The sequence below is a fragment of the Cebidichthys violaceus genome, unplaced genomic scaffold (assembly GCF_023349555.1).
Source record: "Cebidichthys violaceus isolate CVI_PGR_0920_01 unplaced genomic scaffold, fCebVio1.0.p SCAF_11, whole genome shotgun sequence".
In the NCBI taxonomy this organism is placed as follows: Eukaryota; Metazoa; Chordata; class Actinopteri; order Perciformes; family Stichaeidae; genus Cebidichthys; species Cebidichthys violaceus.
Window position 1 is genome coordinate 5,212,407 of NW_027176274.1, and position 69,704 is coordinate 5,282,110.

General features: G+C 41.7%; 5 protein-coding genes across 8 annotated transcripts in view; 1 reads left to right on the forward strand and 4 right to left on the reverse strand.

Moving 5' to 3' along the window:
* Positions 1-11,756: 11,756 nt before the first annotated feature.
* On the forward strand, positions 11,757-14,860 carry LOC137865990 (cyclin-dependent kinase 5 activator 1-like). The gene has a single exon (XM_068701605.1). The coding sequence runs from the start codon at positions 12,020-12,022 to the stop codon at positions 12,893-12,895; it is 876 nt and encodes a 291-aa protein (XP_068557706.1). The 5' UTR covers positions 11,757-12,019; the 3' UTR covers positions 12,896-14,860.
* A 6,875-nt stretch (positions 14,861-21,735) lies between these two features.
* On the reverse strand, positions 21,736-28,306 carry fev (FEV transcription factor, ETS family member). Of its 2 annotated transcripts, none has more exons than XM_068701618.1 (4): positions 28,240-28,306; positions 26,662-27,824; positions 24,892-24,963; positions 21,736-23,459 (listed from the first exon to the last, which is right to left on the reverse strand). In XM_068701618.1, exons 2-4 carry the CDS (start codon positions 26,741-26,743, stop codon positions 22,918-22,920), a joined length of 696 nt encoding a protein of 231 aa, XP_068557719.1. In that variant the 5' UTR covers positions 26,744-27,824; positions 28,240-28,306; the 3' UTR covers positions 21,736-22,917. The 2 variants fall into 2 exon arrangements, with proteins under 2 accessions (XP_068557719.1, XP_068557728.1); XM_068701627.1 differs by having other exon boundaries at positions 25,681-27,824.
* Positions 28,307-29,906: 1,600 nt separating this feature from the next.
* On the reverse strand, positions 29,907-32,026 carry LOC137890512 (beta-crystallin A2-like). The gene is made up of 4 exons (XM_068734627.1): positions 31,848-32,026; positions 30,825-30,966; positions 30,581-30,723; positions 29,907-30,258 (listed from the first exon to the last, which is right to left on the reverse strand). Exons 1-4 carry the CDS (start codon positions 32,003-32,005, stop codon positions 30,111-30,113), a joined length of 591 nt encoding a protein of 196 aa, XP_068590728.1. The 5' UTR covers positions 32,006-32,026; the 3' UTR covers positions 29,907-30,110.
* A 12,055-nt stretch (positions 32,027-44,081) lies between these two features.
* umps (uridine monophosphate synthetase) lies at positions 44,082-48,153 on the reverse strand. The gene is made up of 10 exons (XM_068701639.1): positions 47,936-48,153; positions 47,648-47,801; positions 47,035-47,159; positions 46,733-46,920; positions 46,487-46,584; positions 46,207-46,367; positions 46,005-46,122; positions 45,713-45,888; positions 45,504-45,618; positions 44,082-44,536 (listed from the first exon to the last, which is right to left on the reverse strand). The coding sequence occupies exons 1-10, from the start codon at positions 48,083-48,085 to the stop codon at positions 44,358-44,360; spliced, it is 1,464 nt and encodes a 487-aa protein (XP_068557740.1). The 5' UTR covers positions 48,086-48,153; the 3' UTR covers positions 44,082-44,357.
* A 754-nt stretch (positions 48,154-48,907) lies between these two features.
* LOC137866018 (fibronectin-like) overlaps positions 48,908-69,704 on the reverse strand; it is a 30,594-nt gene continuing 9,797 nt past the window's right edge. The window contains exons 13-49 of one of the 3 annotated variants that reach the window (XM_068701658.1): positions 66,521-66,642; positions 66,188-66,356; positions 65,616-65,801; positions 65,324-65,449; positions 64,929-65,018; positions 64,610-64,804; positions 63,901-64,176; positions 63,393-63,656; positions 62,898-62,992; positions 62,388-62,556; positions 62,162-62,248; positions 61,619-61,810; positions 60,683-60,955; positions 59,978-60,092; positions 59,775-59,851; positions 59,596-59,685; positions 59,210-59,476; positions 58,985-59,101; positions 58,608-58,772; positions 58,343-58,498; positions 58,106-58,219; positions 57,706-57,975; positions 57,255-57,466; positions 56,779-56,866; positions 56,368-56,553; positions 56,187-56,276; positions 55,757-55,948; positions 55,569-55,658; positions 54,352-54,460; positions 53,942-54,161; positions 53,490-53,660; positions 53,231-53,369; positions 52,827-52,994; positions 51,723-51,848; positions 51,349-51,455; positions 51,061-51,180; positions 48,908-50,302 (exon numbers count right to left, since the gene is read on the reverse strand). In XM_068701658.1, the coding sequence (XP_068557759.1) occupies positions 50,234-50,302; positions 51,061-51,180; positions 51,349-51,455; positions 51,723-51,848; positions 52,827-52,994; positions 53,231-53,369; positions 53,490-53,660; positions 53,942-54,161; positions 54,352-54,460; positions 55,569-55,658; positions 55,757-55,948; positions 56,187-56,276; positions 56,368-56,553; positions 56,779-56,866; positions 57,255-57,466; positions 57,706-57,975; positions 58,106-58,219; positions 58,343-58,498; positions 58,608-58,772; positions 58,985-59,101; positions 59,210-59,476; positions 59,596-59,685; positions 59,775-59,851; positions 59,978-60,092; positions 60,683-60,955; positions 61,619-61,810; positions 62,162-62,248; positions 62,388-62,556; positions 62,898-62,992; positions 63,393-63,656; positions 63,901-64,176; positions 64,610-64,804; positions 64,929-65,018; positions 65,324-65,449; positions 65,616-65,801; positions 66,188-66,356; positions 66,521-66,642 (5,702 nt within the window). In that variant the 3' untranslated portion in view covers positions 48,908-50,233. Of the gene's footprint in view, positions 50,303-51,060; positions 51,181-51,348; positions 51,456-51,722; positions 51,849-52,826; positions 52,995-53,230; positions 53,370-53,489; positions 53,661-53,941; positions 54,162-54,351; positions 54,461-55,568; positions 55,659-55,756; positions 55,949-56,186; positions 56,277-56,367; positions 56,554-56,778; positions 56,867-57,254; positions 57,467-57,697; positions 57,976-58,105; positions 58,220-58,342; positions 58,499-58,607; positions 58,773-58,984; positions 59,102-59,209; positions 59,477-59,595; positions 59,686-59,774; positions 59,852-59,977; positions 60,093-60,682; positions 60,956-61,618; positions 61,811-62,161; positions 62,249-62,387; positions 62,557-62,897; positions 62,993-63,392; positions 63,657-63,900; positions 64,180-64,609; positions 64,805-64,928; positions 65,019-65,323; positions 65,450-65,615; positions 65,802-66,187; positions 66,357-66,520; positions 66,643-69,704 lie in introns of those variants that run through there. The other 2 variants (XM_068701649.1, XM_068701666.1) reach the window with 2 other exon arrangements.

A 69,704-nucleotide genomic window follows, 5' to 3' on the forward strand; every position in this document is an offset into this window, starting at 1 on the left:
GTTTGACTCGATGCCGTGGAAACGGGCGATGTTTGGTCCTGATAGTTTCTCTCTCTCTTTAATTGTGGGGAAATGGGTTTCAGATGTTACAGCGCGACTGATCACTTTGGGCCCCGCTCGGCCCCGTCATGTCCTCCCAAACCACATCAAGGAGCACAGGCTGATGTGGGACGATAGCAGCCCAGCGAGGGAGGCCCAGTGTGGGGCTAAAATGCTCCTCTGGGTGCCCTTGCAATAACAAGATCCACATTAGCAGTAGCCGTGTGATCTGTCTGCTAAGCTAGGCTGCCTACCGTGTGATATGTGATGCTACTGCAGAAAAACAACGAATCAAACATGAAGAATGCAGCTTGCTTTGATATCTGACATGAGTCATTTTTAATGCTTAAATTAATGCTGGTGTTGGGGGCTTCTCTGTTAGCACAGGATGGGTCAGAGGTCAGGGTCATCTACAGACCTGTATATTAGGGGCTGGCAGCCGTTTGGTGCTTTGAAAAAGGACCTTTTTAAGGAGGCCAAATACTTGACCACACATCTTCCAGAGCTGAGATTCTAGTTTAAATATTCCTACTGAAGTGCTCTTTGTTTTCCTTTCCAGGGTTATATTTTTGGTGAAAGCCAATTCATGAAGCTACATTGAAGACTTTGTGAGCATAATCAACCTAATGAAAACTGTCCTTCGCATACTTTCAGCACCTGTTGAAGAGATGGTAGATCACTGTGGGTGTAACAAACCCACATTCCAGTAATAGAGCCTTTTGGTTGCTTTGGTTTGTTTTCCTTGGATGACTCCATACCCCTGGGTGAGGACTCTGGTAATTCACATGGGAGAATGTAGGGGTTGATGTCATGTGTTCCAGCTTTAAGAGCGGGAAAAAGAAAAAAATACACAAAGACAGAGAGCGAAGGAAATATGGGATGCAATGCTGCCCTCTGCTGTTGGGTAGGACAATGATAATATCTGACTTCTGGCCAGAGACGTAGCCTTTTTACAAAATAACAACTGGCATTTAAAAGACTTACCTCCCATACATGAAGCCTGTATACAAAACATAACAAACCACAAAAAAATTAAATACATCTAGCATGAGGATCATTTTCAGGTTCTTATTCTTTACTTGCACTGTTTTTTTACTACAACTCAGAGTGTGTTTTTGTGTTGATGTGATGGTGGGATGGAGAGAAAAGGGGGGGGTAGAAGGATGTAGGAGGGAGGGGAAGTTAGATAGCCGCCAGTTGATAGAAATGTATCAGCCAGCTGGCCAGCAGCCACAGAACTGTGGAGCTCTCCCTGATCTCTGTCTCAGAGAAAATACAACAGCCAGAGGCAAGAGGGGGCTGAAAAAAGGGTCTATTTGCATTGCAGCTCACAGGGTAGTTGTGTTTTGTTGCAGTCATAATGAAAATTACAATAGCCTATGTTCTTTGTCTTGACAGTTGACAATGGGAGAGCAAATGGTTTTCAAGTTTATGAGTTGCACTTGCACCTGCGACTTTGCAAACACGTTACTTTGTGTGGTGAGTGCTTGATAATGGTTTGAAGTACAATCCAAGTGAATGAGATTTAGTTTAATAAAATACAATGCCTGATCTATAGTTTTATTTTGAATTTACACACAAATTCACGAAATCCAGAACAGATCACAGTGCCTCTGCCCTGTGGGCATGATAAGCCTACAGACAAAAACATAAAACATCTGTTACCCATATTTTGTGAACTTTCCAAGCGGAGCAATCCGAGGTTACTCTAAGAAGGTCAGCACTTCAATCTGTGTCTCTCTCCAACCCGACTCTCTCTCCGTCCTCCTCCTGCTCTCTTTCAGTAGCTCCTATTGAGCATCAAAGCCTCAACACTCTGGTCCTATGGAGCAGGAATCTCCCTACTGTGTAAACAGCACTACAGTCCTTCCCAACTGTGAAACAGATGAACCTGCGTGTGAGCCTTAACATTGATACTATATTCAGTCAAAGGGAAATTAGGGTGTGAGCGAAAAGAGGTTAATTTGTTTTGGGTCTGATTTACCTAAAGCACAAAGACAGCTGATGGAGAATGATCACCAGTTTTTAGGATTAGGATTCGAGATGGTATCGATCTCAAGTGTTTATGTAATGATTTAGCTTTACAGGACAGGTACACACAATTCAGAGGGATCATATTAGAAAATTATACTTATTTAAAGATTTCTAAATGAATCATGAGGCCCACTGACAGAATAAGTGGAATTTAAACTGTGTGGATATATTAAGGTCCTCTGTGAAGACAGTAATATGTTTCCACTTGTCGCTGTTGTTATTCTCACTTAATATTTTGTGTCTTCATTGTCTGGAAGACTAAGTGTGACATGGTCTTCCAGACACAGAGGAGAGGATGAGAGGGGAAGGGGAGGCGAGAAGGGTTTATTTTGGAAGAACAAAGAGGGGTTGGTAGGACTAGACGGCATGCCATCAAAGGCAGGGGTCGATGACAAGCAGAGAAAGAGTTTGTGTGTGTGTGTGTGTGTGTGTGTGTGTGTGTGTGTGTGTGTGTGTGTGTGTGTGTGCTAAAATAAGGGAGTGTGGTAGTGTGTGTGCTATCTACAGTGCTTGGGCACTTTTATGAAGGGTGGGTTTTGTCTAGCGAGGACTTGGCATTGAGGATCAACCCTGACTATGAATGTACATAATGCCCCCTCTTAAGTGTACTGGACACACACACACACACACACACACACTGCAATACACACGCTCACAATGCTCACAATCCTGCTAAAAAATGCTTGCTTAGCTTGCTTAACAGCCAGACAAGGGCACAGCCTGGTGGTTATAAAGAGAAGTGTCACCTAAGCGGTATGTTTCATTTATTACAACATCTGCATTTTATGAACTTTGGGCCTAAAAAGAACATGTGCACAACAAATATTTTACACCAAAATGCTCCCTTAATTTCAGTATGTAATGTGTCTGCTTCAGCGCTTTATTGTGGGTAAATTAACAATTAGGTTGTTCTACATACTACAAGTGTAGCTGGAGTTTTGACCTCTTCAGACTTTTTACCTTCTCCACACACTTTGGAAGTAGGTGAAGTTGTGACAGAGACTGCCATTCTGCTTTTACAGGTAAATGATGCATAAAATTGTACATCAATTATTGTACATCAATAGACACATGTCCCATCAAATGACGCTGAAAGCATCTTCGGAAACTGGATTGTAGAATTTAAAGTTCGGTGGGTTTGCTCAGTGCTTGGCCCCAACATGAGTTTGTCACAGCAAGTCGCCAGGCAATTCTCACATATGTAATTTGTTCAAAGAAATCAGGACAGGGTCTTTTTTATTTATTAGGGGCCTTGCTGCTCAAACAGAGATTACCTCAGGATGGCCAAAGGATCAATTCTGTGACTTTTTGAGAATAGACTTTCTGATTAGAAAACACTAAAAATGACTCAATACTGTATAACAATGAAAATGATCATGTCTAGATCCTTTCAGTAAAAGAACAAAAACCCATAATCATACTCTTATGTAAGGTCAATGTGATATACTAGTACAGAGACCTGTTTGGAACAGACCAATAGCTTGGCCTGTTGTATTGCTGCTTGCAGCTTTCTCACAAACCACTCATCCAAACGACTTCCTGCTCGATCAGTTCAGTCTAGTCATATCAGACCTCATAGCCGTACAGTATTGTTGTATTTTGAAACTATTTCCAGATGAGCATGTCTGTTTGATTTTTCGTGTGAATAAGTTCCTTCCTCGTCCTTACGTGATGATAATACACGAAGAACAGCTTTTCTTAATACCACGGTGTGCGCCTGTGTGTGTGTGTGCATGACATATCTGTGTGTGTCCCTATCCGTCAGTTGGCTGCTCCAGATAACAGCATCAAAGGGTTCAAATGCTTATCGTCCCCTTGTTCTAATTATAGCAGTGAGCCATAACTAAACAGAACAGAACTGCAGGCTGGTTTCATGTGAGAGGAAAGACCTACATCCACCCGTAACTGTGTGTGTGTGTGTGTGTGTGTGTGTGTGTGTGTGTCTGTGTGAAACAGAGAGAGACAGAGAGAGATCATAGCCTTTGATCACCTGGCTGTTTGATTGAATTAGTGCAGCATTAAAGCCCTGTTTTGATATCGCTGTTTCTTGTCTTTTGTTACATGATTCAATAGGAAGCAGCAGGTGGGGTTGTTTAACACCAGATGCTGCTTTTGTTTCATCACATGTTACATGTGCCTGATCAGGGTGGCCACATTAGGTACGTCAGCTCCTGCTTCAAAGCTAGTGTCCAGAATGTGTTTTAATTGACTAGTTGTTGGTAATATGCATTAAACACACAAACCTGAACATTTAGTGTGATAAGAGCTGCTCGCCATGCCGCGTTTTTTGATCAGCTTGTTGAGGTTTGTCGGGCTGCATTTGTCCCCGTTGACACTGACAATGAGAGTCTTCTCAAAGCAGAGCCAGTCCACATTATATATGTGTTTTCTCACAGCAAAATCAAGCATCATCCCAGCAGAGCTCTTGCTGCTGCAGAATATGACCATTACGAAGATTATACAACAAACCATTACTCTTTTCTAGTGACAGAAGGAGCTTTTAGATCATTCATTAAGTAGTAAAAGGAACACGATTGGTGTAAAAGATCAAATGACTAAAGCAAAAGTACATCAGAGAGTAAAATGTAGTATCTACAGGAATGCAGATTCATTCTGCAGAAAGTAATATAGTGGATAATTGTGTTATTATTACTGATAAAGAATTCATGTTGTAGCTGGTGGAGGTGAAGCTAATTGTATACACTGTCTGACGGTTTGATTTGCAACCACTTTATAAGATCATCATCATCAGCCTGTTTCATCTGAAAAATATGCAAAGCAGCAACAATAGCTGATTAATGGGGTGGAGTAAAAAGTACAATAACTCATTGTAATTGAAGTGGAGGGGAAGCATACAGTAGCAGAGAATATGAGCTGCAAATACAAATAATTAACAATTGCACCTAAGAACAGTACTTAAGTAAATGTTACTTTCCTTTCCACTACTGTGCCTTTTCATTTCTGTGGCATTTTTAATGACAGCTGATTTAAATCTCAGCCACACTACCCAGCATCACAGTTAAGTCAAGTAAACGTGTTCTTTCTCAATTCTAAGTTAGTGTAAGCAGCTTAGAAGAGCTGCACAGATAGTTCTCAATGAGAGGATGACTCGTTATGATATATGAACTGCCCCATTCACTGGTGTTAACAATCCTGCTTTGTCATGGATGGGAAAATATGTGAATATCTCCTAAGTGTGTGTGTGTGTGTGTGTGTGTGTGTGTGTGTGTGTGTGTGTGTGTGCACCATTATCAGCAACTCCATGGCCACGCAGCTGCAGAGAAGAGGAGGAGAGAGTCTGTGACATTGACAGTGACCCACCTGTTTGTGTGTGTGTGTGTGTGTGTGTGTGTGTGTGTGTGTGTGTGTGTGTCTGTGTCTCAGTTTGTGTGATCCCACCTGCCTCTCTCACTCGATCCTCTCTAGATTGCATTTTGTCCCCACCTGCCTGGATCGGCCATGCTAATCCCTCCCACCGGCTTTGACAGACACGTCTGCGATAAGACACGACACCCAATCCCTTTATTACTGTTTGATCTGCATAGCACAGACACACGCACGCACACACACACATACACACACACACACACACACACATACACACACACACACACACACACACAGAAGCAGATTCCCCTCTGACTGCTTTCAAAAGGCAGACCAAAACTGTCAAGAAAAGCCACTATTTAAAGTATTTCAGTTTATTTTTTTTCCCATCAATATTTGTCTAATATTCTACTGTTAATTACTTATGCATATTTCATAACAAACCTGTTCATTTCAGCCATGTTTTATAAAATGATGAGGGCAGATGCATGCTGGAAAAAATGTTTTTCAGAAAGTCAACTTCTCAGCTCGGAAAAACAGCACATTAAGCTTTTCCTATGTTCCGTAATTTGTTTCAATGTATATGCATTGCTTATACCTTAACATCCTCACAATGTTTTGTGACTGTGAATATGTTAATTCATATTTTGTTTAATTTTCATTAATTTTTACATGTGAGTGCTTATGTTGTATGTGAACCCCAATGAAACTCTGAGGATGTAAAGCGTTTCAGTGTCTTCTCCCTGTTCACTCCCACTGTCCTGCTGACGGGAGAATTCTGTCACTAAAGCTAATATTAGTCAGAGGTCTGAGAAACCTTCACTCCTCCTCTCTTCAGTCATTCTGCTGATATGTCATCCCACGCTTTCACTAGAACTAATTAAATGTTAGCATGAGGTGGTGAAGACGCCTGCTGACAGGACATGTCACCAGCGAGCCCTTCAATGATAAAGAGTTCCACTCGGTCTGGGTTTGATTTGCAGCTGGATGTGAGTGCCCTCCAGTGGTCAACTTGTTGTCTGTCCTCTCTGAATTTACAGGTTGAGAGTGTTTTAGATTGGTTGGCTGTTTGAAAAGACATTGCCCTGTTACCAGTATGGATCATAAAAATGCTAAATGGATTCTGACATTGTCTAAATTATAGGGTCCAATTTGCAAGTATTGTTTATGTTTAAAATTAAATGTTTTAATCAAGCTTTCAAAACCACCTTTGAAAATCTCGAGGTACTTTTTAACTTCTTAAACTTTATCAAACACTTACTTATGTGTGCTGGACAGAACAAGTAGAAAAAAGTACATGGTTGGACAAAGTGTCGCCGTCTTTACAGATAGAAGCAATTAAAACAGATTTATAGTTTGTATTTTAAAAAGTCTAACTCTGCTCAGGACTTTAATAAGAAGAATATAAAGCATATGAAGTTGGTCCTAAATAAACTATATATAACTACACCTTTTGTAACAATAGTCACAAAGGTCAAGACAGACAATATGAATGTATGAAAGTGTGCAGCATAATAATAAAATGCTACATCACTTTGTGTCGTGTCAAACCCAATTTCAAACACTAAGATTCTGTATTGTGTGACATGCTGAGAGAGGCTGCAATGCTTTGACCATCAATGTGTTGTGATCAGATCAGGTTAAAACACTTAAAGATTCAATACGGTAATAAAGAAGACCATGGAATGTGTTGCGGCTGCTACAATTTCCCCAAATCACCACCGGGAGGCAAACTTGCCGCAGGAAATTGAGAGAGAGAGAAGATTTTAAATATTCTCCCTTTAAGTGTCTTCTTGCATAATAAAAGATGTGAACACAGCAGCTAAACTTTTTGAAGATGTTTTGCGATTGTTTCCTGTCAGCCCAGTCAGCTGTAGACTGTTGATGATATACCATGGATGTTGAGTGTGATACTGCTGTGATGAAACATGCATGAATCACCCCAGATTAGACACATATTGTTGAGTGAAAAAGTACAGCCATGGTCCAGCATGCAACGGAGGAAAAGATGACATTGAGATACCAATAAAAAAAATAAGCAGCATATGTTGTCACTTTATACTGTTGTTTATGATCTGAAATGACTAAATTCATAGTTTTCAGATGTGTTGACAGCACTGGGTGTTCTCTGTGTGTCTGGTTAATTTACACATCAGATGGTCCCTTCATCCTGACATGAATAATCTGAGTGAACATCTGGAACAGAAAACAGTGCAAAGTAGACATCTTGCATTTATGTATTGTATTTAGTTGATTGTTTGTTGCTTTTTTTTCTTCATCAGATTTTCTTTCGTACCTATTTCTTTGAATGTCCTTATTTCATTTGTTGCCAGATTTATGTGTCATGACTGCTACAACATCACAAATTTCCAATGGGATAAATAACATTTTGTCTATCTATCAATCCACACGTTTGTCTATAAATCCACTCTTACCTCCATCCTTCTCTTTGTTTCTTTCCCTGCACAGGTCATTTTAAAACCCAAATGTGTCTGTCTTACTCTGCCAGCCTGTGTGTGTTCTATCACTGTATATGAGTCACTTATCTCCTACTTCCCCATTACTGTCTACTGCGAAGATTTGTAGAAAAATGGTTAAAATATTTGATGTATTTAAACTTCCTAAATTATATCCTCATCAATGTCTTGCACAGTTAGATGAAAACGTATTCTTAAATGCACACAATCTGAAAGTTCTCCTCCTTTTAGATTTAGAGTTGCTATTTGGTGCTGTATCAAAAACATTTGATCAATAATAAAAAAAACTCATCATTTTCAGTTTGTGTATCTTTTCCATTCATCGATGTTCTTTGCTCTTCGTTGAATGAAGAAATACTCTCAGTTCTGATATAACTGATGCTATTGCAGCACCTATGCTTACCTCATCACGAGCCGCCATTGTTGTTTCCTGCACCCTTGAACCACGCACATGGCTGACCTTCACACCTTCACTATAACAACTTTTAAAGGTGGTAATGTGACACCGTGAGTGAATAGTGTCTAGAAACACAACACAAGTTCTCTATAGCAGTTGTCTATAACTCTAGCAGTGTTCTCCTTCATTTACGCCCTCATCACCTATAACCTTATGATTCTGAGACTCGTCTCTTTTCTTCTATATCTAAACATTAATTTCAGGAAAGCCTGATGTTTCATGTCTGATACATTGAGATTATTCCTCAGTAACATCCTGTTGTGTTTTGTTTGATATGTGATGAAAGAGGTTCTTTTGTTCACCACCTGATTTAGGTTGTGTTGGATCAAACGTTGGCGTGATCAAACAAGTTTGTGTGAAATGGTAGGCACTGCAGTTTTGGGATATTATTGTCTTTCATCTGAAGTTAGGTTCAAATTGCCTCCTTACTTCCGTCTTTCTTCTCCTCACGGTGGTTTTGGCTGACGGATTTACTATCAAACAGATTACAGCCCACTGTAGATGATGACTGCCGGGCCTGTGTTATTATATTGAGTTTGATCATCAATATCATATACTAAAATGGTGTTGATTATAATTTGATTTTGCTGACGGTGTCCTTTGAAGCAGTGATGATGACAAATAGACCACTCAAAGCGCTTCAACACTACATGTCATCATTCACCCATTCACACATACATTGATAGCAGAGACTACCATGCAAGGTGCCATCAGGACTCTAAATAGCATTCATTCCCATTCAGGGAGCAATTTGGGGTTAAGCTTCTTGCCCGAGGACACATCAACATGGACTAGTGGAGGCGGGGATCGAACCGCCGATCCTCTGATTGAAGGACGACCCTGCACTACCTGCTGAGCTGAGCTGAGTTTGAGGATGATCAAAGTGTTGTTGTGAGGTGACACGTTTGTGACAGTTTTCCTAAACCTATCAAAGTGGTTTTGAAGCCTACCCCTAACGTTTGATTCGTTGCGTAATGTCGTTGTGACAGACGGGGAAAAAGACGTGGTGCAGGCCCGAAAGACACTAACAAATGAAAAACAATAGTTTGAAAGTCATGCTGAGTGACATGTACACGAACCAATAGATTAAACATGTGCAACTATTCCACGAGCTGCCGTGAGACTGTTGATATTTTGCACTTGACAATATGTGTATGTTGAATGGTGGGTCTGTTTTTAATCAATCAATATCAATATGCTTAGGATAGATTACTGGATCCTTGCTCACCTCTTAACAGATGCAGATTTTATTTCACATTGCTTGTATGTTAGCTACTGTGATTGACCAAACTGAAGTTCTGTCAAAAATAGTCTTAATATGTCTTTCCATATACCTAAAAAAAATGCATCCCGTAAAACCAGTCAGGGTGTAGTTTGTTGAATAAATGGACCAATGAAGTATCTCAAAATATAAAGGAAAATTTAAAGTAAATATTTGCACAGTAGGGATTTCAAGAAATTGCAATGTGGAACAAGTCCAGATTCCATCAGTAAACAGGTATTTACGGATATTTATCCGTACAATCCAGAGAAGTGGCAAAGTCCGTTCTGAATACTCCATAGACTTTAAATGCTATTTGTATCTGTTTCTACAAGCTGCATGGAAAGATCAGGCAGCAGTCATGTAACTTAGTGAAGGGATGCCAGTTCTGCTGAAGGTAATTGGATCACCTGTGGAGTTTCTTGAGACATACGTACGATGCTACAGTAGCTGACTGCAGGATTAAAACTAAACTGTTGTTTACGGAATCACTGGTAATCCATGGCAGACCAAAATGCTTGGATGTTTCTTCAATCACAACAGTAATGAAATCTTTGAAAGACAAGTAGTGGCCAAAGGGATATTTAGGTATGCAATCAGACAGTAAGAACTGATTGATCTGACATCTCAGTAAATGTGCTTTTGAAGCTATAGAGTCATGGCTTACCCCCCCACCCCCCCAAACACACACACACACACACACACTTTACGCCCCTTATGCCAAACTACTTATAAATTAGTCACTCCTGTGCTTTGATGTTTTGATGCTTAGGAGTTATTTGTTGTCGTGTCTCACACACACATTTTTTGCCATTCGGCGCCTCTACAACAAGTGAATGTAGTTTAATGCAGGTGATGTTTCTATTCGAAAATGACCTCATGCCTGGCATCAAGCATAGAATAGTTCAAATTTTAAGTTTAGTGCGGTCAGAGCTGGCAAAAACACTTTGTACTGATTTCTTTTCCAACAGCTCTTCAGGGAACATTCTTGTGTGAATGTTTGGGGGAAGAGTGTTTTTGTGGTTTCAAATATGTAAAAACCAGTTTAGTTACCCTTCTTTGACACAATTTCCAGATTTGTTTACTGGGTGATGTCATGGTGAGCTTAAAGGATGTCTTTAAATGTATAATTATAGATTGTGCATCAATGCTTTTCAGGGACACATCATCACTATTTACACAAACCGAATGGTGGAGCAGATTAGTTTGATCAAGGGCTGCCATGTTAGTCATGCTACCAGAAGGTGAAAGCTGGCATTAAACCTGAATACTGTATAAAGTTCCAAGTAGTGTCTCTCTGCAGCAGTTCTCTGCTTTTGAGTTTGATTTGGATGCATGAACAATGTGAATGTCAGCCTGGGCAGATCATTAGACAATAGGCTCCTGGGCACAGACATGGAAAAGGTTTAGCCTCTTTTTGTCGTTGTTTTGTGAGTCTTTGTGGTCATTATGTGTCTTTTTTGATTGTTTTGGATGTTTTGTGTGTCTTTGACGTTATTTTGTGTCTCTTTGTGTTTTTTTTTATTTCTCTTCGTGGTCATTTTGTGTCACATTGTCGTTGTTTTGCATCTCTTTGTATTCATTTTGTTTTCCTTTGCTGTAATTTTAAGTCTTGTCCTGGTAGGTATGTGTCTCTTTGAGTGACATTTTGTAGACGATGGCCAGGAGGACCGCCTGACACTTTTGGCCGCTGGGCCTGAGCCCATGAATGTCACCAGGATGACTCTGTTTTTAACATAACTGTGACTGCCTAACAGAGAGCCGTCTGACCAGTGTGGATACACTTCACAGATGGATATATTAACCATGAATTAATTAATTAAATAAATAAACGTTAGGGATACAAATTTAAGGATGATAATGGAATGCAAATGTAGGTGGATAGGTCTATACACCAGATCATGCATTGGGTTGGTCAGTGTTTGGACCTACTAGTCTGGCTGCTGAGAAGATTAAAGGAAAAACTAGTTATAAATAGCACTCCAAATGGACTAGTGCAGAAGAAGCGCGCAGGAACCAGAATAGTACATCTTATACCTGTAGGCTACCAAACAGCAAAAACAACATCTCCAGTGATTGGATCACTGATTGGCTTTCTTATTGGCTGGCTCGGCTGTCAGTCCGGGCTGCACTTGCTGGTTCGTTCAAACCCATGACTTAACGCAGGGCGACTAATCTGTTTCCTATGCACCAGCCGTAAGATTGTGTCGCAGCGTGTCCCTGCTGAGGCGCTGACAGAGCATCTGTTGGAATACAACTTCACTCTGACCCCCCCGCCGCCCAGCAGCCATCACACGGAGCAACTAAACGTGTAAATGGAGTTTCAATCGCTGTCGTGACTGTTCTTCACCGCCTCTCACCCCGCAGAAGACTGCGTTGAAGTTGCAGCATCCAAACACCACCGCGGCTCTCTCCTCTGCAGTCATGGGTACCGTCCTCTCTATATCCCCGGCGACGAAGAAGGCGTCTATTATGGACTCCGAGCTCGCCAAAAACGACAAGAGCCTCAAGCGGCACTCGATGTTCGTCTCTCTCTCCTGGAAGAAGCTGGTGTCCAATTCGGCCAAGAAGAGTGCCAAGAAAGTGACCCCGAACCCGCTGCCCGCGCGCGAGCCCCAGTCCGGACAGGTGGCTCAGCTCAACATTGAAAACATCAGGAAGACGCACCAAACCGAGGAGAAGAAACCCAAAGCGCCGATCCCGGTCCCGGTGCCCACGGTCCCCACGCAAAACAACGACAATGTCGTCCAAAACGCGAGGCTTTCCACGGTCCAGAAGCAGCCCAGCAGCCTGTCTCTGGTGTCACCGAGGCGGATCGTTATCCAGGCTTCCACCGGGGAGCTGCTTCGCTGTTTGGGGGACTTCATGTGCCGCAGGTGTTTTAAACTGAAAGACCTGAACAGCGGAGAGGTGATCATCTGGTTCCGCAACATCGACCGGACTCTTTTGCTCCAGGGCTGGCAGGACCAAGGCTTCATCACGCCGGCCAACGTGGTGTTCGTGTACCTGCTGTGCGAAGACACGATAGCGGACAGCATCGCCAGCCCGGCGGAGCTGCAGGGCACCTTTCAGACCTGCCTCTACCTCGCCTACTCCTACATGGGCAACGAGATCTCCTACCCGCTCAAGCCGTTCATGATCGAGTCGAACAAGGACGTTTTCTGGGAGATGTCGCTCCGGATCATCAACAGGCTGAGTGCCAAAATGCTGCAGCTGAATGCGGACCCGCACTTTTTCACCGAGGTCTTCCAGGACCTCAAAAACCAACGAGATACGAGCGAGGCGAACCTGGACCGCTGACAAAACCAAACAAGACCGATGGGTTTGTTTTTTTAAAAAAGGTGAATGTTTTTTGCAAAACCACACAACGGTGGTTTTGAATGTAAAAGGCCAACGTTGAAAGGGTTCTCACGTCTGGGCTGAATATCTCTCTCTAATGATGTTACACAACCTCAGTGTGGTGTTTAGGCTACAGTGTAGGAGACCTCATACATGCATGCCAATGGTAATATTGTCCTCTTTTGTCTTGTCCCGTTTGAGTGACGCACGGATTGACTTCGTGGTACAGATCACATCCTACGTGACACTCAACTCCCTGTTTCATTCATGATTAGCCTACTTTCTGGGCGAGTGGATGTCGCAGTGAGGTGAGCTTCTAGGCAGGACCAGAATAGATGCGTGTGTGTGTGTGTGTGTGTGTGTGTGTGTGTGTGTGTGTGTGTGTGTGTGTGTGTGTGTGTGTGCGTGTGTGTGTGTGCGAGAGAGAGAGAGAAGTCGAGAGGCGGAGCTGTCCGAGGTGCTGACCTGTGCGGCCGTTTATCCTCCGCTCCCTCGCTATTATGAGTCACCTCGCCGCAACAGAGCCAAGCGTGGCTTTTAAGAGGACCAGAGTGAGCCCAATAAACTTTCAGCAGATAAGCCTAAGCCTTGTAAGTACAGGTATAAACAGCGTATTGTGCTTTTTTAGATTCTCTACCAGCTGATAGGTAAGCTGTTGCAGCAGATGATCGTGTTACTTTTAAGGGGACAAAACACATTAGCAGATCTTCCTCTACGGGTAACAGAGGTCTGCTGCTGAAAAGCCTCACGATGTGTATCTGCATACCTATTTAGAATGTAACAGTTTTCAGCTTCTGTGATCAAAACCACCAATTTCTTCATATAAACCACCTCGTACTGAATTGAAATAGCTTGTTTTCGACGACAAACAATATATAAATGTACCGCGGTTGGTTCAAGTTGATCATGAGGGTAGGGGGCAGAAATGTATCTCCCTCCTGGGATGTGATAAACTGCACAAAATGGGCTCATAGATGGCCGTACAGCAAGATTATCGACCTACGGCCCCTGTTGTGTGTTGTTGTCCGATACATTGCAGAGGCCAGCGTAACTAGAGACTGAATGGAATGTACAGTTTTTCAAGAGATTGTTTTAAAATCTCACATGTGCCAACTATCAAATGCTCTTGGCCTGAAACTTTGCGGTTTACATGTACATATCCCGCATTTTAGATGTGCTCTGTATTTAATTTGTACCTGCCTGTTTTTGAAGGTGGCTGTATATGATGTAGTTCAAGCCTAACAACAAAAAAAACAAACAAAGAGCGTCAAATGGTCAAACGGTATTTCTGCCCTGCTCTGTAAATGTGTTGTGAGCCTCAGTTTGCTGGGTTCAATTCACATTCAGTGCAGTCAATTCAGGGAGGATGTGTCCTCGTAATGTAAATATTGAATGTGAAGGCCTCATTATGAAGTGACTATCATTTGCACACATTATTGCAAGTTTCTGTAAGCTAAACGTGATTTGACTCCAACTCTGAAACCAAGCTTATAGGGCAACCTTGACAGTAATTATTCAGTATTATGCTTCTAAGTGATCATTTTGATGTTGTGTTGTGAGTCCATTGCTTGGAAAGTGGAATATAATGCTGCTATTTTGCACAGCTGTGGACAAACATTTGATGTTTTGCACAATGGTATAACATAATGGTCGTGTACCAGTGTTTCCTGTCAGGCACTGAAGTGTTTTCCATTCATTTTGCAGTTAACGTCACCAGGTTTTGCTCTACGAAGATTATCTGTGAATTAGATCTTTTGTACGGTCTTTTTTTTTTCCTATGTGTCAGCTATGGAAAGTGATATTTAGATGTGCTTGTTGTCTGTGGTTGCACCACAGTTGCAGTCACTCTCTCTACATGTTAATACAAGGTCAGTACAGTAATTGTTTATGGTGACAATGATGAAATAAATCCAAACTTCTGTAGGATCTCTGGTCTCTCTCTCTCTCATTGTTCTGTTAATTTAAAACGTCATCCTAATGTTTATGTGTGTGTGTGTGTGTGTGTGTGTGTGTGTGTGTGTGTGTGTGTGTGTGTGTGTGTGTGTGTGTGCACACTAACGTATATATCTTGCTGCAATATGTGAGCGCACCACTTATGGCCCATGTTTGCACAAATCTTGCAGTTTGCTGAAGTAGTAATTAACTCGGACATCCTCTTATCCACTCACTCCTCCCACTAATCCGTTGATTTGCAGGGAACCCTTGAGACATGGTTATGCAACAGCAATAAGTCCATGACGAACACACTTACTGGGATGATACTGTAGGTTGCCATGGGACTGAAGCTCATGAGATTTCAGTGGTTGCCATGAAACAAAAACTCAAAAATAGAGATATTTATATATGGAAATGTTTTGTTTTTTAGATATACTGACACAAAGATACAATTGTTTGGATGTTTTATACCCGGACAGGTATATGGGTGTATAAGCTACACAGCTACATTTCATCCCAGAATGCATTGCAGTTGATTTACCTGAGTGCCGCACAGGGAAGTGAGCTGACGGATATTTTTGGTATCCTGTCAGTGTGTCCTGGGTATTGTAAACGGGGCCACATACTGAAATGGGAACACAGGAAACCAACAGAGAGAGAGTCGATTGTAAAAACTTGTTAGGAGGAATCTGCATGCATCAATCTAATAAAAACTGGTATCACACTGATGTATTATCAATATTTATCAATTTATTACTGTTACATTAAAATGTAAGATAGTATTAAGTTTCAGAAGCTTCCTTAGCTTAGAGCATGGATACATGGATGATGTGCTGTATGAGAGAATGGAGCTGAATTGATCAGGGTCTTCTCCTGTTTTTTTTATGAATAAACCACGTGTGTTGGAGGGTTCCTTCATGTGATTGGTTAGAATCTGCTGCAGTCTCAGAACCGTCTGTGACTATCTCTCTCTCTCTCTCTCTCTCTCTCTCTCTCTCTCTCTGTCTCTCTCTCTCTCTCTCTCTCTCTCTCTCTCTCTCTCTCTCTCTCTCTCTCTCTCTCTCTCTCTGTCTTATGGGGACATACAGTATCTATTTACAGAGCAAAAGTAAAAACAGGCAGTCAGAAAATAACACAGAAAATCATGACAGAAATGGAACGGAACGTTTCTATTTCATTCATTTATTTCCATCTAATGTCAGTCTGGTGATAACAGAGAGCCACATTGTAACACCAAAACTATTCAAAATGACAAATGCAGAGGTGAAAACCATAGTCACGACAAGTTTAAGTGTTGTTATACTAATCTATTTGGAATTTATTTTTATATTGCTATTCATATCGTGTTCCAGTATGTTGACTTATAACACTTGAATCACTGCCATGTGTTTTTTTGAACACCATTGTTGCATAACATTCACCTGGTCTGTGAGGACAAACAGTTGAGGGAATCGGTGGAAAGCAACACATCGTGATGGTCAAAGAAAGTGCTTCTGCAATAGTTTTGCTTTGTTTTTTTCTTTTCCACAAGTATTTACAGGTCGGTGCCAGAATCCTGCAGCAGCGTTATGTAACAGCCTCCCAGGGCAATGTTGTGAGCCTTCTCTTTATTATTAAGATTCAGCCCAGGTCTCCTGCATATCTGTCTGCCAGCCTGCCTTCTGCATTCTTCTCCACTGTGTCTCTATAGTAACGGGTAGGTAAGTGAATGAGAGCTGGACAAAATGAGCTGTGTGGGCCTGTGAGTGGGCTGAACCACTGCACACCACATACACACTGTGGTTATCAATATAAGACATCCACACAGCGCTTGTGAGCGTCTGTCGGCGGCAGCCGTGTCTCTGACTCCTCCACATCCAGTCCCTCTGTCTTCTGCCTCGGTGCTGCTCTGTGTCCCACTCTTCTGGATTTGTCCTCTGTATCTTCTCACCAGTAATGAAAGAGAAGAGCAACACCACAGTTCATCCCCTGCATTACCAATGTCACACTTACACCTACATTTTGTTTCATCATTCATCAGTGTGTGTAGGCTGCGGTTGTATTGAATTTTATTTTCTAGTACATAATACAGTGAAGTCACACACTGAAATTGTCTCCTGTCTTATTGTGTTTTAGGACAATGTCTCTCAGCGCACCTTGCCTGGAGCAGGAGTTTGCAGGCCTACATTTGTATAATGTCTTATTTACAATATTTTGGGTTGTGATTGACAGGGTCTTGATTTAAAAGGTTGCAACACGATGTAAAACAAAGCTCATCTCCTGTTGCCAGGACAGCACATGAAAGACAGTGGTGGAGGGTAGATACGTGTTTACTCAAATACTGCGCTTAAAGGTACAGTGTAGCCTTTAGGGGGCTTAATTGACATAAATGGAGTATCATTTGAATAACTATGTTTTCATTAGTGTGTAGTCGCCTGAGAATTAAGATCATTGAGTTTCCGTTACCTTAGAATGAGCTGGATATTTCTGCATATGGATTATGTCTTCTTTATGGAGCTTCACCCAAGTGGGAAAAAGACCAAATCTAGACGGACTGATGTAGCACCTTATAGGGATTATGTCTATTCTGCTGTCCTCTTGCTACATAACCACCCTGCTGCTAATCTCTTTAACTAGATTACTCCAGTGAGAGGCAAACGCTTTTCACTTTACATAGCTTGGTGAAGTCAGGCTCAGTTGGCAAAACTCAAACCAAAGAATCTCAATTCACTTCATCGTTCAGTTTCCTGACCGGTGGTATGAGTCACATACTGTCATGCCACATACTGTATATCTTATATAACTATATACTGTTGTGTTTATGACACTTTTTATATTTAAGTTGTTATTCAATATGATAGGACAGTGCTCTGATTCCTTCATTTATCACACACCTACACAGTGTTCATTGTTATTTTTCTCGTCATAATTTGCTAGTGAATCACTTCGCACCACATGAATCTGCATGATTATTCATCCATTTAGTTTTATGCAACAGCTCAAATCTAAACTATAGAGGTGCTCCAATCCCAGAGCATTACCCAAATTCATATTTCAAAAGCAAACGTTTGCCTGTTTTCTGTCCCCCAGTTTTCACATTTGCCGCATCTGAGACACTTTGAAATCATTTTTCACCAAAACATTGCTTTCATAACCTGCAGCCAATGAGTTTTTATAAGGGTTTAACTCGCTAATGGGAATAGATGGACACACTGTCTTGTAAAACTGAACGGCTCAAGAAAAGCTTAAGTTGTATGACGCTCAGTGTCATCTTAACACTCACTACTGTCATAGTTTCACCTGCTGACTTTTATTTATTAAGATTAGGATCAATGATGATCCAATACTAAAAACTGTCTTCATAGAGAAACTGTGTTTTGATTTTAACCTTGTATTTTTTCCCTCACAGAATCTGGGTCTATATTCAGACGAGTGGGTGTCTCTGCAACAAGGGCAGAAGACATTGGTCTAAATCGTTCTCCCCTGAGTTCTCTCTTGTCTCTCTTGTCTCTCTGTTCCCTTCCTCTTTGAGTCTCTCACCTTTACCCTCATCTCTCTCTCTCTCTCTCTCTCTCTCTCTATCTCTCTCTCTTATTCACAAGTCTATTTCAGCACCACGTAGGTGTGCAGTTCTAATTTAGCAGAGCCTTCATTACCGCTCTCTCCAGCTGGAAGAATGACTCACTGACTGCAACACTTCACATCGCCACACAAAGCCCACCGACTGCCTTACCCTGTCTCCTAATAATGCACTGCTGTATGACAGAGACCTGACTTTGTTCCCTAAATATGTGTCCCGTGTATACCTGTCAAGATTCAGAGTGAAGTGTGGCATCAGCTCTGCCACCACTTCTCCTGTCGTTAGCACTGTTAGCACTGTTAGCTGTGAGCTGTGAGCTGTGTTGCCATGTTGAGAGCCGTTGAGAGGCAATAGTAATGATCCCAATCTCTTGTATATATTGTATATATATTTGTTCACCTTTATTGTAATCATATTTTGTTTCAGGACATGGTTGACTTTCAGTCAAGTGAATTCAAGTTCCCGCCTGCTAATCATTCAAAAGTGCTACGAGGCTGCAGAACAACAAACATGTTATTGTTAGAAATGATCAAATTCACATTTTGCGTGTTTGTGGTGTCCACTTAGTTTTCCTTTCTTCAGAGTTTAATGTTCAACCAGAAAGATGCACATTTGAAACTACATTACCACACAACAATAATGTGAGATTGATCTTAAAAAGTGCCAATAATGTAGAATAAAATGATTTCATAATATATCCACAATTATGGCACGCTTTTGAAAGTGGCCTGTGATGTAAAGCTTATTTGTTTTGTAGACTATTAGAATATTAGTGTGGTCCTTAAAGTTGTTTCTATGAGTCAGTGACAACCTTAAGTCCTGAGGACAGCTTTGAGACTGTCTGCCCACAGACAGACTGTGTCATGAATATATCTGAACAAGACTCAGACCTAATGTCTGATCAGAGTCACAAATACCATGTATCTTCTTCTTTGAATATATCTGCACATATGCTTCCTTTTAACTTAAGTGCTACTAAGTAACATTTTTACAAAGATGCTCTCCTCTTCTCTCCCTTTCATCCTCCTCATGTTGTCTTCCCGCTCCTCAGTCCTCTACATTCACACTGTTAATCCTGTGGCTTGCAGCAAAAACACCCACCTAGTTTGTTACGCAAGAAGAGAGAGGATGAGTGCTCAGCAGCAACAATAAACACAGCAGATTAGTGACAGGGGAGTTGGCAGAGAAGACCGGGACAATTACAATGTATAGTGGAAGTGACTCAATCCCTGTGGGGTGAACAACATGTCCCGGATTCACACCTGCATTTCTCTCTTTCTATTGCCCAAGTCCCTGCAGACCACTTGTAGTCTCTTCTTCCGACTTTACCCACGTTGCTGTCTATGTGTGTGCCTGTCTTCTCTCTCTCTCTCTCTCTCTCTCTCTCTCTCTCTCTCTCTCTCTCTCTCTCTCTCTCTCTCTCTCTCTCTCACTCACTCTCTCACACAAACACACAGTAAGAGAGAGAGAGAGATTCAGTTGTCAATAGCGACCCCGAGTCTTTCCTATTGATATGCAGGACACATACACAAATGCTGTTGTTGTGAATGACTGACCCACTCCCTCTTTCTTTCACAAACACACACACACACACACACACACACACACACACACACACACATATGCACACGGACACACACAAACAGTTTCTGTTTCTGTTTCTCCATTAAAACTGACCAACCAATGTTCATTCCACGTGAGAAGACTACATGAAAGAACAAAATGCATACTATTTTTAATTAAGAAACATAAAGTGTAAAGATCTCTAGGCTTTACTACTGGAGAAAACTCCATGCAGGGCCCTCTAGGGGCCTTTCCATTGGAGTAAACTGATCCAGTGATGAAAGTGTAAAGCAGTTCCCCAATGTGTGACCTTCCAGTGGATGAAATGCGATGCAGGGTCCTCAAGGGTTTCATTCCAATGGAGAAAATGTGATGCAGTGCACAAATAGGCTGCCCCTCTGGTGGATAAAACTTCATTTATGGCACTAATGGGTTCCCTTTAAATGTAGAAAACATGATCCAGGGCACTCCCTCCCTCTCTTTCTGTGAATTGTTTCAGTAGAGAGAATGTGATGCAGGTCCCTCTAGGGTGCCCTCCCAGTGGAGAAGAGGAGAAGATGTGATGCAATCGCTCTAGCGGGCCCTACCAGTGGAGGAAATGTGATGCAGGTCCCTCTAGGCTGCCCTTTGAGTGAAGGAAACGTGATGCAGGTCCCTCTAGGCTGCCTTACATTCTATAACATGTCTTTGTGCTGGTGCCTCACCACAGGAAGCAGGTGCCCTTTAAATTTGTTCCTCCCCTGCCCCTTAGTCAGCCAGAGTATGCGACCGCTCTCCGGTGACGACTCTCTTTTGTAAATATACACCTATTATTGGTAGAGGCACTATTTTTGTCTTTATATATTATGGCCATACAACTTGCATGTCCATTCAATTGTTTGAACAGACTACTTTAATCTTTGTAGACTTGGCTGATTGGTGGTTAATCTGGTATTTACAGTTGCTTCTTTGATAGACCAAGTCTGTCATCACCTCGCTGTGTAATCAGTGATCTGACATTGGAAGAGTAATGGCGCCCCGGTGTGGCCAACATCATCGACTGTCCCGTTTGTCAGCACTACATGCTATATCATCAGCAGCAACAGCAGCAAACTACGCCATGAAAACTCAAGTTTATCCTACATAATAAGAAGTATTGACTACTAACAAAATTCCCAGCAAATGAGAAGTTATTTATTGTTTTATTGTCTGTTGTCCATCTTATTGATGAAGTGTTGCTATAAGTATTTAGAAGTGAATAAAAGTGATTTGTACTTAATAATGCTGAACATTCAGAATAGACTAGGAGCAATGAATGGGAATTGTTTGGATTTTTTTGAATTTTTATACAGAATAATAATACTGATTTGCATTTTTCCTGCCAAATTAACTATTTCCAGTTTCAGCCTATTGTTTTCTTCAGAAATGTTGATTAGAAAATATGAATAAGTCTTCTTTTCATCAAAATGAAGCCACATCTGCTTGGTTCCTGTGTGTCAGTAGACCGTTAAAGTGTAAAATATTAGGTGGATAATTGGCTTTTTTTTTAATGGGCAAACAAGATGAGTCACTAAATGCAGGCCAGATACACATTTACAGATAACTATATATGTTGTTTTGTTAGAGCAAGATTGTTATTGTAGGTAAATAATAGTAGATGACAAATCAACTGCTTCCTTCAACTGTCTACCAATTCTAATCCTGTAACCACTTTTCATCATAATCATCATCAGTTTATTTATTACCATTTAAATGAGTATGAAGACAAACACATTTAAAAATACACATTTTGTGAAAACACTTGAGAAAGCAAGAACACAGCACATGTAGTGTGAGCACGGATGTTACTGTGGAACACACTGGTGTCAATGGAACAATATGATTAAAACAAAGAGACGTATTTAAAACTGTCTGTTTTATTTACTTCATTAGTTTTGTATTGGGTCAGTTGTTTTGGCTACAGTAAGAAGCTGTGTGAGTGAATGTAATTCAATCCAAAATCACTAAAAAGCAGCAAGAGCCTGAGCCTGGCTCTACAACAGCATACAGTATGTACAGAGTAGTTAATCAATTCACAGTTTCTCTCACTATTTGTCTCAAGAGTCTTCTTCAACACAAATGACAACCTTGTGCCTCTGTACTGGTTTTATTTTTATTGCAAGTTTCATTTTCTTAAAAGGGCATATGCGTAGTTTGATTTCCGAGCAAACTGTGATTACAATGACAATATGCTTCAAGGTGAGTGTTTTCAAGCGGTAATAATTATAGAAAATAATCACAACTGGCATTAGGGCATTCTACAACCACGAGATGGCGCCAGTAGTCCAGAAATAGCTGGTGATTTGCTCTGAAGTTGCAGCAAACACACACACCTGTATGTAAAAACCACCACAGCACTCCAGGAACGAGGGTGAGAGGCAGCAAAGGAACAAAAAGGATGAAAACTGATAGGTGTTAAAAAAAAAACGAGTCTGTATTTAATTGTCTTATTTTTAGAATCATTTTCTAAGTTGTTCGTTTTGAAAAACCGCTCTCCTACACGGTCACTTTTCTGGATTTCGTATTTTCTAGGAAATTCCATATGTATTAAAATACCGCACGTAAAGGTTCAATACGCTGTGCGTAATTTGATAGGCGGCCCTAATGGAATCAGTAATTCGCTCGTGAAACAATGTCTTGGTTTAAAGGTTAAAGGGCTAAATCCTGTTTAGATTAAGTCTTTAGACGTCTTGCTTACATGCAGCTGTCGTCTCAGCAGCAGCTCCAGCTCCGCAATGACATGTTTAAATGTATGCTGTTGAAACTATCGTTACGTGTCTATGTCTACACTTTTTACATTTCTAACCAAATCAATCCAATATTCGCCTCTGTCGCCCCTCTTCGTTGGTCGCTGTGTTACGGTGTTAGTAGGCTATTTCTCCGGTGTGTCTAAAAGATGAATTAAGAGTCAGTTGTAATGGTTATTGATGCTAGTCAGGCTGTTGATGTTGTTGACACAGCTGATGTGGGACGGAGACACGGTGCCAAAGGGCCCTGGCGGCTGGAGGTTGTGGGTGTGATAGAGGGCCGTCGGAGGGGAGCCGGGCCAGTAGGAGAAACCCGGCGGCCCCATCCCGGGAGCCACGAGGTTCAGTTTGGAAATCCCGGTGAAGGGAATCGGGGAGAAGTTACCCTGAAACTTGTAGATGGCCTGCTCTGTGGTGGACGGCTGGCACACCTGCGCCAAGCCGTGGAAATCAAACTTGTAGGCATACCGCTTGCCGTGGACCTTGGTCATGATGTTTTTGTCGTAATAGTAGCGCAGCGCCCGGCTCAGCTTATCGTAGTTCATGTTGGGTTTGCTTTTGCGCTCCCCCCAGCGCCGAGCCACCTCGTCCGGGTCGATGAGCTTGAACTCGCCGTTGGTGCCCTCCCAGGCGATGCACGACATGTTGGCGCTGTCAGAGAGGAGCTCCAGCAGGAACTGCCACAGCTGGATCTGCCCGCTGCCTGTAGGGAGACGATGACCATTACTTTGATGTAAACGATTAGAAAATGATTTTTCATTAATAAATCAGTAAACATAACCAGACACATTGGGTGGAAACACGTGAAACCCACATGTCTAAATGGAACAGTCTGTTTTGGAGAACATTTTATATTTGTTCTTTTATCACTTTTATCAAATAATAATAATACAAATAATAATAATAATAATAATAATAATAATAATACAAATAATAATAATACAAATAATATAATAATAATAATAATAAAAATAAAAATAAAAATAAAAATAAAAATAATAATAATAGGCTATCGGCAGCACATTTTGATAGACAAAGCGGTGTTTTTCTAAGGCAAATTTCAGTTTAATATGAATGATATTCATTTAGAGACACGTTAATGCACTTTGAATTCAAACAGTATAGTTTTTTTAAGAGTACCAGTTTCCCATCATTTATAAAATGTCAATGCATCTTGAGCAGAACTTTTTTTCCTTGGATAGCCTTCATTTAAATGCATATCATCCAAGTGTATTTTTAAACAACATAATACTCTTCAATGTATTCATTCATAATAAAAAGGATTAGGTGCTTCCAGGTGTTAGTCTACATGTAATTTAAATTATAGAAGTAGTCAAATATGTCTCATAATAATTTGATTATTTATTATTTAAAAACGTCAGAAAACACTTTATTTTGCCATTTGGTGTTAACAGCCGTTTAAGTCTATTTTCACTCTATAACAGCATAATTAAAAGAGTGACAGTAAGCTGTGGACGAACGGCAGACGTATTCTGGCGTTTTTTTTATTCGTATTCTATCTCGTATTAATGTTCCTGATTTAATATTTATTTTGTACATATCAGTTCTGAGCCTAAGGATGGATGAGACACATTTGAGATACAAAATAAGTTTGGGGTGCAAAGCTCGTTATGGGGTGAGAAGAATGGCGTCCGTATTGAAAACAAATCATTATCTGTGACCAACAAACACAATGCAGCTGCAGACTGAGAGCAGAAAGATTGTGTTTATACATTGATCACAAATGAACTAGACCCCCCAACAGAAACACAAGTTAAATGAAAAGAGCCTCTAAACCCATTAATCATGCTATAATATGTGGGGCATTGTTACTATTAATGTGGTAAGCCTACGTGATTCCTAAAATGATTCCTTAGAATTTGATTTCATTATTATTCCCAAGTTAGCTATATTAATAGTTAACATCAGAGGCTTTTCTTCCACTGTTAATAATAGATTTGCAATTTTGTTTTCTAGAATTATTATTTAATGATAAATCATTTCAGATATTGTTTTAAAGTAGCCTATTGGAAGTCTTCTTTAATACCATAAAAAGACAACTAATATGAAATAACTGCGCCCTACATGGTGATAATAACACTAGTTATTACGTGTCCAGCAGTTCATTCTCTTACCTTTCTGTACTCCTGTGTTCAGTGGACCCCAGGATGTTCCTTTGCTTTCCTTCAACAGATTTTCTGTTGGATCTGAAATCAAAACAGAGACATTGTCAGCATCATCAACTGTATATCCATCCAGGCCTGTTATCTAATTCATATCTTTGATTTTAATAGTCTAGAATGTTCTTCAGGAAGCCATTCAAACTACTCTTATATTCTAATCTTGCTCTGCTAGATCAAGAGAACAACTTCACTGTTTCTATTTTGGAGAAATTAATTTAGTATCCTTCAAGAAGAGAAGAGACCAAGTTGGATCAATGAAACAGATGAAAAACAGATGAAAAAGATGATTTAAATCAAATAAGCTTCAGAGACGGTTATATTATTCACCTGTTTTCAGTAAGAACGTATTTAATTATATAACAGCTTGTATAAAATTGTTAAAAGACGCTGTACATTTGACCAGACCTGATGATTCAAACTGAATTGAAATGTTAAAAACGGCAAAATCTCTACAAATGGTTAAAATTGATTAAAATCCTAATTGTATCCTCAACCAGTCGCAGTCTAATGCAGGAATCACGTCGTCCCCGCGGTCTCCTCTCCGAGCAGCCAGGAAACGCGTCCAGGAAAAAGGATTTCCGATTTCCGACAAAAGAGCAGACGGGCTTTCAGATTGAAACGGCTGAACAATGCTCTGCCCTGCAGACGGAGCGTCGTCGCCTCGGGACGCCGACACCCGGCAGAATTTAAAGAATCATAACCGCCTATTTCTATAATCCTTTACTGGACAAAATGACGAACCTGAGAGATACATGTTGAACATGAGGTTTCCTCCGCAGTCCTGTCTCATTGTGTTCGGTTGTTCAGAATGGGTTGGATTTCATTTCGTTGGTGGCGGAGGAAAAGATTTTTATTAAACTTTATCTCATAACTGTGATCTGGAATAAATGCGGGTGGACAGATTGAAGTTTCCAGGCAACTGTCACTGGCCCCCATCTCTGAGACAATATTCAGACAGCAATTTCCCCTGGTGCATTGCTTTAATTAAAAGAGCAATTTACCTCTGTCAGTCCGCCTGCTGCCCACAATAAAAAGAGGCCGATAGAAATTGGGCCCTTATCAATCCACCATCACAGTTTAATAAAGTTTCCGCGTTAAGATCTGAGTTTCTATGGTGAATTGAAGTGTTTGACATGGAAACCAGTTCAGATCCTCCTCACTTTTCCGCCTCTTTACCTCTCGGCAAACAACAAAGACCTATTTCATGTTGGGAAAAGAGTATTTACCTTGAACGGGACGCTTCAGTGCACGCGAGAAAGCAAGGACATGTCATCCCCCCTGACCTTCTGTGTGTGGGTTTAAGGTTATATAGCCTCAATCGGAGGGTTGTAACTTTAAAACCATGGCTTCTGATGCTCACTGGCCTTATCATTATTTTTCTAATTTTGGTGTTTTTCAGAGGCAGTGGACTGCGTGAAGGGTGTGGGCTCTATTACCCTGCCTGAGTATATACACATCCTTTATAATTATTTGTCTTATCATTAAAACTGTGGTCTTTTGAATTCATTCACAAAGATTTAGGTGCAAATAATGTTTCATGGCATTTGAGTAATTGTTAAGAAATTGATTTATTTCACTTATAAATCATAATCTTTGTTCAATGTGATCAATCCAGGACTATATTGTTATAATCTGCAGTCTATTTCTCTGCTCTGAAGCACTACTGGGTGTTCAAAAGCAGCAAAGAGGAAATTCATGTAATTAATTAGCATGACAACAAACCCTGGCATGATGGTTTGTCCATGAATGAAAGGATCAGTGTTTTAAGATGCGTTCCACGTAAATGCAGCATCCTCGGTTTCATTCTGGGACATTTGTTGCATGACTCGTTCTCTCTCCATGCTTTCTTGTCTATCCCTTCAATGAGAGTTATTGAATCAAGGCAAAAAAGGCGACAGACTCAAAACATTTAAAAAGAGAATTATGTTAACACTCAGACATTGACATGAACACAAGGGCATCTCTGCCTGGGTATTGTGTGGTTTGGCATCTGGTTTGTCTTGTCAAAATGCAATTTTTATGTGTCATGACATGAAGAGACGCAGGCTGATCAGTGCAACAGCCGTAATAACACACAATTCATTATCATTTGTTATATCATTATCATTCATTACATGAATCCTCATAGCCCTCCCTGGAAAGAAATCATTGTTTCAAGTTTCAGAAGAGACTTAGAGATTCTGTCAAGTACAAAATATTTTAACCAGAAGAACTCAAAAACATGTTTTTAATTTGTATAAACTAGAAATGATACATTGAAATTAAATTACAATACATTTAACTATTAATTCAAATCCCTCTTTGCATATCTGGTCCTGTGTGTTGACTTAAACTGTGTGATAATCATTCATATTTCAGGATTTGCTCTATAATGTGTCACCTGACTGAGCTTAGTGAAGCCCATATGCAAACACAGGTAATGTGTATATATTGCAGGCTATGCAGTGTATATCGTATGACAGGTTATTTAGGTTTTTTTTATGGCTTGCAAGTTTGCACATCGCCTTGTCACATAATCAGACTTTGTAAAAACAGATTGCATCAGTCGACGAAGGCCCTTGATTGTCCCCTTAGTTTACAAATGAGTTGTATGATTTCGAGGTGTTTCCTCACAGACAAAGAGGAGGAAATCTCCTCAATGATCAATGGAGAAGTAATTAGCAAATGTTCCCCCATGTCCCTTCCTTCTGGATGAAAAGATGTATTTTCCATTCTTCACATGGCAGCAGCTCCTCAGCCCTGGGCTTAGTAGGTGTGTCACTGGCGTCCCAGACTTGCTTTAGCTGCCTGTGTCCAAGTATGAGACGCAGGCAACTTAAAACAAGCCTCGAAAGCTAGACTGTACTGATGCAGGGGACGGTAAATAGTGCAGAAGGCAAGAAATCCTTTGATAGAAAGAAGACAAGAAATATCACAGAAACATCAGAAAGGCATTCATTTGTTCTGTTTCTTTAACATATCACATCAGTGTGTTGCTACTTATTGATCCAGGCTATATAGAGTTCACACTGTGTGAAAGAGAAAGAATTAAGTCAGCATCTGATGGTAGATAGTATACAAGTAAAACTGAAGCATGCATTAACTGAAAGCATCGGAATCTTGCATAAATGTAAATATATTTTGACAAAGATACACATTCAGACTAAATAGCATCATTTCCCCCGTTTAACACATTCTTAAAATTAAAAAAACAACAACTGTAATTCATTTCTAGCAAAGGAATCAATCCCAACACCCTCGTGAAATTATATCTGCCATCAAGAATCAATGCAAACGTCCGCTGTAAAGCCTCACACTTACCTTGGTGCCCTGAACTGTGTGGCCAAAGTACCAGAGTTTGCAGCTTACTGCACTGCTCAAGTGTCACTCCTCTATAAACCACAGTGAGAGCTGCTTTAATCTGTCTGCAGAGGAATGTATGTTTGAGAAAGGTGTGTGTGCATGGTTACACATTTATCAAAAGATCCTGTTTTTTTTGGGCGTGGGGTGGTGAGCATGCTTGTTGGCGTGTGACACACGGAATACCACGTCCTGGTGTGTGTGTGTGGAGGTAAACACGCTCCAGGATCCCTGTGACGTGATGGGACTGTAAGATAAACATGATTGTGCCACATTACAATAAGCAAACAAATGCTAAGCTAGGAGACTTTTAATAGTTCTGTGCAAAGGTATAGGGTGGGGAGATAAATCATCAAAATGCATGATCACGGGTATTTTACTTTTGTGTAAAAATGCTATGATCTTTATCTCTTATGGTTTAGAACACTGAGGGCCTCAGGGTTTCAGTAGCAGCTTTAAAATCCTCACACGTGCTACATCTGCATCACCACCTTTGTGATCCAAGGGATCATTAAGGGTTAGTTTAAATGAATCAATGTACTATAGTGTATTTTAAATCTGTCATTTAAACAATTTACCTTCAAATTTGGTGAATTCTTCAGCTAAACTTAATGGGTTTAGATCAGACTTTATATCTTTGACGGTAAATAAATAATCTCTGAAAAAATTGAGCTATCAGAAATGATTTTTCACAAAGGTAGTAAAACAGAAATGTTAAGTAACTCATGGAAGTTTAATGTTTTGGACATGAAGGGTTTTTCACAGGCAGTGAGTAGCAATGAAACATATACTGTGTGAGGACTGGGAGTTTAAGTTAATGGGTTTCATGAATATGACCGAGTGAAGTTGGTGGTTCATGTTGCACGGCTTTCAAACTTCTTTTCAGAGGCTAAACATTCAAACAGGGTCCAAGGTTATACTAATACTTCTCATCAATGACATTACATGCACAGCATTGGTCTCTCAGAGGACTTCTGCTGGCATCAGCTGAAGTGCATTGTCCATTGAAGTATTTACGGTAATACTATTATACCTCTGTGTATTATACACAGTGCTGTATCAAATAAAGCACGAGCAAGAGAACTTGAATCTGATTTCATTCTATTTTCAAAAGATGATTCACATTAAATGTTTTACCTAAATGTACACGTGTGTGTTGAGTGCTTCACTGGCTATCAAACAAGTTGGCCAACCAGATTATCAGTTGCTTTTTCTTACAGCTCCTCCCTTTACTGGTACATTGTGATTGTAGCAGTAGAGAACAAATAATAGAAACAAATGTGATCTGGTGCTCTTGTTTATTGGAAATAAGAATACAGTCTGACAAGAACAATGTTACACACCTTAAGGCTTAACAGAGAGATTTGAATCAAATCTTTCCAGGCTAAATATGTCTTTTAATTAAATACAAACAGCCTGCTCTATGAAGCTCAAAGAGAATAAGGGGCTCTGATGTTGCATTGCTTGTGCACCTGTGCTACTACTGTCATAGCCAAGGTGCAAAATGATCGACCGCTCAATGTAGCCAATCAGATTTTGATTTATTTAGTTTTGGTGATTGTAAAAAGAATGTAAAAAGAAAAAGGAATACCGACAAACAGTCTCTAGTTTTGAAGAAAAGCCTTTATTTCCTATTTCAAGAACATGCTTTAGCATGGTAGAAGAAGTAGTACTTAGATATCCATACATGCAGAGCCACAGAGTGATAGAAAGAGTTTGTCCGTCTACTGTTCTGCGACAGCGGTCTGTCCGGGGGTTCAAGTTGAGGAACGGGGTTCGGGGAGAGTTTTTTATTTTTTTTTCAGGTTGGGTCAGGCCGGCAGGAAGAAGGCTTAGTGCTGGATCCTACGGATGGACTGCACCTGGTTGGTGTGAGCCTGGGTGCTGTACTCGTTGTAGTTTCTGTACTCGCCTTGGTGTCTGTCTCTCTCCAGGATGTACTGGTAGCCACGGTAACCAGGGAACTGGTAGGCCACCCAGCTGCACGGAGAGAGAGAGAGACAGAGAGAGAGAGAGAGAGAGAGAGAGAGAGAGAGAGAGAGAGAGAGAGAGAAAGAGAGAGAGAGAGACAGAGAGAGAGAGAGAGAGAGAGAGAGAGAGAGAGAGAGAGAAGCGGTGAGCCAAGGACAGATCCCAGATTACAATATTCCACTTACGCAAACATTATAACAGACTTTTGGTTGATAAATGACAAAAATATATTTTTTGGACCAAAGTTATTGGCAGTGATTGGATTCTGCAAAAGGGGAGAAACAGGAGAGAGAGAGAGACAGATGCCAGTAAACCGAGGTGTGTAACTTACGCTCCCGAGTTGACTTTGATAGAGGGCACCTCCTTGCTGCACCAGCCCATGGCCTGTAGGGAGGGGTAGTCATCGCACATCTCAAACTTACGGCCCTGGAAGTCCTCACACTCGTACAGGGTCACCTTGCTGTCACTGTGGTTCTGCAGAGTAAGAGAAAAGGAGAAAGGAGGGTCAGCCGCTCGACCAGTCTGACTATTAGAAAGACACAAACCAGGATGAGTGGAAGGATGTGGTGACTCACAGCGCACTTGATGGGTCTGAAGGAAAGCATGTGCTCGGTTCTGTAGCTGCTGTTTCCACTCCAGGCCTCGTAGCGAGGGTAGTCTCCCTTCTCCAGGATAAACTGCTGTCCCTGGAACTCTGGGTACTCATAACCCACCCAACTGGAGTGGAAAGATGAGGTGGAGAGACATGAGGGGGGGGCAGAGAAAGAGGGATGAAAGAAAGAAGGACGAGGATTGAAATGTTGAGGCTAAATGAGCAGACCATATGTAAAATTATCTGGAAACTAATAATTAATTGATAGAATTCTAAAATAAAAACAATAATGAACCACTAAATGTAAAGTCGTTTTAGTTCAACAACAGTGGAACTGTCCTCTTTGTTAAACAACAGAGTCCAACGCCCACCGAACGGCCGGAGTGAAAACAACATGCAGCTTCTTTTGTCAAAGGGAGCACAAAGCAAACATGAAATACTGCTGCTGCTGCTGCTACTGCTGCTGCTGCTGCACCCAGGGCTCTTTATCTGATCGCCAGTCAGTCAGTCAGCCATTCTGGCTCATAGCCGGCAGCTGCACACATCCAACTCATATCAGGGATACACTTGGATGCATGCACACACACACACACACACACACACACACACACGTGCAAACGATACATGCCAAGTAAATTAGAATTGCAAGAGAAGCAAATAATGGGATTCTATTAGTTATTATTATGGTTTGGGGAAATGCAATTTTTAAGCAGCAATGGGTGTTTAATAAAGACTACAGACCAACATACTGTGGAAATTAAACTCACTCTCATTATTACTCAGATACTATGTATTCAGTTAGGTACAATTTCAACTAGATTCTAGCAAATCATTGACTCAAATCAAACCTTATCGTAAAGATGTCAGAACATAATTCTGTTCAAACATTGTAAAAAAAGAAGAGGTCAAGAGGTGAAAGAGAAGTGATTTCTGTGCTGTGAGAACAATACAGAACTAGATAGATGGAGAGAGCAGAAGGAAAAGAGCACCAACGATGTTGACTTACGGTCCGTTCTCAACCTTGATGGAGCGGATCTTGTTGAAGCCCCTCTCCATGATGTTCTGGCACTCCAGCATGAACTCACAGCGCTTTCCCTGGAAGTTCTCCTCCTCCCAGACTGTGATCTTAAACTGGCCCATCTGCTCCATCTGTTGAGTGTTCATGGCTGCTGCTTGTCCCTTAGGGGTTACTCTCTGACGAAGGTGGAGGGTTTAAAAAACACAGTCAGTGTAATAGATGGAGAATACAATCTAAATCACAACAAAACCTGCATGTCCTGAGTAGTGACACCGTCAACAAGACTGAAACAAGTGAATGAGTAACTGTAAATGTTTGGAGAGAGCGTATTCTCTTTTTTGATTAGACAGAAATCTGACTTATAACCCAAAAAGCTGATGCTGGCGTTTATCGAAATCAACTCAAACAGCACTCTTTGTATTTCAGCTAGATGTAAAGAAACGGTTTCTACATTAAAAAAACAAAAGCTGCACCAGAGCCTTTCTATTTAAAGCATATTATTGCACCTTCACTCTGGAAATAAATATCTCCCAAAGGTGTCACAAGAAGGGAACAATTCCTGTCATTCATAATTTTTCCATTTCTCCGTAGCACAGATTTGTCTCTGTTTCCATTGAAGAGATTCAATCTAGAACCACAGACATGCCTCCCCCCCTTAAATTGTACAGCTACTGTCACATGAAGCAAATACCGCAACAGCAAACAACATACGTGTAAGAGACCGCTTAAAAGTGTGCATACTGTCTCCAGTACCATTTGCAGTTCTCCTGCAGAACTGATCACTTCTAACAGGAGTTGCTAACCATACTTAGCTTCATTTCTTCAGTTTTGAAGATAAAAAATAGCACATTAGCCTATTGGTATGATATCTAGAGGCCAAACACAAGCGCAACTATAAGGCATCATCTTGCCAGCTTTTCCCGCTAAAACAACTGCTGAACTGTTACCCTAAAAAAAAGCTATGAAGTAGCTACCATGTTTTTACTTCTTAGCAAATCAAGTCTCAATCAAATTGCATGGCTGTCTATCTAACAATATGGGCAGCATCTTGGTGGCTGTCGGGCTCCACCCCAGTACACATAGCTGTCCCCTGATTGCAGATTCTTAGCTGAGTCTGAGGCAGTGTGTTGGTATACTTACAGACAGTACTGAGGTGGGACAGATCCAGTATAATCAATGTCGGGGGAGAGACCCTCGCCTGTGTTTTTATAGGGCCGGGCCCCCTGGACCTGCGCCACTCCATTTGCCCAGCAGCCTTGCACACTCAGCAGCTGAGCGGGCCAGCTGAAAGGGGGGCATTAGCCTCGCGCTTTGTGGAGGCTCCAGAGCACCATTGTCCTCAGAGCCCCAAACTAACTTAGTCATCAATATGGCAGCCACGGTCAGTGGCAAACGGACCCAGGACCATACAATGGTAACGCACTGACACAACAGTTTGATTGGTGTGGCAGGATAATAGACACATTCTAGGAGCTGATCCCCTCTCTCTCTCTTTCTCTCCCTCTCGGCTGAAGGTAAACTGAATCCTAAGCTAAAGGTGGGGAAAGGGCCCAAGGCGTCTCACAAAGAGAGTACAAGGACATCTGGAGAGCGTCTTCATCTTCCTCTTGTCCAATGGTTGAGTCTACTGCATGAACTGCTATAGTAAAAAGCTACATGTAGTATTACTGACCAGGACTGTTGGGGGACCTGGCCTATACTCCTGTCTATGGCTTTGAAACATATTTTTGGGAATAGAAATGAGGAGCATCAACTCCCCAAAAAAACAGGATGCTACACAATGTCATAGGGCTCATATGTGTGGGAATATGTTACACATGCTCCAAGGAGAGACATCGGTCTACACTGTAGCTTTGGTAGCCTACGCTTCCAACCACACTAGCGCTCTGGCCATTCATTGTAAAACATGACATTGTAAAGAAGAAAAGTATTTCATTATAAGAATTAGGAAATAATCATCTTTAAGGGAGAATAATCGTGAAATTTAAGGGCTGAATGACAAATATAATTTAGGAAGAGAACATATCTAATATTGGAATACAAAAAAACACTGTTGTGTCTGAATTTTTATAACTCATCTTTTTTTAAGCTAAATACTATTTTCAAATGTCCAATGATCATTTTAAATACAGGTATAGATTTTTCTGAAAAAAATCATATCTGGATACATTTTTTCTCCTGTATTTCAAATTGTTACGGCTTCAGAAAACACCAGTAACATGTTAAATGTTAAATGTAGCACGGTGGTAGTCCCTATATTCAAAGACCTGTTATTTAAATTGGGCAGGTCCAGGTCCAAATACGGTGTTTTGACTTTGAGTGTCATCAGTCTCTACCGTTTCCATTTGATTATGGATTTGCCTTCATTGTTACATTTCTGCAAACAGCTACAGAGAGAGATTAGACGGGCACTTGTAACATCATGAATAAAAACATCTCATAGTCATGTATTATATTGTTCTTTTGTGGGCTTATTAACAGTAATTTAATGATATTAGCATTGCTTCCTTCTCTTTGTGTGAAGCTAAAATAATTCTAATACAATACATATTTAGATTTCAACATAACAGACAGTATATGATTACATTCACAAAATAAACAAAAAAAATCATATTTAATTGCGTGATGATTTGGTGTGCAATGACAAGCTGTAATTCCACTGACTGAACGCTGGCAAACCATCCGCTCTGAACCACATTTACAGTTTGAAAATGGAGCTTGCCTTGTCAGCATAAACACACATTTATTATATCCCTTCACTGTTATTTTGTCTTGCACCTTTTGTAATTTTAGAATACACTAGTGTTACAACAGCGTTGCAATAACCACAAGGATTTTAGGGATGTATTTTCATTCATCATTGGTGACATCTAGTGGCCAATGTGTGTATTACACTGCACACATGGGCAGAAACTTGTGAAATTGGCCTGCTCTTTTTAAAATAATAGTCAATATTATTGTCATATTACAAGCATTACTGCACACCAAAACAAGAACGTACAAAGGACTGAGATGGAGTTCATATGGAAGTATCTAACATCAGAAACAACTATGCGTGTGTGTATTACTTGAGTTCTGGGGATATCAATGTGTTCACACAGTAACATTGGGGGGAGTCACCTATATTTTGGGAGCACAATGCAAGTCACCATAAGACAAACCATTATATGTAGGGTGAAGACTTGGCTTAAAGTTAAAGTAAGGCTAGGTTTAGGTTTAGGCTAATGGGCTGATTACGCTCTCATTGTTAGGCTTATTGTAAAACTCCAGAAAGTGAATGGGAGTCAATATAAACTCCCCAAGAGTGAACAAAGTAAGCATGTGTGTGTGTGTGTGTGTGTGTGTGTGTGTGTGTGTGTGTGTGTGTGTGTGTGTGTGTGTGTGTGTGTGTTGTCCACCTGTGGGCATGTCTGAGCTGTTCACTTGTATAAACAGCTTTCTCATTGTCTTCTGTTAACCCATTCACTGCCCTTGTCTCTACGTGTTTCTCTTTGTGTGTGTGTGTGTGTGTGTGTGTGTGTGTGTGTGTGTGTGTGTGTGTGTGTGTGTGTGTGTTGTCCACCTGTGGGCATGTCTGAGCTGTTCACTTGTATAAACAGCTTTCTCATTGTCTTCTGTTAACCCATTCACTGCCCTTGTCTCTACGTGTTTCTCTTTGTGTGTGTGTGTGTGTGTGTGTGTGTGTGTGTGTGTGTGTGTGTGTGTGTGTGTGTGTGTGTGTGTGTGTGTGTGTGTGTGTGTGTGTGTGTTTGAGTGTGTTTATGTCATCAGAGGCTTGCCCCCAGAGCAGGTGATGAGCAGGTGAAAGGACAGGCTTATATAGACACAGATGTCGTGTGTATGTTTGTGCGTCATGCACACAAGCATTTTGTTATGTATATGTAGACACCCTATGTAGTTCAGGTAGCACACACGCAAAGGTCTTTCATTTTTATTCACCAGGTCTGGCAAGATGGATAAGCAGTAGATCCTTACCTTCATGTACACGCACACACACACACACACACACACACACACACACACACACACACACAGCTCATTTCCCAGTTAAATACAGCTGGAGGGATTTGCATGAGTCAGGTGTAGTTCAGTATAGAGTTAGTATTGTTCTACTTTGAATCCTTATCTTGCTGTGTTAAAATACTACTCTTTCCTTCTCACTGGTCACATGACACATCTACAGGCCATTGGCTTCATGTCATTGAGGAAACATGCAGGCACAGGACCATTATGTGATTGCACTGCAGGGTATTACGTTCACAGAATATAAGATCATCATACACCGCTGGGTGCTCCCTACGGTGTGGTGCAAACACTGCTTCATTGTGATTCTTTATTAAATTCAAAGATATTAATTAATCATATTACCTTTGATCCTCGGTAAGTTCTGGTGGGCAGAACTGTCCACTCGGTTTGACACTCAAATGACGGCATCATCCAATCAATTATCATAATCATTCAACTTTTGTTTTGTTTTCATTCATACAGTGAATGCACATTTGAATGGAATCACACACAATTTCACACAAACCAGTGTACTCACACAGCATCTGTGTGTTAACACTGTTGAGAGACATTTTCTTTTTTTCCGGGTCAGTGTGAGTCTGAAATATTTGAATAGTCAGTGAATGCACCTGCACACACACACACACACACACACACACACACACACAAACGTGTTTGCATGCAAGAGCACACTCTCACACACACACACACACACACACACACACACACACACACACACACACACACAGTGACATACAGATTGCACTGAATAAATGCCCTCCTTCAGGTGGAAGGTTACCGTGGAGATTAAACCAGGTTAGGATGATATGCGAGCTGGACATCTGCTCCTACCACCTCTACTTGTCCCCACTGATCTCTGCGCGGACACTCAAGCAGCTAGACTTACCTGCAGGACAAACAGAGAGAAATATTATTTAGACTTTAGTGTTTTCTATGCTTGTGTCCGTAAGCACAATCAGTATTGAATTGTGATGACATCTCACACAAACACACACATACACACAACTGAGATTATGTATTCTGAAAGGAATAGACAAAGCAAGAATATTCAACATTCTTATTTGTTTTATTGATTTCCCTTTTCTAAAATAAAAGCAGCTTGTCACCACGGTTGTTATTTTTCATGTTAGATGCTTACATTTTCGTTTCTAATAAAGAGCACCTCACAGTTTATAGAGGTAATTCCTTTCCGAGATCTCAAACGCTCACTTTCATCCAGTAGCACTCCACACTCATCAGAAAGAGAGAAGGTATAAGGAGTAGCCAACCAGGAGAGGGAACAGGGCTTGGCCATTTGCATGACTCTTCATTATCGGTAACTGTCAGATGAAACAGCACACAGCCCACAGGCAGCTCTCACACACACACACACACACACACACACACACACACACACACACACAGACACACAAACACAGCCTTTGGGAAGAACTCCCTTTACCATTTACAGATAGCAGCAAACAGTTTGGCAGGCAGCACAAATGTAATCATGTCCCCGTTGTACAGATACAAACAGTGGTCTTAATGATACTGATACAGTACGGCCCTGCAGAGCAGAGGTAGGGTCACGGCCGGGGCGGCAGGACTCTTGAAATGAGATTATATTATAAAGCTTTATATACATGCAACAGCTTCTGTCATTGTTCCCTTGATATAGACAGACAAAACACTTTCATGAAGAAGGGAAGAAACCACAGTAAGATCAAGAGAGGAGGGATCACTCTTCCAGGACAGACACACATGCAATACATGTAGGATTAGAATTTGTATAATCAGAATGACAATATAACATTAATTGCTTAAAACGTCATATTTTTTGTGATTCCTTTCTTCAATATTAATATAATGTTTGTGTATACTTTCTTCTATTTGCATTTAGCTGACGAAACAGGGGAAACCATATGAAATAAGGGTAAAATGAATATGAAACTTAGTTAAAATAACCCAGAGGGTATGTTAGAGAAAAGTATTAAATGCATTTATATGGCACGTTTCTGGATTCAACCTCTTTTTGCATCATCTGGCCTTCATGGCTACAGGCTTCTAAAGAAATGACGGTAACGGTACAATGAAAAGGCTTCTCACTGAAAGTGTTTGTCTTGTAGTGTCACCAAAGTAAGCACTGCTACACAATGATCCTATAGTTAAAACGATATCTGCTCTCGTTGAGAGGGGAATTGTCAGGCCTATTTTAAAGATGAGAAAATATCTCTACACAAATTCAATGTAATATTTCCCACCGGTTTCATACTTTCATTCAGAACAAAAGGATTTGTCTAAACCTGTCTACGCTGAATCGTTAACAAATTACCCGCTTGCTAATACAGCTCCGGGAGCTGGGAGGAAGGGTGTAGCAGCAGCAGGACCAGTTGGGATAGTCATTTTAAATCGGGGCAAGGTAACCAGGATACTGAGGAGTGCGAGCTTCCCCTTCCTCTGGCGTTAAACAAATATTGACTAGAGCTTCAAGCCGAGGCAAATATGCTTTCAGGTAAAGAATGACATGCTGGGCCGGCCTTCAATTAATGCCTCTTCTTATAAGGTGATGACGAGATGTCTTTTGAGGTAATAAAGAGTGAAGGGGGTCTACCAAAATGAGCACAATGTTAAAGGACTATTCTGCAGGGGGGACCACGGGTAGGAAAGATAAGCATGTATTCTATGTAACTTCAGTGTGAGCATACATGGGACATGCTGTAGTGTGGGAGCATATTCAGTCACAGAGATCACCACTCAAAATTCATTTTAAATGTATGACATAATGTGTTATCAGTGATTTAGCATCGGTTCATATACAGGTCAGATGTTTCAATTTGACTTGTGTTTGAACCTAGTCTTTAGTAGAAACTTTTCTTTTTCATATAAATTGATTATTTCAATAAACAATTAGTCAATAGTTAGATTGGTCGGGGATCACAATCTGTGTGTGTTTAATGTGTTTTGGCACCGTATGTTAGTCATTGTTACTGTTCCACTAGACGACAAAGACGCAGCTTCAGCGCGGCTTTAGAATTAATTCATCAATTTGAATTGGGAATGTAAAATGGCTGTTCACTCTTTAGTAAGGTGGAATCGTATCGCTAGAACACCGACTTCATCAATTTATTGTTTGAAATCCAAAACATTTAGCCTCGTCATCCGAGAGCAAGGAAAACACCAGTGTTCATTTAAATCACACAATAAGGCACTGAAAAGAAGATATACTCATAAACATAAGGAACAATACATATAATGACTTGTAAAAGTGTGATAGATGAATGCTGTACCATTGCATCCAAATGGCAGATGGCCCATATCAGATGTCTGGTGTGTGTATGTGAGTGGTTAATGTTTAGTTAATGATTAACATAGCCTCCCATTAAGCCCATCTCTCCGCTCCCTGGTGCTCGCCTGCAGCCTCAGTTGGTGACGTAGGAGATGGACAGTAATGAATAGGCCCAGTGGAAAATACATGCTGTCAACATGAATGTGCCAACGGGAACATGATTATCAAAAAAAGGCACCACGGGGCGATACGGAGATAATCATCCCCGTCGTTGTAAATGTCAACCTTTTCAGCATGTAGGAAATCATCCAGGGGAAGCTCAAACAGGCACATGAAGATGAGTTCAACCTCTAGCTAGAAAGCAAACAGTGAATGGCCATCACTTGGACACTTTCCTAACGTCAGTTACATCAGCAGTGATACTGTCTTTCATTTGCTGCATCGTTACTGACCTGGACAGACAGGTACGTCTGTTCAAACCGAGCAGGTTTTACATGAACATATGGAGTGGTTGAAACTGCAATTCATAATCTTATTTTAACCTTTTCAGTATTTAAACTGAATCTTTTTTTTATCAATGAACCTCCTTTCTTGATGCCCTGAATCACTGATTCAGTCAACCAAGTTCACCTGCTGTAACACCTTTTTGTGCTTTCCTTTGCTCGACACAAACACCCATTCATAGAATAATGTCTTTAAATGTCTTCTCAAATGAGTCAGGAAATGAATCTTTTTTGTTGTTCACTTCACTTTCAGATAAATGATTGTGACTCCAGTAGTCAGGCAACATGTTGTCCAAGGCTGACATGGCTTTCTTTAGAGCATTGCCTGTTGCCAGCTGTATGCAAAATAAGGCTATTCTATTCAGTGAGGTGTGCTGTACACCTGGTGCTTCAGCTACCAAAACTATGCTGTTATCAAGTCATCTTAGATGAAGCAATGACCCCGACTCCTGACCTCATGGCTGATGAGGTTTTTTTTCAGAAATGTCTTTTACATTTTTTAAAGATTTTCAAGACTTTCATTACTGTAATTTGTCTCACTCGTGTTGCCCATGAACATCCTTAAAACAAACTTTAAAACAACTCAACCAAAACCAACACTCCATTATTTGTCTGAACTGACACTTGACAGTGTTAACAACAGTGATGCTCCTGTGACGAAAAAAGAAGCGGTGTGTCTTTCCCAGTTGCCAACCCATACCTGCATAACGCGAGCCGAACGAACAAAACTTAATCTTCAGGTATTGTACGTGTGGCTCAACGTGAAGCAAATACGGACATGAAAAAGTCACAGAAATGATCACCGCGTGACGATGATGCAGAGAGATCAAGGTAGTGAGCGAGTAACAGCTGGCCTCTCTGTTGTCAGGTAACCTCTGGAGGAAGATTTGGGAGAAGTTAGAACACCATGCAAACGTACACCCTTGTAAGAATGGATACTCTGAAGGAAATGTAAAAGAAAATGAGTGAAAAGCCATACAGCCTACCTTCATAAGAAGCAAAGCGATGAAGGCCAAAATGTGCAAGCTGGGTCAGATGCGGCTCACCTTTTACGCGCATCGAATGTGTGGGGTTTGTGTCAGGTATACACCTTTTATACCTCTACATGCTCTCTCTATCTCTCTCTCTCTCTCTCTCTCTCTCTCTATCTCTCTTTCTCTCTCTCCACCCCTCATGGACAAAAACGACACGGATGATCCTCAGGGCATGCACGGACACCTGTCGCATGGTGCGTTGCTCTGATCCAATATTGACATAAAGGGGGAGGGGTGTGCGCGCACACACACACACACACACACACACACACACACACACACACACGCACACACACAATGCATTATTCGTACCAACCCTTTTCCTCCCTCCCTCCCTCCCTCCCTCCCTCCTCCTCTGTGCCAGGCAACGTGTCTGACCTTTGTGCCTGCGTTGATCTGCAGAAAGGCGCATTGTAAGGTCGCTACCTGCCGACTCAATTTGTTCAGAGTCTGTTCGGGCATCATTTCCATATCATATGCCTTGCAAATGACTTTCTGCTGATGGGTGGCTCACCTTGCCCGACAACTTTGGGGAAAGAAATCTCTCTGAGGAATCTACCAGGTGCCGTGGAAGGAAAATGCCCTGGGTTCAAACTGCCACTGAAGAAAAGAATCCACCCTGAGACATGACGAAACAATGATTTAGCCAAACTCACGCCAAACAGGAGAAGAATGACATTTGATCAAGCTGGTCTTGGTCAAACGACAGTAGTGCTTGAAGCTGATTCCTAATTTTCTTTAGCTGAATAAGGCCTCTGAATAAGTTATGCAATCATGGAATCTGAACATTTTTTTTGTGATTTAATAATTCAGTACCCTACGTATGGATTTGATGATACAGAAAACTATTGGTAATTGTAAGGCCAAGATTATGAAAAGCGATTTTTCATTTTCCAACTGAACCTGTTCCACAAAACATGAACAATGATAGTCAACCGATCAGATAAAGAGATAATAGAATTAAAGAGGCAGATGAGGTCTAAAAACAGATCAGATTGAGTTGCATTATGAAAATTGTAGGATCCAAGTTTGACTAATGCTGAGGACTAAAAGTTATATCTCAGCCTCTGCTTCTTTCAGTTGAACGATTCCTACCATCCCCCACATTATGGAGGCACAATACAGAGATGAAAAGAAAATAAATGAAATGTGATATAGAGCTAGAACATGAACATTCAACCCAACAAGAAATGTATTTAAAGTGAGGGAGAGTAATTACATAGAATTACTTGATTTTATATTTCATGATATATACTGTGGATCAAAACCAACAAAATATTCTTTACAACATTGTTATATTAAATTCAACCATTTGTAGTGATCACAACACAACTAATGGCTGACATTGACAGTATTTTATTTGATCAGAAGTGATTGCTTCAAGCTGGAATTGTATTCTGGCTGACTGTCAATTTTTTTTAATTCATAATACACAGCTCAGGTGACTTCTCTCTCATAGGACTTTTATGGAGTCATAAATGGAGTTTTACACTTCAAACAGTGTTTTCAACTTACACTAGCTAAATTCCAAATTCAGAGCATTAATGGAGCAGCAGGCAACGATTTGTTAAGTAAAGATATGATGGAGTAATGTAAGCAGAGCTTTTCTGTGCTTTGTTAGTGTAGCCGGTGCGGCCACACGTGCACATTAGTGCACGTGAATCTCCGTTTGTGTGCCCCACTGGCCCGGAGCCGGTCTGCACTGCTCATACGGCGGATACCTCTGATAACAGCCGTCGCTGAAGCAGAACACCGACCCATCGGTTCCCCCCCCCCCCCCCCCAAGTCTAACACCGTTAGCTCTGTCGGCATTGTTGCCTTTGTTTGCGCTGTTACCACCGTTAGCTGCTAGCTGCCGGCTCAGCCGTCGCCATGGTGAGAGGTAATCCCACAATCAATACGCCCTGAATTTGGAATTTAACACCTTTAAGGTAATATAAGATAACCAAAAATGTTTTTAAATGAAGATGGAATTTCTCCAATGTGATGTAATAATAACCACTGAGGTGATTTGATGGTTCATTGATTGTTGGTGCATTATCTAAGACCTTATCAGATTACAGGTGTCTTTTTCCCCCAGTATGAGTACGTTCCAATTGTGAAATACAGTATATTAATCAAGCTAAATCACATGGCGAAAGTGGAAGTTTCAAAACAAATAACACAGCAGTATTATTACAGGAAGTGCATATACAGTATGTACAGTAGGGGAGGAAAAATAAACATTGAACTTGTTTCTTTAATGTAAGATTTATTGAAGTGTTCACTCTAACTTAACAACAACACATTTCTTCTTTCAGTCCCAATAGAAATGCATATGGAGGGAAAAAAGCCAAACGAGGTCTCTGTTAGATAAATACATCTATCTATTAATCTACGTATGAGGAAACCATCAAGAATGTTCTGAAACCATTTCAGTGCATGTAGGCCCATTAGTAACAGCACAACCGTCATGGCTCCAGGACACGCCGTTAACAAAAAAGATCTGTTTGCTTTTAAAGGGAGGCGTCACAAACTGAAGAAAACTTTCTCCGCTCTTAAAACAACATCTCCCTTCTTAGAGACACAGAACACAGACAATGGACAACAACGGAGATCCCTGATCAAGTCACATCATGACTGAATAGCTGTTTAGGAAAATGATACGTTGCCTCAGCATTTGCTATTTTAAGTTAAGGACATTGTAATCAAATCAGGCATCATTTTGTAGTTGATTCATTACATATAAAGTGTAGTAAAAACAAAACAAAAAAACACTATTTGAAACCCATCATTACTGAACTGTGACTGACCAAGCTGTTCCATTTGCTATGAAATGAGCTCACCGCACATTAAAGTCTAAAAATCAACCGATTACTGCTACTTTGTGAAGCTGGAGTTCATTAATGATGAGCACAGATTTGGGGTATGGAGTTATGTCTTGCAGCCAAAAGTATGTCTGATATAATATGAAAAGTGATGCTTGAGATCCAGATTGGACATGACCGTACCGGAACATTCCCCGAATTATTACGCAACCATTAAAAAGTACTACCCATACCCCCTCGCATTCGTACAACAAATCGTGGTCTAGTATTGCAACAGTTACATGAAAGCATGCACAGGAATGGTGGGCTTGTGGCACAAACAAGCTTCATCCTGACTGGAAGCAGCGGTCTTTCTAAAAAGGGAACGACGCCTTGTAATCCTGCTTTAGTAAACAAATCCTCAGGGGACTTTAGGAGGTCACCAGCAAACTAAAAAAAACAACTAAAAAATAGCTTTTCAAGGTAATCCACTTCTTTTCTCTGCATGGTTTGACCTCAACAGGAGCCATGAGCCAAGTAAGTACTGACACATTTTCCCCGACTCTGTATGAACCTGATCAGAGGTTTCGTAGCAGATGGACTTCAGGTCAAGTTGTGCAGTTTATTGACCGGAGGGAATCGGAAGAACACAGTTAAAGCAGCTCATCAATACGACAGAATCAAAAGTTCACATTTACACATGTTCCACAGCAAAGTGTTCGGTTCCACCTGCCAGGTACCTCCTGCAAACGTCTACACATGTGTCGATGTATACAACTATGTGCACACTACTAAAACTGTAAAAGAGAAAATACTCAAAAGGTTGTCTGCAGAAGTCCTTATTAAAGTTGCAGGTTAAATTTGAAATGCCGCTCCTTAACCTGCTATTGGCCACTCTGGCCCAGTCTCTTTGTGTAGGCCTCCCAGCCTGACTTTCTGTACGACTCAGCAGCTTTCAGCCTATCGGGGGCCGCCAGGATCCCCCGACCGACGATGATGACATCAGAGCCTTTGTTGAAGAGGACTTCCTCTGGGGTGGCGTACTGCTGGCCCAACCCATCACCTGTAAGAGAGGGGTGGGTGAAAGGGGTGAGGAGACAAGAGAAGTTGTTCAGGAGCAAGAGGAGGACTAGGAATCATTTCTTACACTATAGCTCCTCCTTGTGTTCAAGAGGAGACACAGCACCAAAAAGAAACTATTCACACCGTTTCTACCATCTGTGTTTGGGGCATTATAGATAAATCACTAACAGGAGAAACGACACTTACCAAGGCAGCCAGGTTATACCAGGCATTGTCCTAATATTGGAGTACTAGGTATAAAAAGGGCTTGTTGTGCTACACATAAGATCAATGTGAGACAGTTTGCACGTAAACCGTACAGCGATCGTTTCATTTCAAACGTATGTGGGGGAGCTGTCCAAATACTTGTGGGCAACACTGCAGGGAGGTTTATCTGTGTTGTAGCGGTGCATCGTTTATACCGTGTGCTGCTCCTAGAAAATACATTAAAACTCAAAATGTGTCTAAAATCAACTCCTACAAGTCATGAACACCACAGATTAATAACATTCAAGTTGGAGTCTGTGCGTGTGCATCCCAACAAATGTGTATGCATGTATGTAAAATACTGTAAAAACACAATGAGTTCACAGTTTCCTTTTAAATATATGAACTTATGAATGTACTTTTATTTATATTTACTGGTGAACTATACAGTCATTCTTCAAAGATGCAGCTGCTGCGTGTAGAGAGAGAAAGTGGGGAAAACAACACGTAGAGTCGCACATTTTCAACTCTAATTCGGTCAATTAAGGGTTTATTTTAATGGTGGGAACGGTGGAAAGACAGTTTTGGTGAATTGCATTTGTAGTAACATTACTATCAGGCAATGCATGAGACAGTAAAAACAAGGGGACATATATGTTTTTAGAAGATGACGAAAGTCGCATAAACTAGTAGAGTTTTAATAATTTGGAAATCATGACCTACAATGTGCATTACAACACTTTTTTTTTGGTTAAATTTACCTCCGGCCTGCATCTGCACCCCAGGGGTCATGTGGATGAACTCTGGCTTCTTGGTGACCTTGGAGCCACAGATGAACCCAATCACAAAGTCTGACTGCTCCTCTGCCATCGCCAGCTGTAAAGACAAACAGATAACGGAGATACACTGTAAACCACGGACTATATACAGTATATCTGAGTAAACTTAGAAAACGCAGAGACACGCTTACCACAGCCTGTGTGTATTCCCCAGTAGCCAGTGACCCCTGGGAGCTCATCTGCGCTATGAGCAAACAGCCTCGGCCCAGAGGCTTTCCTACAGCACTCAGGCCCTTCACGACCCCGGGGCCCGGCACCGCATGGGCGTTCACTATGTGGGACCAAGATGAGATCTGGTACATACCGCCTGGGAAACAGATGGAAGATGCTCAAAACACTAACAAAACACAGTTCCTCAAATGTCATCTTGAAGACAGGTGTATGCCATACATGAGCCCAAATGTGGATATAGAACCCTCTCACCTTCATACTGATGCTTCACCGTGTTCCCAATATCTGCAAACTTGCGATCTTCAAAGATGAGGAAGTTGTGTTTCTCGGCCAACGCCTGCAGTTTCTGGGTGAAGGCCACCGTGTAGTCCTGTTGGCAGACGTCAGAATAGCATTCGATTAATTGTCCCGACCGCGTTGTTCTTGAGAAACGTGAAGCGGTTTTCACTCAGACCTTCAGGATGTCTACGTGGGTCTTCAGCATGCAGACGGTGGGACCGAGAGAGTCCGCCAGCCGAAGAAGCTCCTCGCTGCTCGTCACGTCGGCGGACACGCAGAGGTTCGACTGCTTCTCCTCCATGGTCTTCAGCAGCTTTGACGCCAGAGGGTGAACGTCTGCAGACGAAAGGGGGAGGGAGAGGCCGGGTGAAGAGCTTCATTACAAAACAATGAGGGTGGAAAGTATTACTGTTAAGTCTTTAAAACACATTGCCGTACTAGTGCTGGCCACATACTTGGTAGTTTGGCTCTGTCTGCGTAGCTCAGCTCCATCTTCTTCTCCATGCACGCCTTCTTGGTGGCAGGGACCCCGTTGCCGTTATCATCCTTGCGGCTGAAAGAGGAAAAGTTTTAATGTTAATATGCATTTAAACACAAACACAAACACACACACACACACACACACACACACACACACACACACACACACACACACACACACACACACACACACTATCCTCACCAAAACTGTGCGACTGTACCTGAAGGTGTTATTGTCCAGGATGAACTTTTTCACTCTCTGGGCGGTTTTGGTGTCGAGACGTTCGGCCGCCTGCAGCACCTCGAGCAGCTTGAACATGGAGATGATGGAATGGAGCCGGATTCCCCGAGACGCCAACATCTCTGCAGCGCCCTGCTCTCTGTCCATTAGTACTACGGCATCGGTCACCTAGAACAGACAAAAGATACCAAAAGGTGGCAACAATACTACTACTACTACTTAATGGGCTTATATGACCGTTACAGTGATCATGCTATATCATCATCTCTTCTGATAACGCACCTTCAGCCCCTCTTTGTAGAGCACCTCAGCAGTCTCCAGGATGCTGCTGCCGGTGGTCACCGTGTCCTCAATGATCAGACATATGTCCCCCTCACGAAATGAGCCCTCCACCATACGCTTGGTTCCTAGAAGAGGGGGTTACACAAGGAGTCTCATCAGCCCCTTTTCCTCACAAACTATAGTTACTGTGTCCCTTTCGCTTTGTCTAAAGCCAGTTGAGACGCTTAATCAGCTCTCGATCACACGGGGCAGAAAACCGCTCCTGCGTTGTTTTAGAAAACTTGGATATCTAAACTTTCAATCATGTTGCCACTGGTGTATCAGGGGTGGAGCAGTGAAGTATGTTATTGTGTTTGACAGCTGAGACAAAAGACTTGCTTTAGCATCACTGATAAGAGTTGTGGCACTAGTGACCATTTTAACCCGCATGGGTTACAAGGGGTGTCAAAGTGTCCTAATGGGACAATATGGATGTGGTAACATTTGGAAAAAGAGATTTTTAAATTGAGCTTAGGCTCTATTACATATCACTATCCTGATCTTGTCACAAACACCCATTCTTTCCATGGAGGACAATACTCTTAAACGTGTCTGCCCCCCCCAGCCAGCCCACCATAGTCCTTGGCCTCCTTTCTCCTGATGAGCATGGGCAGCTCGTGTCTAGAACAGATGATTGTGGCCAAAGGCAGGGCTGTGTATGGAACCCCACACACAGAGTCAAATTGTAGTCCCTCGTCTTGCACTCTCTGGTAGAGAAGACTTGACACCTGCACATAAAAACAGTACAAAATCAATGTGGCATTCGACGTCAATAGACGTGTGATTTCTCAGCTGTTGTTCCTTCATCGCATATGATTTAGTTCGTCCAGTTGTGTCGCGAGGAGTTTCAGCACGTGTTTACCTGGTTCATGAGCGCTGGGTGGGACACGAGCACCCTCAGGTCGATGTAAATGGGCGTCAGCATGCCGCTCTTCAGCTTGTACTCCCCGAACTTCACCCCGCTCACCTCGTGGAGCTTCAGGATCAAACTTTCCATGGAATCGTTTTCCATTTCGTCTGTACGCTGGAGTCTTCACAGAAGTTCTGTCGAAGTTGCAGCAGTCGAAGTCTTCGAGGATTCCTCTGGGCAACGACACTTCCGCTCCCGTCAGAATAAAAGCATCATCCTCCACTCAGATGTTTTTCGATATAGTGTATTTGTTTATGCATTAACAATCATGTCAGGTCTAGAAGTTCAGCGAAATTGTTTAGGGTCGTCATTATTGTTTTTTTTAATGAATAGGCTTATGAGTGCACAATTTAGCAAAAGTGTGAGTCTACAGAAACTCGAGAGTATCAGCAATCCGTTTTAAAGGTAAGCCCTCAAAAATTGACAAATTACACATCATATTCATATGCTAAGATCACACGTTATGATCCCATAAGAAAAAATACAGTAACAGAAGAAACACAGATTGGCAAAAAATTATGAATGTGTTTTCTTTCTGTTAATCTCTTTATTTTAAGCTTTTTAGTGCGCCATTTTACTCAAGAACAATTTCCCGCAATTATATTCTGAAGGAAACGCTTTAACCGGAAATCAGGCAGAACCAACCAGAACGCAGGGGAGAGTGAATTTCCGGTGTAGGGTTTCTGTTACTTTTCAGAATAAAAGCGCAGACCTTCCACATACCAAGGGCTTGTGAAATCAAAAGCTGGCTCAAATCCTCATGCGTATGTGGCTGTTACAGGTTATTATCGACTCATATTTTCTCTGTCAAACAATTCAGATCTTACAAAAAACACAGCCTGTTGTTTCTTGTACACCTGTGGAAAATTAAATGATTTAGAAAAAGTTTGTTCTCACCCGACAAAAAAAAAACAGACATTTGGCTTGTTTTTTTCAGTTTATTAAAAAGATTCAGTCCACAGTAGTTCAGATTTTGGCACCAACAATATAAAAACAAGTTAATTAAAAAATAAAGTGTACACCCCAAAAAAGCATTAAGCAAATGCCTGAATAAAAGGGATAAATAAAAGAAATTAATTAAAAAATAAACTAAAAATACATACATGAATGTAATTGAAATGCATTTCACTTGGAAATATTAACGAATCCTCCAATAGACCTACATCTGTGTTGAAATAACAGTTTCACTTTTGGTCAGTCAGCTTTTGCTTTATAGATTTCTTAGGTGCTATACCTTATCTACTTTTAAAATATCCACACTACAGATCACAGAATCACATCTACACGCTGACTTCAAGAGCCTATACCAAAATAATAGCAAGGCAACGTTTTGTAATGCCAACTCAAAAGTAACAGTGCTTATCTTTTTAAAGGAAAATGTGTTGTTTTGATTTTCTTCTAATCTAAAGAGAATTCGTAATGCCCCGTTGCTCTGAAGACAGGACACTTGCAGTATTGTACAGCTTTTACCACTTTAATCTCCTTCATTCCAAAGAATGTTGATTCAAGTTAATCAAAATTGTCTAATCAAAATCTGACTTTAACCGTCATATCTATCTAGGGCAGTCAAGCTGAGACAGGAACACTGTAAAAATACTGTATGGATATAGAGTTTGTTTGCAATAATCTCACTCTGCTGATTTGGAAATGTCTAAAGAGCCAAAAGATGCTTTGTACCATTACCTAAATATTTTCTGAATATTCATTAGTCACAGTGAGTGAGACTTAAAATAATGGGGAATAACATGTGTTATCATCAGGGAACATAATTATATAAAATCAGACACATTTGGTGTGTTTTGTCTTGGTCAAAGGAAGATAATGGTCATGGAATGTTTTAAAATGTTTTTGAAAAGTCCCAACAGTAAAAATACACAACAAATACACTGCATCGGGTATGTGTGAGTGTGTCAACAGTTTGTTTGGGGGTAGGCAGGTTTGAGGTGATAAAGCAGCAGGATTTGTGCTCTAGATTGATGTAAAACAAAAACAAAAAATCCTTGGATGAAGAAATCCTTTTTTTCTCACGAAGCAGAAAGGATCACAAACAACGAGAAAAGGCACAGAGGTTGATGTAGAAAAGTCTTGTTAAGGCACTTAAATTTGGTGAGGGGAAACCTTTAAAAGGCAAAGATCTGATGGAAATGTCTTCTTTGAATGAAGACAGGAGGAGGCTTCCTTCTTGAAGTGGTATCAACGCTGTAAGGGGTCTCGCTTCTTCATCCTCCTTCACTCATATTCCCCTCTTCTCTACTCTAAGGGGTTCTGAGCGTCTGCAAGCAGCTCTGGCCTCAAACATTCAATCGGACATTGGATGTTCTGGAGAGCAGAGAAGGAAAGAGAGACTGGATTTAAAGCAACATCTTCTAAATCAGTCATTCCCAAAGACTGGGTCGGGACCCACAGGTGGGATGCAGGACATTTTATTTGGGTCACCAAATAACCTAGCAGAGTTTCTTTCATGGTCTTTTACTGAACATTTATGTCTGCAGTACCTTTGAGCCACACGAGGGAGGTTAAATGTTAATAGTGTAGATATTTGTAATGTAGTTATAACATTAAATATAATAAGAAAGTATACATTCCGTTTGTTTTACTGATGAGAGGAAATGACAAGACTAATAATACCTGTTAACTCTGCCCAAATCATATTTATAACATATTTAACACGTTTATATGTTTTCAATAACACATGCATGAAAATAAGTTTGTGATTTAGTACATTTGAAATGGCTGGTTGAACTTTAAGATAATATAAGGTAATGTGGAAATGGCAGTAAAAATGGTCAGGAACGTTCATTTACGCACAAATTAGCTCCTCTCACAATTTGTTTTTTGTGTGTTTAGGAAACACTTATTTTTTTACAATTACAGATCACCAAAAATGATGCTGAATTTAATACTTAATGCTTTTATAACACGTTAACTTGATGAACATGTAAAGTTGAGGGATCAGTGGAGATGAATGAAACAAAGTCCTACCCTTACAGTTTAAAGTTGTTGAATTGTATCTGCAGTGTGTTAATATTGTGGCTAAATTGTAATATTAATTTATTGTTTTTTTATGAGACACTGACCAGTTTGCGTAGAGCATTTTCTCTGTAACGGTCGAACACATCTGTATGGACAGGTTGAAGGAGGTCAGCGTCCACATCTGTCGGGCCTCCCGGCCGTCTGCAGTTCTCACAACGCCAGCCCTGAAGAGGTGCAGGGAGAGGATGACGCACACGCTCAAACACAGACTGATCACAAGGACTCCATACTGCAGTTCTGATGGTAGTGCACATTCCCCACGAAGCAGCAGTGAATAGGTTTGACCACACACACACACACACACACACACACACACACGCACAGTTACACACCTGTTGTCCTCCATAGCAGGTACAGGTACAGATGGCGCCCAGGTATTCCTTCTGCCACTGGTTTCCCACCTGGTACATTTTCCCATCATCATAACATGTTGACTCATCTGGAGGGTGAGAGTTATATATTAAAGATTAGAAAAAAATTATTTTGTATTTTCTGAATGCATTCTCAATTCATTTCATAACAGACATGAATGTGCAAGTGAATATCCTTCAGAAATGATTGAAAGAATTGGAAGATTTAACAGAAAGGATTGAAAGAAGAAATATATTAAACGTAACTGAACAGAATTGTCCTGGAACACAAAACAACAAGCCTGACATTACAGGGAGTTTATGTTCACTGTGTGTGTTCACCAGTCCATACTTACGTGGTTCACATTTGAATTCTCCCTTGCCATTGCCCAGGCAGGTGCAGCTCATCATGTGACCGTTCTCAGCCTGGCGATCCCATTTCTCACCGATGCGGTAGTTATTATTGTTGTCATGACACCACTCTAAAGGAGCGCAAAGAAGTAGCATATATGAGAGAGAGAGAGAGAGAGAGAGAGAGAGAGAGAGAGAGAGGGAGGTAGCAAGCGAGTGAGAAGAGAAAAGCAAGAGGACAGCATGGAGAAAGTGGAAGATTGGATTGAAATGGCAAAGATGGGGAAGAGCAAAGAGTGAGTGAAGTGGATGTGTGAGAGAAGTTCATTTGACAACATTTCACACTGCAGACAAAGATTCACAGAAACAGATTTTCAAATTTACAATCTCTGTAAAACAAGCATAAAACACAATCTCCAAAAACACATTTGTACTTCAAACACGTGATCACATACTGTAAATTAGACAGAGCCCCAGTGAGTTGTACTGGTTCCCAGTGGAATACATACATTGTCCCAGTGGACACACACACACACACACTCGCATAGACATACAGACAGCGAAATGGCACTGTACTTATGGCGAATGAATGGTGATCTCAGTTTCTGGTATTGTCGTGTTAGTTCTATTTGACAATTCAAAAAACTGAGACTGACGCTGGCCAGTTAGCTTAGCTTTCTGCTGTTTGTGAGGTTTTCACAGTTTACAGAGGCAGAGCAGGGAGACCAACATGGGCAGACTACAGACAGACTCATACATAGCAAAGAAATTATCCTCTTTATGATGAACTCATAAAATATCTCGCAGTAAATTATCTAGTTACACTGCTAAGGCTGCCCATGCCATCATTTTATTACTGTGTGTTGCCGCACATAGAACTGTAAAATTCTATGTCTTTTCAACTGTAGCTAAGGAATTTATAAAGTACATAATGTAAAATGTATTTATTGCTTTGTGTAGCACATGACTCCAACAAGTCTGTTTTTATCTCTAATACATTGATTTTGTCTTATAAATTCCTCTTGAGTAAATCACATAGAATTAGTTGATGTATAATTCCATGGTGTGTTTGCAAAGCATGCTGGGATGGGGTTATTAAAGCCACTCACTGGATGAATCACATCTAAAATGGCCGCTGCCCAGCCCAAGGCAGCGGCACCACAGCTTGAAGCCCGTCTCAGACATGCGCTCCCACTCTGAGCCCACCTCATGGTACGTCTGTGTGAATGTGTCATAACACACATCCCGGTTGGTGGAAATGGGAATGTCACCTGGAACTAAGGGATGGATACAACAATATGTTTAAAATTGAACCAACCGATTGGTTTACCTTGACAAAGACAGATGATACACACAATATGCTCCATCATTTGATGTATATGTTATTAAAGTGTGTCTAAACAATTACTACTGATAGTGAGATGTTATACAACACTTTCTGTATACATGTGTGTTAAATAGGAATGCATATTAAACTTTAAACATATTCAACTTTATGTGTGGACTACTGTACCAGCATTGCCAACGGTTATGACTTCCTCCAAAACCTTCTCTTTAGCCCCGCCCCTCATGGCCTCAACCACAACATTATAGGAAGCTCCGGATGTCAAACCAACCAGTGTAGCACTGTTGGAGGTGCCAGGAAGACGCATCTATGTGGAGGAAGAGAAAGTTATTCTTACACCTCCAGCAATAAACGTGTGTGTGTGTGTGTGTGTGTGTGTGTGTGTGTGTGTGTGTGTGTGTGTGTGTGTGTGTGTGTGTGTGTGTACCTGGAAGCCTCTTTCCTCCAGGTGTGTAATAGGATTACAGGACACCTCATACTCTGAAGTCTGAGGAACCCCAGACCAGGAGATGGTTGTGATTGTCTGTGCTTCTTGGGGCAACTCGGTTTCATTGTCAGGGAAACCAAACGCAAGACCGGGCAGGGGACCGTCGCTCACCTACAGGGTCAAACGTGCAGTACGGAGATAATGTTAGCTCATAAAACCACCAAAAATGTCACATAGACACTTTTATGATGGATATCGATTGACAGCTAATGCATTAGTAACTCTGCTGTTTAGCTTCTGTTCAAGTTCTATATTTCTTTATAAGAAAAGTTCTAGATCATATAAACTCTAGATCATATAAATCTTGACAATAGTGGATTAATACAACATTTTCACATTAAAATAATATCATGAGGTACATCAGATTTACAGATAATTGAAGTCTTACACACCCTGACCAAGGGTACTCTGTTTCCATCAGGGCCTGCTACAGGAATATAGATCAGAGGTTCTCTGAGAGTCGGTCTCTGGCCTTCTTTGGGTCCACTGAATGGGCCATGAAGTCCGTTGTTAGGGCCCAGGCTCTGGTACTCAGTATAGATGTGCTGGCCCTGCTGGCCTGGTTGGTTCTGGCCACTAGTACCAGCCAAGTGAACATGGTTGGTGTCAAAACTGCACACAGAAAAAAAAGAGAGGATTGAGGAAGGAATACCAACAGGAGAATTGGAACATGAATGAACAAAAGAAAGAAAGAAAGAAAGAAAAAGAGTTCAGTTTAAAAGCACAGTTTAACTGCACTGTCAGGTGTTTTTGGTCTTGCATTTTTTTGTAATCATTTCAGTATGGTTATGCAGGTTCTTACATCTTGTCATTGAAGGACTCTGGAACATCCAGGATGTCAGTGGTGGGTCGGTGAGGAACAGGAAGCTGTGGCAGCGCGGGGACCAATAGCGGATGATCTGGAGCTGGTTCTGTTGGACAAGAGACATACAGTATGTATGCTAGCTGTTATAAGCAAGCAGGGCAAAGCAAATGTACAGATCCACTAGTGGAACATTTAGCAGGTGAAAACACAAGATGGTTGTGTTTCCACTGAGCTACTGGGGACACTTTTAATAGTCATACAATTATTTTCAAAAGGAAAACCAAAATATAACGACGGTTTTGAGGGTGAAAATGCATCTAATGGATCCATACAAGCCCAGACATTTCATGCGTTTGATTCCAGTGGTGACAGTCGGGACTTGGTTGGTTGTATAGTTGTTTATAGGGCCTTTTTAGGTGGATATAATTAAATGGGTTAAATTAAATTGCTCCAGATGGGTTGTTGAACAGTGTTTACTGGCTATGTTAATGTTATTATGAAACATAGATCTGTGGTTTGAGATACCTCCAGCAGTTTAGTTGCAGCCTCATTTTGACAACTGACCCTCTGTCAGAAGTGTAGATCTTAACATCAGTGTTTAGTGTGGAAGAATATAAACGACAATCAATGTCAAGGGCTATATGCTGTAGTTCTACATTAGCAGCAGTGAGACACGAAAGCCAGTAGAGGGCAACAGTGCATAGCTCTCAAACATATAGCAACAGCAAATATGTGGCAATTGTAACATATTACCTGGACAATGGTTTTGCTAACAGAACATTTTTTTTGCTGATATGACTTTTTCTGATATAATTAAAAACAAGTTATAGTAAAAAAAAAAGTGTCTGTAAGAGAAGGTATAATCATGACAAATAAGCATAACCAGACCTCCTCCAGTGGAGACACAAGATCACCTCAACTAATTAGTGCAATTCTTGGCACAATCCCTGAATGTTGTATTTTATAGTTTTATGAAGACTTTTGGAAGCAGGACTTGATAGCAGCTAGTTTTATTATTCTAGTATCAGAATAATCTACTCTGAAAGGATAATGGGGACAAAGGTTTCGTCAGTTCCCTGTTTCTCAGTAGAAACACTAATTGTTCTAAATCTTTTCAACAAAAGGAGTAACCTTCACTTAAATAAAAATAAAAAAGTCAAAGTTAAGTTTGCAGGGGCCATTGGTGCTAGCAGGTGGATGATGGGTGTACTCACGTGTTCTGGCTTTGCCCACTAGAGGTGTGCTTCTTAAAGAATTCTGCAGCGCGACAATCTTAATGACATACTCGGTTCTTGGTTTCAGACCTATGGCCAAACACAAAAAATACAAAAAGAAGTTATGAGCATGTGTTGCATTTGCACATGTACGTATGCGCAGAGAAAATCCCATGCTCCACACTCACCACTGATAATGGCGTAGCTCTGGCCCGCATGGGGTCTGGGGATAACCTCTCGAGGCAAACCCCCGGCCTCCTCATAGGTGACATAATACCCAGTAACCCCTGGACTGCGTGATGGCTCCCAGGTGAAAGAGATGCTGTTAGGGTTCAGGGAGGTAAAGCGGATGTTGGTGGGCGGGATGACCACTGGTTTGGCTGGAAGAGACAAGTAAGAAAATACTCATAAAAACGTAACTAAATATCTTTATTATGCTGTCGTATAATCAAGCTGCTATCTTGATTTTTCTGAATAAAAAGTGGAATGTATTCCATATTGATAAAGTCTTTTGTTATTACCAATGTTATGTTTCTCACCGTCACGGCAAAGAAGTAACATTTCACAAAGTAAAGTACTCCTCTTGACTGACACTGTAGGCTAGAAATGAATGGTTACCCGTGGTGGCAGTGAGTGTGAAAGGTACGCTGCGTGAGTTCCCTTTCAGTGCATAGATGTTGATCTTGTAATCGGTGCCTGGCTCCAGACCTGAAGTGAAGACAGAGTGACAGCTTAGTGAGGGGTTACAGCCGTGGGTTTACACGACATCTTTGTCTTGTGCATGGTCATGTCTGTGTACCTGTAACAACGAAGGAGCGCGAGTCAGGGCCTATGGTCCTTTGAATGGGTATGTAGCCGGTAGAGGAGGTGGTGGGAGTGACCTCAACCAGGAAGCCAGAGATGGTTTCTGTCTTGGAGCGCCATGTCAGGGTGATGGAAGAGTCGTTAACGTCAGACATACGAACGCGACGAGGGGGGCTGATATCTTGAGGTAGACGAGGAAAGAGAGAGAGAAAGTAAGCGAGAGAAGGACCGAAACCAGGAGGGAGAGAACGTATATTTAGAAAGTTGGGATAAACTCGAGAATGGCTTTTTGCACGACACAAGACATTCCATAACAACGCTACAAGAATGCCATCGCTCTGTATACATGCATCAAAAGGATCCATTCATTTGTCAGAATTTCACAATTTATGAGTTACAAACTCACTCTCCAGGGTGGTGATCTCTCCTTGGACTGGCCTGCTGGTCAGAGAGTTTTTCAAGGCATAAACATGGACTTCATAGGCAGTTGCAGTCTAAGGGAGAAAAAAAAGACTTCAGTCTCTCACAGTGTTGTGCAGTTTAATTATGCTGTCTGCAGCTACAAACATAGCTTTTAGTGCATGTGTGCTCACAGGTATGCAAGTCTGCCAGTGTGTATGTATTACATTTTGTAAACAGTGCACATTTTTTTTTGTTCTGCTTTTATTGCAAGGTAATGGAGTTTCAAGACGGAAAACATTCACTGTGATGGACGTCTCTGCTAGTCCATTTTCGTACTGTAATAACTAATAACACGGATGGAAACCAAGGGGTATCTAGAAGGTGGGAGACCACCTTTAAACTAGTTTAAAATTGCTGTTAATGTAGAAGGTACTGCACTAAATAACAGTCCCCCGTTCAGACTCACAGAGCCACACTCACCATGAGTCCAGAGATGTGCGCCTGTGTGGCGTCTGGAGCAAAGTTGATCTCCTTAGTAGGGCCGCTCTTGTTCTTTGGGTTCACCACCACACGGTAGCCTGTGAGGCCCGTTAGGCCAGTTAGTCGGTTTTCCTGACCCGGCACAGCCCAGCGCATGGTGAAAGAGGAAGCGCTAACCTGGGAGAACTGGAGGTTGGTGGGGGGTGAGATGGCTGTGGGGGGGGGGGGGGGAAGAAGATCAAAATGAGGATTAGACAGAGACAGTACTCACAGTATCGGCAGACGGAGGTGCTCAGCGAATACTGTCAAGTCAGAATAAAGGATATTCACCTTTATACAATGTGCCCAAAACTAACTTCCTGTTTGGTTTCTGAACTTTAGCTTTCATTTTTTTCTCATCTGTATTGCATTTTTCACTGTTATTACATATAGAGCTAATTTACTTCCGTACCTGTAGCTTGTGTCCCGACCAGTGGTGTGCTGGCTGTGTCATCATGCACAGCAATGACCTTAATTGTGTATTCAGTGCCGGGTTGCAGACCATAGATAATAGTAGACTCAGCATCTCCTCGAGGAGCAGGGCGCAGCTCTCTCTCCCCCTCCTCCGAACTGGAATACAAGACCCGGTAAGATGTGACGATTCCCTCGGGACTGTCCCAGGTGATCCGCAGAGAGGTGGAGTCGATGTCTGAGAAGGTCAGGTCCTTGGGACGGTCTACATCTAGAAAGGTGATGAGAGCAGAGAGAAGGGTGGCAAGGTAGTAGAGTTAGAGAAGTAGGTGGAGAGGTCAGGAGGTACAATATTTGAACAATATTTCACAAATATTTTTCTAGAAAGTGTAAACCCTTACTTGTTAAAGCATTCACCACCACAGGAGAGCTCTCTCCATTTTGTCCAAGAGCATAGACACTCAAAACGTACTCTACTGTGGGCATCAGTCCAGAGAAAGTAATCTCTGTCTGGTCTGGAAAAGATATACAAAACAGTGGAAGAGAGAGACATTAGAAGCCAGAACACATTTTAATCTAGTCAAGCTTTAAAATGCAGATAAACACAAAATCCTGGAGTATTTGGTCAAACCCCGTACCTGGAGCCACCACCTCAGTGAAAGACTGTCCCTGTCCATTTCTGGGGACCCCAGTCACCCTGTATCCCTTGATGGGGCCCTGGGCAGGGCTCCACCTCACTGTGACACTGTTGTCATTCACTTCCATCACCTCCATTTCAGAGGGAGAGTCAACACCTAGAAGAGGAGGAAGGAGAGATGAAGAGGAGACAGCTGTGAGTGGAAATATGTGGAAGCAGGATAATAACTAAAAATGGGGGACTTATGTCTCTCAGAGAGTGTGTACCTGTCTTGTGCATGACATAGATTGGAGTGCTGGAAGCGGGGCTGTCTCCTCTACCAGTCACAGCGTAGACAGTGACAGTGTAGTCAGTGCCAGGCTTCAGGTTAGTGATTGTGGCAGTGGACTGAGAACCAGGCACTGTGAACTCCTTGGGATTACTGTGACCTCCTGGATAAAGAATGATAATGTGATAAGTGTTTGAGAAACCAATATTTGAATACTCAATAGACTGATGAACTGATACAGTGACAGGAAACACCAAACACAAATTTCCATAAATAAACACTGTATGAATTAGAATAAAAAAAAAAATACATTCTGAGAAGAGTTTTCTGGCACAAAAAAAAGAAATGCATCTTAAGCCATTAACACTAGCTCACCACTCTCTCCATGAGTGATCCTGTAGTAGCGCACAGTGACAGGTGGAGCATCCCAGCGGACTGTGATGCTGGTGGGGGAGGAGTCGAGGACTTCCAGGTCTGTGGGAGCATCAGAGACTGGAGAGAGAGAGTGAAGAGCCGGAAAATAACAAAATGAATGAACATGATGATGATAATGATAACGTAGTAAGAAACGGGATGAAACCAAGTATCAGGATTCCATACTTGTCTTCTGTTTCCCGCTGAGCGGCAGGCTCTCTTTGGACCTGCTCACTGCATAGATGTTGACCAAGTATTCTGTGTCAGCAGTGAGTCCTGTCAGGGTGAAGTGGTTCCTGGACGGGGGCAGCCTCTCGTCCTTGGCCCTCCCGCCGCTGACCATCTGGTAACGCATACGGTAGCCTGTGATTTTGCTCTGGGGAGCGAGCCAGTGGATGGTAAAGGAGTTGGTGAAGATCTCAGAGAAACGCAGGCCGACTGGGGAATCCAGAGCTGAAAAAAGGTCGGGAGATATAACATTTATAGCATCTGCACCATGAAAAAGAAGCTTTTTGATGCCCATTTCTGGACTGATTTACCCCTGTTGTCAAATTAGATCACGTTAGACTCACCCGTTATCTGGGTGCCGACGAGGGGCGAGCTCTCTCTCTGCTCATACACACACACCACGCTCACCAGATACTCTGTGTTAGGCAGCAAGTCTGTGGACAGTGAAAAAGACATAAATACAAATGTAGTCATGTGTGTGCCTGTGTGTTGTTGTGTATTTGTTGTTTTTGCTGTAACTTACTCCTTAGCACCACGTTGTTACTCCTGCCTCCTGCACTGGTTTCTGTAATGTCATCTTCATCGTCAATGGGATGATACCTGAATAATAAGGAGAGCAACAGAGAGGAGTCATTAGTGTTGCTTTGTTACATGTGGGTGTAATAAAAAAAAATCAGTGTGTCCTCAAGATAAAACCTGAATCAGAAATAAACAAGTATTTTTTACCTGATGAGGAAGCTGTTGATGTCAGCTGTGTTAGGGACCACGGGAGTGACCCAGGTGACTTGCATACTGTCTGGCCCAATCTGGCCAAAGCCCAAATTAGTGGGTGCTGGTACAGCTATTGAAAAGAGAGAGCAGCTTGGTTCAGAGTGGGTTCAAAAGGTACAAGTGAGATAGATATGGAGAAAGAGAAACAACAAAATAATGAAAACTAGAACTCACTAGAATAATAGAATTCACACTATTTCGGGGAAGAGTCTGTGTTTTATGTGCGTGTCAGTGTAAATCCATCTGAAGTTTTACGACATCTTAAAAGTTAGAGAACAAGCAGCGTTTGCATTGGAGGGCAAAATGAGCCTCAGTATGATTAAAACCCCGAAACTAAAACCAGATGGTCCTCACATACACACAGGGGATTATTAAACTGACAACGCAACATGCTGCGCAAATACATCAGCAACTTAAAAGGTTTGCTTTAAAAAGTAATGTCTCAGGCTTAACGAGAACCTTATTACATTATGTAATTCAGCACACAATGTGATTTGCGACACCCGACTTGGCGACTGAGGTCACACTATCTATCTGCCTAAAGTATAGTTCTAGTATTCCTATGTATGACGGAATGGCTCCTCCAATAAGAACATGCATGTATGTATTGTTAATGGCATGAGTAGAAGAAGAAGTGTTCTTTGGTTCAGGGAATCTTACAGGTGTGCTGAGTGACCGTGTTGGGCTCGCTCTCGCCGTTCTCCGTCACAGTGATCACACTAATGTCATAGTCGATACCAGGTTCCAGTCCGTAGACAGTGTATTGGCCGGTCGTTGACTGAACCATGTCTTCAAAGATGGGAACACTCTCGCCGGCTGCCACCACCGTGATCCTGTAACCAGTGACGGCTGTCGTGTTGAGCGGGGTCCAGCGGAGACTGATCGTGGTGTCGCTCACGTCCTTGAAGGTGAGGTCCGTCAGCTTTGGGATTTCTGGGTGAGTGGATAGAGGATTGGAGGGAAAGGGAGTAGAGAGAGAAGACAACAGAGACACCAAACAAACGACAGGCGGAAGTGAAGGGAAGGGGTTGGACATAAGGGAAACCAACAGACAACAAAAGGACAGCAGTGGTCAGGGCAAGCAATGGAAACTGTCAACTTCCAGTCGGGTGAGATATTCAACATATCACACCCATGGAAGAGCTAATGCAAAGCTGATTTTCCTTTTATATATTAACATCTCCTGAGGTTTCATCTGTTATTCAATGAAACGACTCCATTGAGAAATCGTAATATATACACAAGCAATATAGCATTAGTGTTGCAAAACAGTCCTATTGCTGTTTTGGACAGTCCTTTAGCTACTGGTGCTAAGTTACAGCAGTGATGCTAACACAGGGGAGCTAGTATCTGTTAAATGTTGAAAGCTATCGTGTTATTTTAACATATAAACTTTCAACATATCATGTTATTTACAAATGGGGACAGTTTGCTCTTACTGGACACACAAACGTTTCCCTTATAAAATGATCATGAGAATCAGAACAGACTCCCTGAAACTATGGTTCATTCTGCTTTTCGCATGTTAAATATCCATACCTCATGGTCTAAAAAACCCATCAACACTCCAGGATTATGGGCTGAGCTCTCACTCACCTGGTGTAATGGTAGTTGATATCGGAGTGCTCTCCATATCGTCCTTCACAGTAACAACACTGATGTTGTATTCCACTCCGGGCCTGAGATTCTCCAGGGTGCAGGAGTTCTTACCAGCCTCCACAAACTCCTCCACACCGTTTCCTTGCTGCCCTTTGGTGGGAGTGCATGTCACTCTGTAGCCGGTGATGTCTTAAAGCGAGAGAGAGAAAAAGAAGGAAGATTTACATGGCGTGGAAAATGAGGAAAGGAAACGATGCATCAATGAGGAACAATAAGATGCTGACATTTATACTTTGGCATTTCAATGACATTTTGCAAATGTCACAGCTAAGAGTTGTTTCTATCAAACGGGACTCACTGACAGATTTACTATTAAGCTGTTTAGATTGATTGATATGATGAAGTGTTAAATGTGGCTAAATCTTTTGTGTTTCAAGCGCACCTGAATATGTAGGTGTGTGTGTGTGTGTGTGTGTGTGTGTGTGTGTGTGTGTGTGTGTGTGTGTGTGTGTGTGTGTGTGTGTGTGTGTGTGTGTGTACCTGGAATACTGGCTCCGTTCCATTGGACTGTGAGGTCTCCGGTGCCTGGGTTGGACTCCAGGTTGAGATCAGTAGGAGGAGACAGAGCTGGAAACAAAGAAGAAAAAGAAGTTTCAGAGCAGAAGAAAAGCGTAAAACAATCACGTTGGCGGAACAAACAAAACAGCAGGCAATTAAAGGGAAAAGACAAGAATGAAAAGGTCAATATTCATTGGTCTGTTCTTACGTGTGACAACGCGGCGTGTGATTGGGGTTCCCTGCTCATGGCCGTTTATAACTGGCTGGACGCTGTAGGTGTACTCCACTCCCGGAGTCAGACCAGAAACGTAAATACTTCCTGAGTCAGAGGTCACATCTCTGGGGGCTTCTCCGCCCTGACTGGGACGCACCGTCAACTGAGAGATAAATGCACACAGTGTCAGAGAGCGAGACATGGACCGGGGGTACAGGACGTAAAGGTCAGAGGTCAATGTTTTCCCAAGAACATGTAAGGCAGTAGAACATTCTCATCTCCGGTGCGACATATTCCAACCAATCATATTTGAACCCTGAGGTCTGTAGTTTCCATGTTATTTAACTCCAATGGGGCCTACACTTAACCAAGAATAACTGAAGAGTGCCCTTTCCACAGCAAAACGGAAGGAAACTATTTGCACCTGAAGACGATCACACGATCCAGTTGTGGGTGGTGGGATATTAAAACATGCTGTATGTTATATATTAGCAGTGAGTGTACCTTGTATCCAATGTGGGGAACTGGAGTCCAGGAGATAACAATGGAGGTGTCAGTCACATCAGTGCTGAAATTAGGAGTGTTGCCCATCGGCAGATCTACAAACACAAGGAGAGTAAAAGTGTGTTCTGATCAGTTTTTGGGTCATAGTATATCAAGATATAAGCATACATATTCAGAAGATTGCACCTATCTTTCCACTCAGTTGCATCCATAATGCCAGTGTCCTCTACTTATCTTAAATGACTAATTTTGGTGAAAACCATTACAATTATTTTTGTTATTTATTATAAGCTGAACATTGCTATTTTTTTGTGCAGGTATTCTACATGACACATGTAAGATAATTACTTTTACACATTTAAAAACGCACCATCACTTTGTCAAACAAATATTCCACCCATCAGTGACTCTGATTCTAAAACACATGCAGCCTTTGAGCACATACAGTCACCACACTGCTTTATACTCGTTTGCATATGTGCATCAGACACTCACTAGTGGTAAACACAGCAGCCTCTCCAACACTCAGTGTATTCTCTTGCTCTGCGTGTAGCGTAGCGGTGTACTCGGTGTCAGGCTTGAGGTTGAGGAGGGTGTACTGAGAAAGGCGGGCAGGCAGGCGCAGCTGCTTGGGGTTGGAGCCCTCCACGGTGAGGAAGAGACGGTAGCCCGTGATTTTGACACGAGGGGCAAACCACAACATCACAGCACTGTCCTCGGTCACATTGTTGAAATGGATATCAGTGGGAGCATCAGGCTCTAAAAAAAAAGACATTAATAGATTAGATGTTAGACGTGGACCGTTTGATTTAAAGAAGAAGGAAACATGTTGTGAGGACCGTAGTAGTGGAGGTTGCACATGTTTTAGCTCATTAAGTAAAAATTGCATCCAGAGACACTTGTTTCAATTTATTTCACTGTGGTATGAAAATCAACTTGCAGAGACGGATTTTCACATGTGTAGTCATTTCCCCGAAGACCTGAGGGCATCCGTCATACTCACTAGTGGTTCGCTCCCCAATAAGTGGTAAACTCTCCTCTCCATTGTGAATGGCGTAGACGTTGAAGCGGTACAGTGTTCCAGGCTGGAGGTGTGACACTTCAATGTAGGAGTTTTGACTGACGGGCAGAGTCATCTCCCTCTGTGGAGAACCTGACTCATCGACAGGGACGGCGGTGACCCGGTAACCGGACACGGCGCTGGCTGGGCTGGTCCAGGTCAGAACGATTTTTTTATCTGACACCTCGAAGAACTGCAGGTCTGTGGGAGAAGAAATGTCTGCTGTGGACAGGAAGAAAAAAAACCATTGCATTACATTTTTTTGATCTATTTAGAGAAATAACTCCTCAGTGTTTTAGTGCCTCACTGTGTAACAAAAAGCTGATGCCTCTTACCACCACAAACAGAGTCATTGGGTCATATTGTAACTATTGTATGCTAAACAAGGTAAGGTACGTGGAAATTCAATTCACTGCCATGACCTCATGGCTGTATTTTAAATCTTGGAAGTAATTAAAAAAACACAATATAAAAATAGCTCATGTCATTCAACGCATTTTCTTTTATCTCATCTAAGTCATGTATCTTTTATTTTTGGTATTAACTCTTCCTGACACTCTATTTCTCACACACACACACACAAAAACAACCTGACTCAGGCTTTCCAAATAACAATAAGGTCCCCTTTGTTTTACACATCTCAGTCTTTTACCTGGCAGTGGACTTCCAGCAGTGTTGACCTGTACAAAGATAGGCTCGCTCTCCAGGCTGTCCTCCACAGAGTAGATACTGATGTTGTACAACTTCCCAGGTCGAAGGTCGCTCAGAGTCACAGATGTTGCCGTGTCGGGGAGAGTCAGCTCCGTGCTTTCACCTTCCAGTGACGGCGTGTAGACGACACGATAACCTGCATGGAGGAAGAGACCATGCGGTTCATTGTGTGGACGGGACTGTCACAGATGAATAGGTACGGGTTCAAATCAGCAACAGAATGATGATAAATCGTGGCTGTGACGTGTGCTACAACATACCAGTGATGGGAGCCAGGGGCTTTTCCCAGCTGATCACCATGGAAGTTTCTCCCACCTCCTCCACTTCATGCTCAATAGGAGCATCAGGTGCTATGGAACAAATGGGGTGTAAGTGTGAGAAGGGAAATTACAACCACAGCTTTTTTTTTTTTTAACTGGACCACTTGGTTCATAGTCCCCTGGCACATGTTCATTAGGCCGCTTGCAATGTCTGGGATTCAAGACAACATTTCAGTCTAGCAGCTGTAATGTTTCTGAGAACGGGAAAGAACATCAGAGAAGAGAGACGGGAATATAAACTGGGAGAAAGCGTGTGTGTGTGTGTGTGTGTGTGTGTGTGTGTGTGTGTGTGTGTGTGTGTGTGTGTGTGTGTGTGTGTGTGTGTGTCTACTAACCAGTGGTTTGTGAAGTAGTTAGGATGAGGTTGTCTCCGCCATCTGTAACCTCATAGACGTTAATAGTGTACTTCCTCCCAGGTAGAAGCTCATTAATGTTCACTGAGGTAGCTGTATGGGGCAGGTCTGATGGGAAGAACATGACATTGGTTTTAATACAATGAAATATTCTAAAGCAGCTAAATAAAGATCTGTTATTCTCTGACTAAGAGCAGTCTTAAAATGTCTATTATTTTGAAATCAGGCCAAAATAGAAGCGTAGATAGATAGATAAGTGTATCTCTGCACTTACCAAGCACCAGGGGTTGTCCAGTTCCCTGTCCCTGCTCACTGAGCTCATACTCTACTCTAAAACCAGAAACTGTGTCGGAGGCGGAAACCCAGGAGATGACAAAGCTGCTGGAGGTAATTTCGGTCACCGACTCTGAGATGTCAACCATAGGCGGAGGTGGAGTGGTCTCGCCTTGTGATGTCGCCACTACAGGAAAAACAGAGACGGAAAATACGAGAGTTGGTTACTTGCTGCCTCTGAGATCAGAACTGGCAACACTGTCCAGGAAAAGTTATTAAACCCGAGTGAGGAGATTCTGGTGAAATAAAAGTTACATTAAAGGAGCCAAACAGAATAAAAAAATAAAGCACAAGAAATTACTATTTCATAATGTTGTAAGCACATTTCCAGAGACGCTTGTTCCAAATTATCTTTCATATTTATTTTGCAGACCAGTGCACATTAAGCAGAGATCTGCAGAAAAAAAAATACCCATGCCTAAACTGTAAAAGTAGCCAAATAAACTGCCAATACAGGTGGTTAAACAGTGATGCTGCAACTCTCACTGAGATCTGTCAACTCCCTCCACTCACGTGATCCATAATTGGTGGTGAAGTCAAAGCGCGTGACCTCTTGGCGTCCAAACCGCAGCACGCTGATTAGCTGACCCTCGTAGGTGATGCCCGGCTTCAGACCAGAGATGGTGTAAGAGTTCAGGTGGCCGGGGATCATCACCTCTCTCCATGGGCTGTGAGTGTTTCTCTGGAAAATGTGATGTAGAATGTCAGAAAGAAAGAAAGAAATGCAAGAGTCTTTTAAAGCTTTGCATGCAGAACTGGAGTTGAACGTTAGATGTGTCGATAGAGGTTGCGGTTGCATCAGAACCATCATTTCTTTGTTAACTGAAGCTCAATCAGAAGACTCACCACTCTCCACTTGAGGATGTACTGGGTGATGTGAGCAGATTGTGGGGCGTTCCACTGGATAGGGTGGGAGTTGGGTTGGTTTCCAGATTCAGTTATGATCACCTGGACTGGACGACTACCACCTGAGAGAGAAAGAGAGAGAGAGAGAGAGAGAGAGATCAGACGAGGAGTTTCACTTTCTATTGTAGAGTAAAGGTAACATCATAATATGATATTGTGCATTTTCAATGTTGAACACGGCATGTATCTTTAGCATCTAACATGGCGAGATACTGGCTATTCTACGATCTGAGAAAGTTCAGAAACCTGCAGTTTTACATAACCCAGCTCAGCAGTGAGGATGAGTGAGTGTGCAGCAGTGTTCTCCTGAACAGAACACAGAAAGAGAAGGAAAACTAGCACGTCCCTGTGAGATTCCAGCCCAGATTTCAACAGCTGGAGGAGAGAAACCTTTGACTCTACTTTCTCTTCTCTTTAAACCTTCTCCCTTTCATACGTTTTAGAAAACACTTGCAGAAGTATCACAGAAAGGCATATGATGCATTTCTACAAACAGCGAGCATCTAAGAAAAGAAAAGTATGCTGAAACAAGAAAGAAGCATGAGAAAAAACTTGTGAAAACAATACTGCCAAGCCGATAACACAAAATCACGGAATTTATTGCGCCGTTTCAGTCTTAGAAATGTGGGTTTCTCTGTTTAACTGAGCTCCTTGAATCTAGGCACACTCTGCCAAACAACATTTAACAAGTAATACAAATAAGGACCATGCACGATTTTGTTGGTGGATTCTTTGGAAAACCTTGCGGTGGTGAGTTTTGTCGCCGACATGAGCTTCAACATGTATATTGTGTCATTAGTGCATCTGACAGCACATTGACTAAAGTTGGGTTCTGTATTGTAAGAAGTAGCGGTCCAGGCTTAAGAGCAGCTTAGCAGAACAAGTAAAGAAGATATCAGCAGAAGCTCAAACATGTTTTATCTTTGCTGGTTTCGGAAGTGAACAAAGGCCACCAAGTCATCTTTAATGTAAACAGAAGTCATGTGGCAAGCAGACTCCTGACATAAGCTGTGCTGATAGAAACTGGTAGCTTCTATAAAGAACTGAGGTTTTCTAACCACTTTTCCAAATAGCAGACCTGTAATCAAAGTTTCTGAGCAAGTGGCTCGGTTAACCAGAAGTTGCTAGCAGATACACAAACCTCAAAAACAATCTGGGACCAATTACTGCCTATTACAGACCCACAGGCCACTGGAGAGGGTAAGGGTTACATAGAATCAGATGTGGGACGCAAATGAAAACGGATGCACACTTGCAGTGGATAAAACACACACACACACACACACACACACACACACACACACACACACACACACAATCTCCCAGCAATACACACACGTACAAGCACACGCACGTTCATGCAGACATCCCCCTTTACTTTGCACACACAGACACAACATGAATTCTTGATACAGACAAGAGGCACAGCAAGGTGGTGATAAGGACCACAGCAAAGGGAAGTCATGTTGAGAGTCATCCTAACAATAAGAAATACCCCAAAAAGATTAAAGATTAAATTACACTCCAGACAAGGAGCGATAAACGCAGAGGGCAGGAAAGAAAACAAGAAGATCGTATCGATGTGGTGCTAAATCTGAGACTTGTGAAAACCCTTAAAAAGATCCTTCACTGGGATTTTCCATTTTTACCTTTTATGGTGTTTTCCCCAGTAAGCCAACTGACTCGGAGTCTGATTTGACTCTTGCTGCCCTTAAATCTTAGCACGCTGTATTTTGTGTGCACACACACACACACACACACGCGCACACACACACAAACACAGACGCAGAGCAAGTTCACAGCTGGTTGCTATTACAGCCACTTATGGAGGAACAGTGCCCTACATTTTGTATCTCCCGACAACCTGCTTCACACACAGGGCAAAGAAGTAATAGTTCAAATGTTCCCGTACACAAGACTGGTCCGACCTCAAGTTCTGTCTCCACTAGCAGAGCTTCACAGCCTCGCTTATTTTAACATGTAATAGCAAACACATAACATAAAAGCCCATCATACCGTACAAGTGCATCACTATTGTAAGAATCAGGGGAAATGGGAACAACATTACATGCCATACAAGAAGGTGAAGAACGTGGTTAGTTGTAATGACGAAGAGGGCAGACTACTAAAAAGTAAACTTTGTCTGTGAAGGGACTCTGATATGAAGACAACTTTAAGTCAAGAAAGAAGTGTGTGAAAGCTTTTTCGCGCAAAAAGTCGGTGTGCCGTGTTGCTGACTAGCCCAGCTTGGTTTCCAGTCAGCAGAAATGAGGTAACTTAACCATCACGGCTGCATAATGTTGTGTAATGAAGCATGACTTTATTCTAAATAATGCTGACTAAGTGCTTAAACTCTACGACACGATGTTTAATTTAAAGTGATTGCTAAAATCCACAAAACAGGCTTTAGATGTGTGCATGTGGTAGGCGTATGTGTGTGTGTGTGTGTGTGTGTTGGGGGTGTATACACACACACACACACACACACACACACACACGTGCACTGTGATGTTTTGTACAGCTGTGGCAACAGCACAGGGGATGTACCACATGCTAGCAAGAACAAAGGCTCAAAGTAGGGGGTGTATCTGTTAAAGAGGAAATCACACCCCCAACCCCCCCCCCCCCCCCCCCCCCCCCCCCATCGCTGTCTGTTTCACATCAAAGTCAAGGGCCTCTTTTTCAAGGTGACTTAAACAAATACATTTCCCTGCAGGAGATGGCGCGTAATCTGTTGGCTCATATTACATCCCTGAACACATCCTTACTGAGGATTACAGTTTTACAGCTACCGTGAACATGTCATCCTTTCTTTACCCTGTACAATACAGGCATCGACCTGGCTGTGCTATTTAAAGACAACTTACTGACACTCAAATTAGATGGTGAGAGGTGCAACCGAGTCTGAAACATACAACAGTTCCAGGGACTGAGACAGGTTCAGGAGTCAAAAATGACAATATTGAAAAAGGTGACCAGGTAAAAAAGGACGACCAAAAGAGAGAGGCAGAAGTATATTAATGTAGATTAGGGGTTTTTTGCTATATGAATAAATTCCTGCGACATTGATCAAGGCCAAATGGCCAAAACATTTAGTTTTTCCAGTCTTGTGTGGATAAAGTGA

What these genes read in the sequence shown, in the direction of transcription:
- LOC137865990 (XM_068701605.1), top strand. Translation starts at nt 12,020, where the DNA reads ATGGGTACCGTCCTCTCTATATCCCCGGCGACGAAGAAGGCGTCTATT.
- fev (XM_068701618.1), bottom strand. Translation starts at nt 26,743, where the DNA reads ATGAAACCGAGGATGCTGCATTTACGTGGAACGCATCTTAAAACACTG. An exon ending in GGACAAACCATCATGCCAGG is followed by an intron (nt 24,964 to 26,661) that starts GTTTGTTGTCAT and finishes TTTTGATTTCAG; the next exon opens with ATCCAACAGAAAATCTGTTG. An exon ending in GAACACAGGAGTACAGAAAG is followed by an intron (nt 23,460 to 24,891) that starts GTAAGAGAATGA and finishes GTCTCCCTACAG; the next exon opens with GCAGCGGGCAGATCCAGCTG.
- LOC137890512 (XM_068734627.1), bottom strand. Translation starts at nt 32,005, where the DNA reads ATGAACACTCAACAGATGGAGCAGATGGGCCAGTTTAAGATCACAGTC. An exon ending in ATCAAGGTTGAGAACGGACC is followed by an intron (nt 30,967 to 31,847) that starts GTAAGTCAACAT and finishes TTTCCACTCCAG; the next exon opens with TTGGGTGGGTTATGAGTACC. An exon ending in ATCAAAGTCAACTCGGGAGC is followed by an intron (nt 30,259 to 30,580) that starts GTAAGTTACACA and finishes CTCTCCGTGCAG; the next exon opens with CTGGGTGGCCTACCAGTTCC.
- umps (XM_068701639.1), bottom strand. Translation starts at nt 48,085, where the DNA reads ATGGAAAACGATTCCATGGAAAGTTTGATCCTGAAGCTCCACGAGGTG. An exon ending in TCTACAAAGAGGGGCTGAAG is followed by an intron (nt 46,921 to 47,034) that starts GTGCGTTATCAG and finishes TGTCTGTTCTAG; the next exon opens with GTGACCGATGCCGTAGTACT. An exon ending in AGACAGAGCCAAACTACCAA is followed by an intron (nt 46,368 to 46,486) that starts GTATGTGGCCAG and finishes TTTCGTCTGCAG; the next exon opens with ACGTTCACCCTCTGGCGTCA.